Source organism: Juglans regia, chromosome 7 (assembly GCF_001411555.2).
Source record: "Juglans regia cultivar Chandler chromosome 7, Walnut 2.0, whole genome shotgun sequence".
Classification (NCBI taxonomy): domain Eukaryota; kingdom Viridiplantae; phylum Streptophyta; class Magnoliopsida; order Fagales; family Juglandaceae; genus Juglans; species Juglans regia.
The window spans coordinates 37,973,568-38,034,515 of NC_049907.1; the positions used below are offsets into that span (position 1 = coordinate 37,973,568).

At 35.9% G+C, this 60,948-nt stretch overlaps 1 protein-coding gene and 1 pseudogene across 2 annotated transcripts; both read right to left on the minus strand.

The window, feature by feature from the left end:
- Positions 1–25,810: 25,810 nt before the first annotated feature.
- On the minus strand, positions 25,811–27,115 carry LOC118348938 (annotated as a pseudogene).
- Positions 27,116–37,287: 10,172 nt separating this feature from the next.
- Positions 37,288–40,357, minus strand: LOC109002389. Of its 2 annotated transcripts, none has more exons than XR_001998000.2 (7): positions 40,228–40,357; positions 40,078–40,144; positions 39,837–39,968; positions 39,625–39,725; positions 38,926–39,004; positions 37,584–37,666; positions 37,288–37,421 (listed from the first exon to the last, which is right to left on the minus strand). XR_001998000.2 is itself a non-coding variant. In XM_018980111.2 (7 exons), the coding sequence occupies exons 3-7, from the start codon at positions 39,958–39,960 to the stop codon at positions 37,347–37,349; spliced, it is 387 nt and encodes a 128-aa protein (XP_018835656.1). In that variant the 5' UTR covers positions 39,961–39,968; positions 40,078–40,144; positions 40,228–40,357; the 3' UTR covers positions 37,288–37,346. The 2 variants fall into 2 exon arrangements, 1 of the variants encoding a protein (XP_018835656.1); XM_018980111.2 differs by having other exon boundaries at positions 37,659–37,666.
- Positions 40,358–60,948: the final 20,591 nt, after the last annotated feature.

The window sequence follows — 60,948 nt, forward strand, 5'->3', positions numbered from 1 at the left end:
TATGGCTAATTTTTTTTTATATTCTATGGCCGGATTTTTTTATATTCTATGGCCGGATTTCATTATGGATTTACGTTACACAATCACATTAAAGTTAAAAAATAGTTTGAATATAATTTTTTTGTATTATTTTTGTTTTGAAATTTAGAAAAGTTGTATTGTTTTTTGTTTGGAAGTTTGAAAATTTTGTAATAATTAGATGAAAAATTGAAAATTTTGAAATTAAAAAATGTGTTTGTGAAATGTTTTGAGAAGGAAATATGCATAATGAAGGAAATTAAAAAGTGTGTTTGTGTAACGTTTGAGTAGGAAATATTTTGTAATCTCAATGAAGCAAATTCTCTTTCTACAACATCGGTTCGTTTAATCTACGACGTCTTATCCCAAATTAATAGCAATTTCTCACGTATCATCTCAAAGACTTGACAATTAACTTCAAAATTGTTGGAAATTAGTCAACCAAATCTCACTGCCGAGAAGCTTCGTGATGCTTGACAAGTGGCCTGGTTTGGTTTGGTAGATAAGATGATTTCATATAATTATTATAATTTTTTAAATTTTTATATAAAATATAATAAATAATTTAATTTTTATGAATTTTAAAATAAAAATTATATTATAATAATATTTTATTCAATTTTTAATTTTTATCTTATCTCATATAATTTGTGTAACCAAACAAAACCTAATGCCGGCGAAGGAAAAAAAACTGCTTTCTTTCATAGTTTTTTGGAATTCTTTCTGATTGAAAACATAATCGGAAGTCTTTTTACTTTCACTAAGTTTATAACAAGCGGTTATCATAAAATGGTTTTTCCTTTCTTGGTTTTTTTATTTTTTCCCACACTTAACATGACTCACAGCTTGAATGTCCACAACGACCTACATTAATCCCACCGTGACCGTGCCTCAGGAACCTTGATATTGGAATTGGGCACTAGCACGGCCCGCATCCTCATTGCACTCCAATTACCCCTCATTCTCCGACATTCCAAGTATCAATCCCCCAAAAGTCTCTCTCTCAATCCTTCCCTCGTGTGACCACAATGACCTACATTAATCTCACCATGACCTTGCCGCAAGAAACTGAACCCAACCTAGATATTGAAATTGAACCCAAAAGTCTGAATTCATTTAGCATACCATTTCAAAAGGTACTGTCCAGCTTAAAAAGGCGTCAGCTAGCTAACGGTCAGGAAACAAACAAAATAAGCTAACAATAACGTAACAGACCCTAAAGGCTATATTGTCGTAAGGCCAAACGGCCATAATAAGGAAAATACAAAGCATAAAATAACTAGGCCCCAGGGGAACACACTCCCAGCCCATTAATGAAACTAAGTCCGTATGGTGATGAAGCTTGGCCCGGTCCAGCCATTCTGTTGACTCCCAAACGACTAAGTCCTCAGTTAATTCCAACATCGTTCACGTGTTCAACCGACACTCATTCTCGAGAAATCCTTCCTTCTGCAACCCGAACTCAATCACTCCCTTTCCAGTGGATCCCTAGATCGTTTTGATCAAGCCGTGTAACAAACCTTCCTTCTTCAGAATACCTTGCCTGCAAGGTGTGGGAAATCCTCTCTCAGCTTCGAATATTTCTCCCACGTAGCTTCACTGTTGTCCTGGCCTTGCCATTGCACCAAAACTTCAGCCTTTGCTTGATTACCCACCTTCACCATTCGGCGTGCTAGTATCTTGGCGGACTCTGGGCAGAGAACTCCGTCTTGGTCTACTGGAGGGAGATCGGGCATGGCTATTGTTGATGTCCCGATTTTCTTTTTGAGTAAAGAAACATGAAAAGTGAGATGGATCCATGCGTGTGGTGGTAGATCTAGTCTGTAAGCAACTTACCCACCCTTTGGGGAATATGAAACTGCCCAAAAAACTTCGGAGCTAACTTGTGATTTCGGCGGAGAGCCACTATAGCTTGCTTGTACAGCTGGAGTCTGAGGTAAACCCATTCCCCTTCTGTGAATTCCCTCTCCTTCCTTCCCAGATCCGCGTATTTTTTCATTCAGTCCTGGGATTTTTGGAGGTGTTTGTGTTGGATGTCCCATGAAATTCGGTCCCGATTTTGGAGGTGTTCTTCCACTACTACAACCCGTGAAGTGCCTAGTATATATTCTAACCAACGGGGAGGGGGTAGCCATATAGTGCCTCAAAGGGGGTTAATTTAGTTGACCCGTGTGGGGAAGAATTATACTACCACTCAGCTAGTGGTATCCATGTTACCTAGTCCTTAGGTCTGTCACCTAAGAAGCATCTCAGAAAATTTTCAAGTGTTTTATTTACAGCCTCTGTCTGACCATCCATTTGAGGGTGGTAGGCTGTACTTAATGCCATTTGGACCCCTTGTAAACTGAATAGCTCATGCCAAAATTTGCTTGTGAAGGTTCTATCTCTGTTCAAGACTATTGAGAGGGGTAAGCCATGTAATTTAAAGATATGTTTGATGAACAAATTGGCGAGGTCTTAGGCTGTGTATGGGTGCTTTAGGGGTGTTATGTGGCTGTATTTTGTGAGTCTATCAACTACTACCCACAAGCTGTTAAACTCTTGAGAATTAGGCAAACCCTCAACAAAGTCCATAGTGATGTGTGTCCAGAGTTGAGTGGGAATAGGAAGGGGTTGTAATAACCCACTTGGAAATATATTAGAAAATTTAACTCTTTGATAGAGGTCATATCCTCTAATGAACTGCTTAACCTCACTCTTTAAACCTGGCCAATAAAAATCCCTTCTCATCCTCTGAATGGTTTTATCAAAACCCAAGTGTTCCCCCCATGGGTTGCTATGGCCCAATTCCAGCAAACGAGTCTTAAACTCCTTATGTTGGGGAATGTACAACCTTTGTTTGTATAGAAGCAAATCTGACCTCCTAGTATACTTGGGGCCTAATTTATCTTCCTTTAAAAGAGAGATTAGAGCTTGTACCTTAGGGTTAGTTTCGTACGCAGCTTTTAGGTCTTCTAACCATTCCACAGTGGGGAAAGAAATGAGCATTAAGGTTCCCTCCTCATTTTGCTCCTTTCGGGATAGGGCATCCTCAACTTGTTCTCAACCCCATTTTTGTATTCTACAATTAAGTCGTACCCCAATAATTTGGAAACTCATTTTTGTTGCATTAGGGTTCCCACTCTTTGGTCCAAAAGATGCTTGAGGCTTTGCTGGTTCGTCTTGACTTTGAAAGTTCCCCCAAGTAGATACGGTCTCCATTTCACCACTGCACTCACAAGTGCAAATAGTTTCTTCTCGTAAGTGGATAAGTGTAGAGCCTTCCCTTTTAGTGATTGGCTGAAATATGCAATGGGTCTCCCTTGTTGCATAAGGACAGCCCCAATAGCTGCGCCCTAAGCGTCACATTCGATAGTAAATGGTGCTGTAAAATCTGGTAAAGCTAGCACCGAGGGGCAATAAATAGCTTCCTTCAACTTGTGGAAAGCTATTTTAGCTTCCTCACTCCACTTGAATCCATCATTTCTCAACATTCTGGTCAGTGGGCCAGCAATGTCTCCGTAGCCCTTAATGAACCTCTTGTAGTATCCGGTCAGCCCCAAGAATCCCCGTAGTGCCTTGATAGATCTGGGAAGGGGCCATTCTTGCATGGCTTGTAATTTTTCTGGATCCGCCTTCACCCCTTGTCTAGAAATTAAATGTCTCAAATAGGCTATCTCCTTGCACCCAAACCTGCATTTAGAAAGCTTAGCAAACAACTTGTGCTCTCTTAAAGTTTCGAGAGATACCTGCAAATGCCTCAAATGGTCAGTTTCAGATTTACTGTAAGTCAGTATATCGTCAAAGAATACTAGTATAAACTTCCTCAAATGAGGTTTGAACACCTCGTTCATCAAGCTTTGGAAAGTAGAAGGGGCATTAGTTAACCCGAAGGGCATCACTAAGAATTCATAATGACCATCATGGGTCCTAAAGGCTGTTTTGTGTATATCAAAGGGTTTTACTCGAATTTGGTGGTAACCCGACCTTAGATCCGGCTTAGAAAAGATCATGGCACCATGTAACTCATCCATAAGCTCCTCCACTACAGGAATAGGGAATTTATCCTTAATAGTGACTGCATTAAGGCCCTTATAGTCCACACATAACCTCCACGACCCATCTGCCTTCCTAACCAACAACATCGAGGAAGAATAGGGGCTTTGGCTAGGCCTTATTGCTCTTGAATGTAATAATTCCCAGACTATCTTTTCAATTTCATCTTTTTAGAAATATGAGTAACGGTAGGGGCGCATGGAAATGCGTTTGGTGTTGGGTATGAGATTTATAAAGTGGTCATGGGTTCGGGTGGGGGGTAGGCTTTTTGCCTCCTCAAACACTTCAGGATATTCTTTAAGTATTCTCTTATAGTTGCTGGAATTTGATCTTCAACTGCGTTGTTTTCACCTTCCATGACATGTAAAATTATGCCCCTTTTCTCCAGTTTATTAAAGGCATTTAGAGAGCCTTCCTCAATTAATTTTTTTGTTGTCAACCCTTGTAACTACATTGTTTTTTCCTTAACAGAAAATTTCATGGTTAACTTTTGGAAGTCCCACAAAACAGTACCCAACTCCTGTAGCTAGGGGTGTAAACCGGTCGGTCCGGTTTGGTTCGGTCAGGTCCGGTCCGGTCGGTCCATTCGGTCTGGCATATTTTTTTTTTTTAAATCAATTAATAAAAAAAATTTATTTAAAATACTAAATTAAATTAAGTGACTTATTAATATGGATTAGGTAACAAACTCAATAAAAAAATATTTTATATGGTCAATGATAATAAATTAAATGAAAAATTACATTATTAATTTATATAATTACTATATAATTAACTAATTGATATTATATATTAGTTAATTCATAGAATATTAACAAGTGTTAATAACATATTTAAAATTTTATATTGTTAATAGTGATAGGTTAGATGAAGATATATATAAAATATTGTTAATTTATAGAATATTAACAAGTATTAATAACATATTTAAAATTTTATATTGTTAATTGTATAATTATTATATAAATAATATATATAATATTTTATTTATTTTTATTTTTTATTCGGTCGGTCCGGTACGAGAAATCTCCACCCCGAGACCGGACCGAAGACCGAAACTTTCTTATTTATTGGACCGAAACCGACCATGCATTTGGTCGGTCCGGTCCGGTCCGGACTGTACCGGTCGGTCTGGTCGGTTTCTCCAGTCCGGACCGACAGGTTTACACCCCCTACCTGTAGCCAATGGATGCCTAGCACCATATCACAACCTGTTAGGACTAATACATTCACCTCAATTGTAAAGTTGGTACCCTGAATGTTAATACTCACTCCGTTTCACTTCCCTTCACTAGGTAGGATTTCCCCACTTGCCACTTGCCACCTTCACCTTAACTTTTTCTTCAAGATTAATGGGTAGTTTGACTCGGTTTAACACAGCTGGATCCAAAAAATTGTGGGTTGATCCAATGTCTATTAGTATTGTCAACCACTGAGGTCCAATCTTCCCCATTACTCTCATGGTTTTGGGGTTTTGGCATCCTGTTAAGGCATGGAGAGATATTTTTGGGTTTATAGTTATGTCTAGTTCTGTTTTTAAACTGTTTGGGTTCTCTAACTCACCCACGGTTTCCTCCATATCGTCTACTTTTTCAAATTCAAACAACACCTCTTCTAACAGGTATAATTTTGGGTTTTGGCATTTATGTCCTACTGTCCACTTAGAATCACAGTAGTAGCATAATCCATTTTCCCTCCTTTCTTTCATTTGGTTTTGGCTTATTTTTTTGGATTTGCATGTTAGGTTTGGGAAATGTTTTGGGACGTTCACTGTTTGGTAGGTTAGGTCTTTTGAGTATTCCTGGACCAGGTGAATACATAAAACCAGATCTGTTTGGTTTCTTGGAGAGGTTCACTTTTTCTTCTTGTATTTTTGCTAGACTATAAGCTGTGGTCTGATTTGGTGGGTTGAATATTCTAACAGTTAGTCTAATCTCATCTTTTAGACCACTGAGAAAACAACTTAGCTTATATGGCTCTGATAAGCCCCTCAATCTATTAGATAAATATTCAAATTTATCCTTATATTCCTCCACCGTATTGCTTTGTTTTAACTGAGTCCATTGGGTCATCATACCCATTTGGACCAAATCTGGCCAGTAAGGCTTTAGTCATAGACTCCCATTCAAGTTCTTGTCCTGATTCTTCCTAATCTTGAAACCAAGTTAAAGCTTTACCACTCATGTGAAATGAGGCTAACTTAACTTTCTGATGTGGCAGGGTGTTATGAAAAACAAAGAATTGTTGTACCTTGTAGATCCATCTAGTTGGATCATCTCCATGAAAAGTTGGGAAGTCAAGCCTTACAGTCCTTGTCTGCACATCACCCGCAGGCCTTCGGTCCTCATCTTCCTCGTGATCATGCAGTCCTGATGAAGATCCTCCAGAGTTGTGATTGCGACCCTTCTTCTGCAGCTCACCCGATATTATTGCCATCTGTTGTAGCATTGTATCCATTTGTCTTTTTATTGACAGCATTTCGGTTTCAAGAGTTTTATATTGGCCATATGTATTTTTTTTTGGGTTGCTCAGTCCTTCTTGTAAGTCCTTGAGCCTTGTGTTTTCTACCATTACTGAAAAGGGTAATGCAAGATTTCACAGAAGGTGTCTCTGGTACCACTTTGTAACAGGCCTATTGGAAAAAGGCTATAAAAAACTAGGATTTGTTCTCTTCGAGGGGAGCTCCTCCAAGAATGAGAGAATGAGAGATAGAGAGAAAAAATAGAAGATGACAAAAGTCTGAATTCATTTAGCATGCCGTTTCAAAAGGTACTGTCCAGCTTAAAAAGGCGTCAGCTGGCTAACTGTCAGGAAACAAAAAAAAATAAGCTAACAACAACGCAACAGACCCTAAAGGCTATATTGTCGTAAGGCCAAACGGCCAGAATAAGGAAAATACAAAACATAAAATAACTGGGCCCCAGGGGAACACACTCCCAGCCCATTAATGAAACTAAGCCCCGTATGGTGATGAAGCTTGGCCCAGTCCAGCCCTTCTGTTGACTCCCAAACGACTAAGCCCTCAGTTAATTCCGACATCTTTCACGTGTTAAACCGACACTCCTTCTTGAGAATTCCTTTCTTCTGCAACCCGAACTCAATCACTCCCTTTCCAGTGGATCCCTAGACCGTTTTGATCAAGTCGTGTAACACCCTCATTGCAATTCAATTACCCCTCGTTCTCCGACATTCCAAATACTAGTCCTCGAAGAGCCTTTCTCTCAGCCCCACACTTGTTGTCCCACAAGGACCTACACTAATCCCCCTGTGACCTTGACTCAGGAAACTGAATCCTTTTTTACTTGGAGTAATCATGAGTGCTACAATCATGAACTAAGTTAGATCTGATTTACAATAAAAGTAATTTTACAATTTAAAGTACTACATCAAGACATGTGTGTTTGTGGATTTACTTTTGTGGGATTTCTTTATGGCTAAAACATTTTTATATTCAATGGTCGAGTTGGCTTTCCTGTTTGAAGATTAAAGTTAGGTTTTCAAATATGTTCGATTGAGCGTACTCGTTCATGAAGTGTGTGTATGTACACATGTTGTTGTCTCCTCGAAATGGATGGCGTAGATACTCCAAAACTTTAATTGGATCGAGTAAATAGTAGGCTGTGAGTGAATAATTCTGAGATCTTTTGGTGTTTCCTTAATTCATGATTTTTTAGTCTAAATCGAGATCGACTTTCATTTATTTTATTGTACCCTGCGGGTTAATTTTTGAGTATTTGTTTTTTTCTTTCAAGCTTTGGGTTGAGAATTTCAAGTGAACATAGAAATATCAAATAGAGTATGTTATGATGCATTTAATTTAATACGTTGGTCCGTGTGTGTGGGTTCAAATGAAGTGACGGTAAGCTCCCATTGTATTTAGAATAAGTGAAACCCAAAGGTCTTGTACCAAATTGAAAGATCTCCATGCTTTTAAGTAGAGAGGCGGGGTAGGATGAGCGTTAACAGAGAATTTACACTATCTAATAAATTTGTGACACGTATAAATTTTAACAAATGAAAAATAAAATCGACTGCAGGTAAACAAATACCATACATTGCCACAACGTTCTCTCATCAAGCCGAAATGTCTATTTTTGCCCCTCTCTTCTCTCTCTCTCTCACCCCTCAATTGCTCTCCCCACTACAAGAAACATAGCCTTTTCCAGCGTCACAAATCGCTGCAAATAACCCTTAATTTCGCTGCAAATATTTATTCCGAGCGATTTATACTGCGCTGCACATTCGTCGCAATTGTCTACTCATTTAAAAGTTAAGCCAGCGAAACCCAAAAATCATCGGGAAAATTAATTATTTGCAACGATTTTTTTCATTGCTAATATTCTAAAAATATGCCTCAAAAACATCGGGATTTCAACTTTAAATTGCTAAGAAAAATTTTTTGCAGCGTTTAATATCGTCGCTAATACACAAAAAATTGCCGCAAATATTTTCTTATTATTTCCAGCGTGTTGCAAAATCGTCGTATATATATTTTTTCCTGGCAGTTAAAATCGCCGCAATTAAGTAATGCGGTGATTTTAGTTCGCCGGGAAGAATTCTGATAACCTTTGTGTATTCTTTTACAGCGAAATATTTTCGCTGTAATAGACTTTTAGCGGCGATTTTTGGTCGCTGCAAAAATCTTCGTTTGTATTTTCATTTTGCTTCCAAGAATATTTGCCGCAAAAAACATCTCTTTGTTTGTATTTTCTTTTCGAGTCCAAGAATATTCACACAAAAGCAATTTTTAGTTACCTAAGTTTATTCCCAGCGAACTAGAAATCGCCACAAATAGCCAATTATTCCTACAACCAATACAGTATACAAAATTAGGGTTGTAAATAAACTAGTCTGTTCAATAGCCCGCAAGGTACTTGCTCGGTTAAACTCGAATCGTGAAAAAAAAAAACTCTCTCTTGAAAACAGATACCCGCTCGATTTGTAAATGACACATACCCTACAAAACTCGACTCGATTCAGCTAAGACTCGTTAAGGCCTGCTTGTTTATACTCGTGTCGACTCGTTAGCTCGACTTGATTAAAACTCATTCATATATTGATATATATATATACATCTATGTATATATATATAGGGGTGAACAAAAAGGCCGAAGACCCGAACCGACCCGAATTACCCGACCCAGTTTTGTTTTACACGGAAACGGAATACCCGTTACCTGATTCGTTTTTAAACGGGTATTACCCGTTTACCCGATTCCGTCTAAAACTCACGATACCCGCTCGACACTCTCTCCCTCGCAGCCGCTCTCCTCCTCACAAGCTCACTCTCTCCATCATCGCAGCTCACTCTCGCCGATCTCACTCTCTCCATCGCAACTCAGATCAAGGTTAGTGAGTCGTAGATTTCAGCCTCGAAATTTCTGTTCTACTATGCAAAAGAAAGTCCCTGTGTGTGAAAGTTGGTATCTGGTTTAGGGTTTTATGTTGCTGATGGTAGACATTTTATTAGCAATGCATAAATATTGCAGACAAAAAGACCCTGTGTGTTATAAAGTTACAACTGGTTCAGTTTATGGATGGCCCCAGACCTTTGGTACCAATTACCAATATTGCATATAGCATTCTCGTCGTTTTCTTGGATTTTGCCTGAGCATTTATGTCATACTCATCACAATTCTATTCTTTTGGGGTCGGATTTTCATCTTATTGTTGAAGAAACATGAAACAACTTATATAGACAAGCACTCACCAATTAAAGAAAATCATTGTGATCATCATTTGATCTGTTTCTATCATATAACAAGGTACCATACGTACAAGGGGAGCATTGATCTCTATATTATCTCAATTAAGTTTGAATGTCCTGGTGTTTAGAGCCTTCTTATATTTCTTACCCAACAAACAAAATAAATAAATAAATCAATCAATCAATGGTAAAATTGGCTTTTAGGCTGTGAGAATTCCTTCTTTGATCTTCAGTTTAGACTGGAGTTAGGAAGTACTCCAACTCACTGACTGCATGTAGTTCTTGGGATTGTGGGAATTTAACACAAACACTTCACAGGTTCTTTGGTGAATAATTATTTTAGGCAAATCCCAACCTTAAAAGCTGATGGGGTTTCCCTTCTTTTGCCGTATCTCTGTTTTCATAAAGTGAAAAAGTGCAATTTTTTTTGAATGCTGCATCACAATGTTTTCTGTTTGTCCTTTTATCCTTTGTTTCTTTGTCAAAGGGTCATTGTAGTCTCCACGTACAGGAATTAAATATGTGATCTGAAAGAAACCCATTTTCCCAAGCTTCTTTTGTGAATTAAATGGCAATTTAAGTTGGACACAAGCACACTTGTAGTCTTTCATTAATTATTACTACTCTACAGATGTATAACTATGGGCGCATGGAGGTTTCTTTCAAATTGTTTCCTTCAAGTACAAGTGTTAGACTAACACACACACTTACTGTTAGACAGAACCCATGGTTGGGCTTCTTCTGGGGTAGGTGGCACAACAAGATTGTGTGAAAAATGAGCTTGGTGTTGAATTAGATCAGTAAAGTCTCAAACTGAAATTCGAGCTTGTAAGTAAATGTGGGAATTGTTTTTCCTTATGTACAGCTCATACAATTATTTTAAATATTAGGTTGTCATTTTTTTCTTGATAAGTAAATTTTAGTTTGTCGTTCTCATATTTGTTTTCACTGCATGTTCATGTGGAAGAAAATTCCATTTCTTTGAAATGTTCTCTTATGCACTCAGTTGTAGTTCTGATTCTTGTTTACAGAGTTCCAAGATTAGGAAGAGTCAGTACTTGATAGATGCACCCTTTTTTAAAGGGCTGTTGGCCTTGTTTAGTACATGTTTTGTCACAGTGAAATTGATCAAAGGGAGAGATATTAGATGACATATGATGAGAGTTTTTTTCCCATTACTGCCTTCTCAATCGATATTACTTCTTTTTCCCAACTACTTCATTTTATGTTTCTCAAGAATTCTGATACGAGTTTTTCATTATAAAGATAGCTATAACTGCATTTGTTTGAATGGTTTCAGGTGCTATCTCTGCAGTTTAGTTCATGCTTCAGGATATTGTGTGATTGTATTGTTTGTACCATGTATTTTGAGTAAACTTGGTTGCAGGATTAATTTTGCTTGCTTTTTGGCGAACTTGAGTTTAGAATGCTGTACATCTGTCTTCTGAGTCGTGACCTGGAAATATGGGGAAAAAACATTGACACTATTTTAAGATATAGAAACATACAGCACTGGTTTTACTTTGTTACTCCAGTTGTATCTTCGGAGGTTGCCTTTGTTAAGAATTTGCTGAAACCTCTGTTGGCTAGATCAAATGTACTAGTCAATATTGTAATTTCGAGTATTAAAATATGGATGAATTGAAACAATATGGATCAATATTGTAATTTGCTGAAACCCATTTTTGTTTGTTAGTTGTGTTCTTATAAGTTGTGTTTTGTTTGGTAAGCCTGATGGTTTAAGCCCATCAAAACTCGAAATCTCTGTTTTAATGCATGCATTGTTTCATGTGTTTTGTTTTAATGCATGCATTGTTTTAATAGGGCAGAGCTCAGCCACTCACAAATATTCGGATACTCCTTTCTTTCTTCCCTCCCTCCCTCCCTTTCTCTCATAATTTATGGAATTCACGTATTATTGAATTAGCTATCATAATCTATGGAATTAATTAGAGCATTGGCATTGAATTAGCTATCATAATCTTCAAAATTTGATTAATATGTATTTTTTTTTTTACTACTGCAGTTGAACTCTATGGAACATAGTGCTGTTATGCCTTCATCTGGGTCTGAATCAATGCCCAATGTGATTCATTTGGATAGTACTCAGCTTCCAACTTTGGACAGCTCTCTCCCAACAACTAGTCCTCAAGTTCGCCCTCCTATCACAAGAAAACGGGGAAGATCAGATGTATGACAACACTTTACGAGGATTGAGAATGTCGAAGATCCCAATGAGCCCAAAGCCACGTGCGATTATTGTGGTAAGGTTTTGTTATGTCATCCTAAAAAACAAGGTACTTCATCTTTGAAGTACCATCATCAGACATGTAAAGTCTTTAATGCTAGTGGAGTTGGAAGGGATAACCCCCAATCAAAAATGACTGGGGCTAGGAAGACGGGGGTGGATGGTACAACTAGCAGTCCTAGTGTTGGACTTGCTAAGTACAATGAACAGAAAATACGATTGGCGGTAGCTAAAATGATAATCATGGATGAGCTACCGTTTAGATTTGTAGAAAAACAAGGTTTTAAAGACTTTATGGCCGTAGTTGAGCCTAGATTTCCAATCCCCTCTCGCATTACTATTATGCGAGATTGTATGAAGATGTACATGTTAGAAAAAGATAAGTTGAAGAACATGTTCATGGCATCTGATTATAAGATTTGCATCACTACTGACATGTGGACATCAATTCAAAATCTTAACTATATGTGCATAACAGCCCATTTTATTGATGATGATTGGGTCTTGCATAAGAGGATTATAGATTTTAAGAAAGTTCCTGATCACAAAGGAATAACAATAGGAAAAGAGATTGAGTCATCTGTACTTGGATGGGGCATAAAGAAGATATTTACAATCACAGTCGACAATGCATCCTCTAATACTACGGCCATTGATTATTTGAGGAAAATTGCCAAACTTAGGGATTGTATGGTATTAGAGAAGGAACTTATGCATATAAGATGTTGTGCACATATTTTGAATCTCATTGTTCAAGATGGATTGAAAGAAGTTGATAAATCAATTGTCAAGATTCGAAATGCAGTAAAATATGTGAAATCTTCCCCAGCAAGACTTAATAAGTTCAAGTCATGCGTAGAGAAGCAAAATATTTTGGGTGATGGGCTTCTTTGTCTTGATGTTCCAACTAGGTGGGAAGTCAAGCCTTATAGTCCTTGTCTGCACATCACCTACAGGCCTCCGGTCCCCATCTTCCTCGTGATCATGCAGTCCTAATGAAGATCCTCCAGAGTTGTGATTGCGACCCTTCTTCTGCAGCTCACCCGATATTATTGCCATCTATTGTAGCATTGTATCCATCTGTCTTTTTATTGACAGCATTTCGGTTTCAAGAGTTTTATATTGGCCATCTGTATTTTTTTTTAGGTTGCTCAGTCCTTCTCGCAAGTCCTTGAGCCTTGTGTTTTCTACCATTACTGAAAAAGGTAATGCAGGATTTCACAGAAGGTGTCTCTGGTACCACTTTGTAACAGGCCTATTGGAAAAAGGCTATAAAAAACTAGGATTTGCTCTCTTCGAGGGGAGCTCCTCCAGAAATGAGAGAATGAGAGATAAAGAGAAGAAATAGAAGATGACAAAAGTCTAAATTCATTTAGCATGCCGTTTCAAAAGGTACTATCCAGCTTAAAAAGGCGTAAGCTGGTTAACGGTTAGGAAACAAACAAAATAAGCTAACAATAACCCAACAGACCCTAAAGGCTATATTGTTGTAAGGCCAAACGGCCAGAATAAGGAAAATACAAAACATAAAATAACTGGGCCCCAGGGGAACACACTCCCCGCCCATTAATGAAACTAAGCCCGTATGGTGATGAAGCTTGGCCAGGTCCAGCCCTTCTGTTGACTCCCAAACGACTAAGCCCTTAGTTAATTCCGGCATCTTTCACGTGTTAAACCGACACTCCTTCTCCAGAATTCCTTTCTTCTGCAACCTGAACTCAATCACTCCCTTTCCAGTGGATCCCTAGACCGTTTTGATCAAGCCGTGTAACACCCTCATTGCATTCCAATTACCCCTCGTTCTCTGACATTCCAAATACCAGTCCTCGAAGAGCCTTTCTCTCAGCCCCACACTTGTTGTCCCACAAGGACCTACACTAATCCCCCTGTGACCTTGACTCAGGAAACTGAATCCTTTTTGACTTGGAGTAATCATGAGTGCTACAATCATGAACTAAGTTAGATCTGATTTACAATAAAAGTAATTTTACAATTTAAAGTACTACATCAAGACATGTGTGTTTGTGGATTTACTTTTGTGGGATTTCTTTATGGCTAAAACATTTTTATATTCAATGGTCGAGTTGGCTTTCCTGTTTGAAGATTAAAGTTAGGTTTTCAAATATGTTCGATTGAGCGTACTCGTTCATGAAGTGTGTGTATGTACACATGTTGTTGTCTCCTCGAAATGGATGGCGTAGATACTCCAAAACTTTAATTGGATCGAGTAAATAGTAGGCTGTGAGTGAATAATTCTGAGATCTTTTGGTGTTTCCTTAATTCATGATTTTTTAGTCTAAATCGAGATCGACTTTCATTTATTTTATTGTACCCTACGGGGTAATTTTTGAGTATTTGTTTTTTTCTTTCAAGCTTTGGGTTGAGAATTTCAAGTGAGCATAGAAATATCAAATAGAGTATGTTATGCTGCATTTAATTTAATACCTTGGTCCATGTGTGTGGGTTCAAATGAAGTGACGGTAAGCTCCCATTGTATTTAGAATAAGTGAAACCCAAAGGTCTTGTACCAAATTGAAAGATCTCCATGCTTTTAAGTAGAGAGGCGGGGTAGGATGAGCGTTAATAGAGAATTTACACCATCTAATAAATTTGTGACACGTATAACTTTTAACAAATGAAAAATAAAATCAACAGCAGGTAAACAAATACCGTACATTGCCACAACGTTCTCTCATCAGGCCGAAATGTCTATTTTTGCCCCTCTCTTCTCTCTCTCTCTCTCACCCCTCAATTGCTCTCCCTACTACAAGAAACATTGCCTTTTCCGACGCCACAAATTGCCGCAAATAACCCTTAATTTCGCTGCAAATATTTATTCCCAGCGATTTATATTGCGCTACACATTCATCGCAATTGTTTACTCATTAAAAGTTAAGCCAGAGAAACCCAAAAATCGTCGGAAAAATTAATTATTTGCAACGATTTTTTTCATTGCTAATATTCTAAAAATACGCCTAAAAATACATCGGGATTTCAACTTTAAATTGCTAAGAAAAAGTTTTTGCAACTTTTAATATCGTCGCTAATACACAAAAAATTACCGCAAATATTTTCTTATTATTTCCAGCGTGTTGCAAAATCGTCGTGTATATATTTTTTCCCGGCAGTTAAAATCGCCGCAATTAAGTAGTGCGGTGATTTTAGTTCGCCTGTAAGAATTCTGATAACCTTTGTGTATTTCTTTTGCAGCGAAATATATTCGCTGCAATAGACTTTTATAAATCGCCGCAAAAATCTTCGTTTGTATTTTCATTTTGCTTCCAAGAATATTCGCCACAAAAAACATCTATTTGTTTGTATTTTCTTTTCGAGTCCAAGAATATTCACGCAAAAGCAATTTTCAGTTACCTAAGTTTATTCTCGGCGAATTAGAAATCGCCGCAAATAGCCAATTATTCCTACAACCAATACAGTATACAAAATTAGGGTTGTAAATGAACTAGTCTATTCAATAGCCCGCTCGGTACTCGCTCGGTTAAACTCGAATCAAGCTCGAATCGTGAAAAAAAAAACTCACTCGTGAAAATAGATACCCGCTCGATTTGTAAATGATACATACCCGACAAAACTCGACTCGACTCGGCTAAGACTCGTTAAGGCCCGCTTGTTTATACTCGAGTCGACTCGATTAAAACTCATTCACATATTGATAAATATATATATGCATCGATGTATATATACATATATATGTATTAGCAAATAATATAAGCATACCACTTTTATAATTAAATATATAATATGTAATCTAATTACTTATGTCTATATAGTTAATATACTTCATAGGTATATTTTATAATTTATATATAATTAGTCGATAAAATTTAATAATTTCATATACTAGTATGTGAGAACCATATATGAAATAGATATATGCTATCATATTAAGTGTATGTATTAATAATATATATACGCATATAATATATTGTTATTTTGGATAAATATCAACTAGTTGATATTAATTATTTATAATTTTTTTAAAATTTTATAATTCAATAAATGTTCTACTTGTTAGTTGTATAAATTTAATATTAGATTTTTTTATTTTATTTATTTATTTTATTTATTAATTATTAAATCTTATTCAAAAAATAAACAATTCGAGCTCGAACTCGAGCTCGGCTCGACTCGACTCGAACTCGTTTGTGGGACGAGTTCGAGTTGATAGTTAAGCTTATCGAGTCGAGCTTGAACACAGAATAAAAAAAAAAAAATCTCGAACTCGGGCTCGAACTCGAGTATTTTAAGTCGAGCTGAGCTCGGCAAACCAAAACTCGACTCAGTTCGGCTCGATTACAGCCCTATGCAAAATGCTCCGTGTTTTTGGTAACTAATTTCTTACTCTAACTCACTTACAATATTAGCAAATAGTACTACTATACATCATATGATCAACCAAATATTATGATAAATCCAATACTTGTAACCATAATAGCATATGTATAAATTCAACTATCCATCCAATACATCATAGATTCATATATAAGCCCCTTTAAGGTAATTATACACTGGCATATGGTGCATTAATGGAAGGCAATTAAGTACTACAAATGGGAACAACTAATGTCTCTTACAAGCATAAAGTATGTTCTAATCCACAATACAAATGGGTGTAGTTAAAATTGCCATGAAACATTGGTGGGTGGAGTTCATCCGCAACTTCGCACCTCAATGATTTGCGATAACTTGGTGATTGAGTGGCAAAGATCCAGCTGTCTGGAACAAGGTTATCAAGTATACACTGCCTTCTACATTCGCTGGGCAAAAGAAAAATCCAAGTTTGAAATCTCCGAAGTGACAATTTTCAATATTATTAAATTACAGCAAATTCAAAGAGGAGAGAGATAAAAGTTCAACAAACATGGAAGTGTGTTCAAACTTCACTGTATGACCATTGAAAGCAGCTAATTAGGTGCACATGTCCATCAATTTGCCATGTGTTTAAGGAACATGCATATGCATCCATGCAGTTTCATATATAATTAGGTGTCATGATCAAGTTAAAGCTGGAAACATTACTTTTTCATTATGTAACTTGTATTAGAAACATGATCTTTCTCCTACCTAGGCCAGACATTTTTTTTGGTAACATGCAGAAACCTTGTTACATTAATGCACATGATCTCATGACTTATAAAGTGTTAAACTCACCGCTTGATATAGTTTCTTCTTTTCTCAAGCACCTAGTGTCATCCTCATGACCATGCATCTTGCTTCTTTTATTAATGGATTCTTTTATTAGTCGATATATATATATATATATATATATATATATATCACAACATACTGCCTTCTAGCAGTCTCATAAACATGGACTCGATAGAAGCTTTGTTTCATTGACTTATTATAATTTTAAAATGATCCCTCTTATATATGCTTAATGCATTTTGAGAGTCAATTTAATTTCTTACTTCCAACTCCAAGAAATTAACAGGCACATGAGCCAAGTAATCATGGCATTCCAGTCACTTTGCGAGCATGATCATCTGCAAAGTTGTTACATGATTGCACTGAAATCTTGGGGCTTCCATTAAAAATGCTTGATAGCTTTTCAATGAGCAGTAGAGGAATATCTTTATAACATTGTTCATGCAGGCTTATCAATCAAAGATGAGGAGGGAGGTATGCGGTGGGCATCATCATCCATTATATACAAGAATTGCATTACATGAATAAAGAAACCAGCTTTGAAATGGACAGCAGCTTGTCTTTTTTACCAGACAATATTTTACTTCATATCTTCATGTTCCACTTAATATAAATTGAGGTCCCCCCCCACTTTTTTCTTTATATCTAATATTAATATAATAACCCACCACCTATTTTTAATTTTGCACTGATCTAGACTATGATCAAAGGCTAGATCAGGTAGATGTTTTTGTCTCCCATAAGTATTTTGTTCTTGTTTTTTGCTTTTTCCTTTTCCTAATTTTTTGGGTGAAGGGTGAATGGAGGCCATGTTTAACTTATTTTGTTTAACAAACTCCCACATTTCTAGTTTCTCCCACCTTGCGAAATATTGACATGTTCAAGCAAGTAATATAACCTGAAACAACTGACAAGATTCATCAGCTCTTACCCTGAGTTGTACAATGAACAACTCAGATGCCTAAATCATTTCGCATGTTGTCACGTAAGTTCTCATAAAATTCCATTTAAAAGTTGGTAGTAAATAAATAGTCAATAACATTTGTACCTTTTCCATCACTTGTTGAAGCTGGCGAAAATTACAATGGTTCAATTGAGATTTCATCCACCACTCTGCTCATGCAAGAGTGCTCCTGTGTATATTTGAAGAATCCAACAATGAACATCATAACAATATTACCAGCAGATACATCATGAGCATCACACATGCAGTTTTTCCTCTAGAGGCATACATAACTCCTTGGAATTCTAAGCCACTTCTTCTTTCTATTTTAATTAAGTCCTTCAAACATTAACATGTTTAGTATTAATTATATAATCTCGATATTATTTGCTCAAGCTAATGACAATAGGTAGATGTAATTTATGTTATGCATGTTTTTAAATTCACCATGCATCTTCAGAAATCCATCATTTAGGATGTAATTTTTTAACTAATTTTGGATGTAATTTTTTTTTTTATCCATTTGTCATGGCTAACTAAGAAAGATAATTCTCTATCTCATTCCAAACTTAATGATTTATATGTGAACTTCGAACTATTACTTACTCTAGATGGACTGGAGATATGAATAATGACTGATCCATATCTTGGTTTAGTATTTGGTTTGCGGGGGTACAGAGTTGAGGGCCCAGCATCCGAGATCTAATTATGATCCTGCCAACTAGAAGAGAGTCACAAGAAGGAAGTTTTTGTACTTGTCTTGTTTTTGGAACTGAGTCTTGACACTTGAAAACCCAAACATGAATTCTTTTATAGCCTCAGCATATAAAATGTGGAGATTTCGATTAAAATACATTAAAAATCAATTGTGTTCAGTCCCATAGGGAGTGTCCAAAGAAATCATTAAATTCTAAACGAGTATAACACGAGGCAAAACCCGCAACAGGAATCGCCTGTGCACTAAAAGACTTAAACAGGAACCGATCATACTCCAATCCTCACCTATCTCATACCATAACTTATTTGCATACTTAAACTAGGCCTATCTATACTTTCGCAGAAGCTAAAATTTTGTACTTGTATATCATGTATAAAAATGGAGAAGAAGTTGGGGAAGAAGGTGAAATCGGGATTTGGGAGTGCATGGTAGAAATGTTAACGGGGGTAATGGGGGGAAATCTGAATATTTTTCCTGCGTTTTGGCGCCTTTTATATTAAAAGGGTAATTGCAGCGAAATTGTCGGTCGCCATAAGTTTTCACATTTGCAGCGACTTTTTACGCTGCAATTGTATCTAAACTCGCTGCAAAAGATAAAATATTTTTCTAGCATTTATTTACGCCGCAAGTGTGATTAAAATCACTGAGAGCATTGGCAATGGCCTAGCCATTGCCAAAGCCAAGTGCAAATTTTACCTTTTTTTATCACAAAATTTCTACATTGAACTAGCTATAGCCATATATTTTAGTTTTGAGCTACAGTAATTTTTCCCACCTAGCTATATTTGGCTATACACTATTGAAGGACCAAATGAGTTTTTTATTATTTTTTCTCAATTTCCCTCCCTTTCCCTCCCTTTTTGGTAATTTTTCTTGCCAAATTACTTTTTTTTTATGATAAAGTTTCTAATTGAGGGTACATTTATTTTCTATCATTATTAGCTTAATACACAATATAAAAATATAAATAGCAAAAAAAAAAAGGTTAGCAAAAATTAATTTGTTGGTTTCAAGAATTGTTGTATAATTTTTTTTTATCAAATATTATTAAAATATATGAAGTATATTTACAAAATATGAAAAAAAAATTTGTCAAATATTATTAAAATATATAATATAATAATATTATTTTGACTTTAAAATGACTAGTCCAATGTGGACTTAGATAGTCAAAAATTAATACAATAGTCAAAATGTAAGATTTTAGCCAAATTTTAGACTTGGCAATGGCTAGTCCATTGCCAATGCTCTGAGAAAGGTAAAACAAAAAAGTACGGTTTGGGAGCAGCGTCAACTACAAAGTAGTCATTATTATTTATGTCTAACAATAATTCGACGCAATAGCCTATATTGATTGTTGGGCGCCCTCTCTCTCTTTGCCCCCATCGGAGTCGTTCCTCCCTCAAGCCCGAAACTCTCTCTCTCATCTCAGTCTCGCTGAGCTGATCGTGAGCATACAAAAATGTCTTCGGATATTGCATCGGGTCATTCAATACCGAAAGAAAAAAAAAAAAAAAGGCAAAAAGGAACTCGAAAGTCCAGTTCGTTTATTTGTTAGATGCAAGCATAGAAATCGGATAATTGTCTCTCCCTCCCGTGTCTATGACAACCTTACAAGTCACAATCTCTTATTTTACTGTTTTGGTTTATAAATAAGCATTTTCCTCTTCCCACTCTGCAGCCAATATATGCACTATCCCATAAGAAACGTATATGGTACTCTTTCTGTCCTAAAATTCGTAGTTTTTGCATGGGATCTCCCATAACAAGTGCCATGATCTGATTGTAAATATAGTCACTTTTGTTGAAGATTTCCGATATTATATATAATCTAGAATGACTCTATATTTTTTATTTTTGGTTTCATAATATTTTATTTCATAACAAATAAAAGTATAATATTTTGAATACGTGTTGGTTTGGAAAAACTCTTTTGGACTTCGGTTAGTTTAATTAGGAAGTGCCACAAAAAGTCATCGGATCGGTGGTTTCACATCAAGTCTTTGAATATCCGATCTGCTGACCGCTAAGCTCGTTTGTTTTTAAAAAATATCTCATCTCATCTCATCTTATTTAATTATTATAAATTTCTTAACTTTCAATATAAAATAAGATAAATAATTCAATTTTTTTAAATCTTAAAATAAAAATAATATTAAAAAATATATTTTATTAATATTTTATTCAACTTTTTAACTTTAATCTCAACTCATTTCATTTTCGAAAACAAAAAAACCCATATCTCTGTCTCATTATTCGGGATCATGTATATTTATTCTAAGAAGATGCAAGTTTGCCCTCCTGTCTGGCTCTTTTTAATAGTTAAAAAAATACTATAAATATATTTGTGTATTTTCTTAAAAAAATATTTTAAAATAATTAACAGTACATATTAGGCGGCCGAGTAGAACAATCCATCTATTCTATTAATAAAAGCTATCGGAGCATGTGACTAGCATGGATTGTAATTTGTGTTCAGTTAGAAAATTACCTTCTTGTCCTTAAAGTTTGTTCTTAATGAGCAAAGAAAAACTAATATTTTGTTCTTGAAGTTTGTGTTTGATGAATAAAATTACCTCTTTATTCTTGAGGTTCTAATTTATTAATTTGATGGGTAAAATTACTTCTTTATCCTTGAGATTTGTGTTTGATGAGCTACCATTTTTCCCATGAGATTCTAGAATATTTTTTGTTTGGTAAGTAAAATTATCAAGATTTTAATTTAGATGATTATTGTCTTTTTTTTTTTTTTTTTTTTTTTTTTTTTTTTTTTTTTTTTTTTTTTTTTTTTTTTTTTATCTTTGTCTTTTTGTCTATTTTGCAGTAATTAAATTATATTGTCTTTTGTTGAACCCAAGATTTCAACTTTCATCTAATTATATATTTACATATAGATTTTGATGATGACAAATGAATTTAAATATAGAAGGAATCTCAAACTTAAGTTGTCTATATAATAGAACCAAGCACATCAACGAATCAAGCACGAGCAAGAAATGAAACAAATTTACAAATAAAATTTTTAGAGTAATTTTGTACATCTCTTGATGAAATTCAAAATTGGATTAAAGGTCAAAATTAATATTTTCTCATCTACCATCAAATTGCATTTTTCACATGTGAATGACATATTTGAATATTAAAAGTTTGAAACTTGAATTTTTGTAAGATAATTGATTGTCATTTTTCACATGTGCATGTTTTGTTTGAAACTTTTCAAAAGTGATTGATACTCTTTTTGACATATGCAAAAGGTAGATGATTTTGTTTGAAAATTTTGAAAAGTAAATAGTTTTCATTTTGTCATATGTGAAAATTAAAATATTAGATTTGAAAATTTTAAAAAGTGATTGATACTCTTTTGACACATACAAAAAGTAGATGATTTTGTTTGAAAAATTTGAAAAGTAAATAGTGCTCCTTTTGTTATATGCAAAAATTAAAATATTAGATTTGAAAATCTTGAAAAGTGATTGATACTCTTTTTGACATATGCAAAAGGTAGATAATTTTGTTGGTAAAATTTGAAAAGTAAATAGTGCTCCTTTTGTCATATGCAAAGAGTAAAAAAATAAGTTTGAAAAATATAAAAAGTGATTAATACTATTTTTGACATATGGAAAAGGAAGATGATTTTGTTTGAAAATTTTGAAAAGTAAATCATGTTCATTTTGTCATATGCGAAAAGTAGAAAATTAGGTTTGAAATTTTTGAAAACTGAATGATGTTGTTTTTAATAATTCTAAAAAGGAGAAATTTTATTTGAAAATTTTGAAAAGTGAGTGATACTTCTTTTTTACATGTGAAAATTTTTAAATTTGAAAATGAAGTCTCATATACCTATAAATAGCTCAATTGAGATCTTTAAATTCATAACACAAGAACACATCATTGCAAGTTTTACAATATTCATTCAAAGTTTTCAATTTCTCTTCCCTAAGCATTGAGTCTTAACTCTTGTTCATTTTGAGAGAGATATAGTTTGTGTTGTGTTGTTCTTATTCTACTCATTGATGAATGTTTTCTAATAACCTACCCATTATCAGCTATTGTATCAGTAAAATGGTATGTATAATCCTTGTGTGTGTAGAATGTGTTTTACACGAGAAATAGATATCTAATCACCACATGTAACATGATTGCATGTGTAGAGAGTATTATACACGGATTCTTTGTAGCGGTACTGCTCAAAGGTGTAATAGGTTTCTATCTTCACCTGAAGAAGATTGGATAGTAAATTGGAATCCTCAAGGAGTAACTTGAGGTGAGGACGTAGGTAGTGGGGTTGAACTTCGTTAAAATACTGAATTTGCTTCCTCTTACCCTTACTCTTTATATTTACTGTTACTTTGTATTTTGTTCATATTTTATATTGTGTATTTAATTTTTAATTACGGATTTTTAAATACAACCCAATTCACCCCCTCTTGTCTTGATCATCTAGGCAACAAGTAGTATCAAAGCAATGGCTCTTTTTATAAGATTAATTATCTTTTGAGTTAAGATTTTATGACTAACATTGCAGCTACATTTGGTGAAAGTCAATCTAGCAGTCGGCCTCTACTAATTTGCGGAGACAATTACACATTCTGAAAAGCTAGAATGAGAATTTTCCTTCAATCTCAAGGTCAAGAAATTTGGAGATTCATTATAAATGGACATTATATTCCAACAAAAGTTGTTGATGGAGTAAATGTCAAAAAAGAAGAAAAAGAGTTCGATCGTGAAGACGATAGAATTACAACATTGAACTCAACGGCTACAAATTTTCTATATAATGCTCTTGACGAGAATGAGTTCAATAGAATAAAGATTTGCAAGACAAAAAAGGAAATTTGAGATAATTTGGAACTTACTTACAAAGGAACTTCGCAAGTCAAGGAATAAAAAATGTACATTCTTATTCATGAATATGAAATGTTTAAAATGAATAATGATAAATCTATTTCTAGTATGAACACTCGTTTCACTATCAACATAAACAGTTTGACAGCTCTCGGCAAAATCTATTCCAACGTGGAGATAGTAAGAAAAATTCTCAACTTTCTGCCAAAATGCTGAAAATCAAAAGTGACGGTGATTCTTAAAGCTAAAGACCTAAAAAAACTCAAAGTAAATGAACTCATCGGGTTACTTACCACCTATGAGTACACATTGAAAATAGGAGAAGAAGAAGGAAAACCAAAGAAGAGCTTGGAACTTAAAGTTGTTCCTCATTAAAGCGAAAGTGATGAAGATGAAAAAAATGATGACAAAGTGAAAGCGAAAGTAATGAAAGATATATGGAATGATGATTCAAGGAGTTCAAACAACCAAACAAGCAATGGAGAATCTACAAATCTTTGTCTTATGGTTAAAGACGACATTGAGGTAACAAATCTTGATAATATTGAAAATCCTTCATATGAGGAACTACAAGAAGTCTTAGAAGAGGAATATAAGGTACTTGAGAAATTAGGTATCAAATATACTACTTTGAAAAAGAAAAATTCTTCTTTAACAAATGAAATTGATATTTTTAAAAAAGAAAACATCATTTCGAAAGATGAAAGTCATGAGTTGAAAAAGATAATAACTGATCTAGAAAAGATTGTTGAAAAATTCACAAATGGGAAAAGAAATTTTGAAAAACTTTTTGGTAGTCAAATATGTGTTTTTGACAAGGTAGGTTTGGGATACATGCCAAAACAAAAATATCAACATTATAAAAACTTATTTGATAATCTTTCTCACTACAATAGGGTGCCGAGAGCTTCCAATGCCTGACCCCATGGACATTTTTCATCTCATAAGGGAGATTGAAGTTTCTGATATGTCCGCACTAGTGGCTATCATAAGCTGTGATGAGAAGAGGTTGAGGTTAGAGAAAGAAGCTGAAGTTGTGGCTGCACGGGATGATGGAGATAATCCTGAAATAGTAATTGCACATTTGGTACCAAAGGTTGTTATGGCCTTGCTTCAATACATCTACAGAGATACTCTTGTAGAAGATGATTTCTTGGCATTGACATTAGCTTACATGCCATCTTCATATGTTACATTTGCTGCTGTCTACCTTTGTAACAGTCTAGCAACAGAGCCATGTTGCAAAAATGCCCTCAAGGAGCTACTTGTGAAAAAGTGAGGTTCTTGTTTACTGATGCATCTACGGTACTTGTTCAATTTTTTATACTCAACATTGTTTCCACCATTTCTCCAAATGATATTGTTGGGATTTTTGAGGAATGTACAAACCTTGTTACTAGTTGTAGTTGCTTGTTATGAACTTGCTGTGTAACTCTAGCAAAAATGGAACAATAAAATGGAAATGGATGAAAAGGAAATAGATGATAGAATCATATATTCATCACTGTGCTTGAAGATGATAATGGGTATTCTAGGTATCGTGCCTCCTGATGAAAACCACAAGGTTCAATAGAAAACTTCAGAATAATCCTACAAACTACCACCTCCTGTCTATATACTGGGAGACACCCCCTCCCATAGTCGTCAATCACCAAAATAAGGCTATGACCAATTTTCTACAAATAACACTAACTAAGGCCATGTGCCAACAATTTAGCAATACAAATGAAACAAAAGGGGAACAACATAGCTAGAGGCCCATCAAGCGCGGCCCAACTTAATTGGGTACAATACATTATCCGCTCCTTTAAAGAACATTGTCCTCAAGGTTGAGAGCAAAAGGCGCGAGTATAGCCACAGAGGCAAGAGCAGCATAGCCAACAAAACATTCTTTGCCAATCTCCGTCTATATCTTCATCATTCAAATTACAAGTTGACTCAAAAGGCAGTAGCACAGGGCCATCCATCCAATAATCTAGTTCTTTTTCCTCTATCTAAAAGCCAATGAATTGATACTAGAAGGAGCTGAGTTTAGATTCTTACCCACGAAATTTTCAGCAAGGAAGTAAGTATTTGTTTTGGAGTCATCACCACCAATAACAACAATCCCATCCCAATCAAGCTTCAATGCTATTTCTTCAACTTGCTCAAGCATTTCAATGCTATTTCTTCAACTTGCTCAAGCATTTCATCAAATAATTGAGGTGCTCTATCTTCCAAATGATTCAGAACCAGATCCAATGACTGATTATCCAAAAATTCAAATACAGATAAAACCTCCCCAAGTCTCCTCTTTGCTTCCAGTATAAGTTTCTGGCAACTGAAATAGTCTTTAGATGTAAGAAAAGCGAGATTCGTTGAAGATAGTTTTGGAGGAGTAAGAATGTAAATCTTTGTTAAAATTCCCAATGATCCTTCACTTCCTATAAATAAATGCTTTAAATCAGGTCAAGCACACCACGGTTTGCTAAAACAACTTCAATACCAAGTACATTTCCATGAAGAGCTTCGTAACGGACAAGATGCAAACCACCAACATTAATTGAAACATTTCCACCAATCTGGAAGCTTCCTTTTGCACCTAAGTCCAGTGGCATAATAGATCCCTAGTTGTCTAGAAAAGAAATTGGATTTTCCAAAATGCACCCTGCTTCACATACCAATATACCACTAACCTCGTCAAAGAATACAACGTTATTCATTGAACCCATTTTAATAATCACTTCATCAAAAACAAAAACACATCCGCCTACAAGAACAATATTTCCACCTTGGGGAACATCAACCAAGTTTCTAGAATTATAGTATTTAAGAACCTAAGAGACCTCTTCAGTGCTCCTCGGTTGTAGTAGAAGCTTACTGGAGCCGTTGTACTTCTATATCCAGTTCGTGTTTGCAGAAAGAAGCTAATCCTCATCTTGAATGACATTTTTCTCGCCTAATACGCCTTTAAAATAACTTATATCATCAGAATTCACAATAAAGAAATGATGGGTTCCTTGGTATTGTTGCTGCCTCTTTGCTACCACTTTGTTTTGAGCGATAACATATTTCTTCCATTTCCTCTTCATCGACTTTGAAGGAATTGTCTCTTCCAAAATCTCGACATAAGCTAAAATGTGCACTAGTTTTAGGAGTGCCACCTCTGCCATGAAAGCCACCACCTCTATGATAGACAATCCCGTAGGCAATCCGAAAGTCCCCTGCACTGTAATTCCCACCATAGCTTTTGTAAAGGGATTCACTATGCTCATCGACTTCCTCCTTATCAGTCTCCTCAACAACCAGCAATTTGACTTCCTTTACTAGAATCGGTTTCAAATCCACAGGCTCTTCTTTTTCATTGAAATTCTCTTCCTGAGATTCTTGGATTTCTTGTTGCTTGGACTGTGAGAATGGAAAATCAGCAGCAGACTTCCTGTCTTCATTGTACATGATGACCCCCAAAAAAATAACACCGAAAAGACCAAAACAAATATTGAGAGACTGTTGTTTTTACATCTTTTCATTATTCTATTTTCCGAGTAGAACAGAGGTTCTTTCTGGTGAGATGGCTCTTTCACCCGATTTTCTTCCATGGTTGCAAAACTGAACTCCGCAACAAGTAAACACCCAAACACTCTTCTACACCCAAACACCAAAACGACACATCCCTTAACTGACCTTTCCACAAATAGCTAAGGCACAATTTCCGTCCATTTCGAGAGATTGAAGTCAGAGAGCATTGGATTTGTTTTTCGCTTGGGGTGCATGGTACAACCGAGCTCCTTTGCACAGTACGTAGCCTTGTAGACCTGATATATGTGCTCTGCAGCTGCAACCCTTGGTTTGACATCCTCAAGCTTTGCAATGGCCAAGGTCTTTGAGGCACCACCCACAGTCAGGTTGTGGTTGGGAATCCAGTCTAGAGGCTTCCACTGTAACAGAGTTTGGGCCTGGAAAGGAAAGAGCTTGAGTAATATGTGTTTATTTATCGATGGAGAAGAGGAGCCGAGATAATGAAAATAAACACCCCTGGGTCAAAGGTTCCATACTGGTGCGATTCAGTTAAGGATGTGGGGGATGGAGTAAGGTCAAAGACAAATAGTGATTATGACGAAGCCCAAAGAGTAAGATCTGTTGCCATCAAGAACCCTTTTGAGGTTTCTCTACTATGATCAGAGCAGGCGACCTTAGAGATTGAAGATAAATCCAACAATTCTTTTGAAGACTCTTAAGATTTTACCCTCACAAATTGGGATCTCTTTTATCCCCACTGCCTTTTCTTTCCCTTCCGTTGAATCTGCTAACTTTGTTGTTGAATTCGTAGCTACTTCCGTCTCTTCATTTAATTTTTTTGAATCGAATTCTTCACTCCTCATGTCAAGAAAGAGATACCCATCTTCAATTATCTTCATCTCCATTAACATAACATCATCTTCCAAAAGAACTTCTATGTGCCTCAAATGTTTTGCTCCAACGTATATATATTTATTCCATACGCGTATTCAATGTTCAACTTCACATAGTAAATGGTGTTAGAGGGTTCCACCAAGATCTTTAAATTTTTACCATCCTCAAACTTCACTGTGAAAACCCTTTCTCCAAACTCTCTAAAAGTTTCATTATAGAGTGCATGCTGATAATTCTGAAAACAAATTTGTAGTTCTACATTACTCAATTCAGCCATGAGAATCAGTGGCTCTAGATACCACTTGTTAGAACCTTATTCTAAAATCGCTGTGATGTAATGAGGAAGAATTGAGAGCATTGGCAATAGCCTAGCCAAATGCCAATGCAAGTCCAAATTTTAGCTAGATGTGAGAAAAAGCCTCCACATTGGACTAGCCAATGGTCCAAAACTTAAGATTTGAGCTACAGTAAATCTGGAGTCCTCTCCAAACATGGCGAGTTACTATTCACAATGGAAAATAATATTTTATTATTTCATCTACCTTCATCTCTCTTTCCCTCGTTCTTTTCTATTTCTTCATCCCGAATAGCCCCATTTCCCTCGTTTTTCCTTTCTTCTCCCGAAAGCTCCCAGCATGTTGATCCTTCGGCTTCGTCTTCTTCAACTCGCCGAATCGCACCCTCACCGAATCGCACCATTTCTTTCTTTTTCTCTTCCTTTTCTCTCACGCCAAATCGCACCCTTTTGTTTCTCCCTCCCATTTTCGATTCTCTCTGCACCATCGCCGAATCACACCCTCTCTCTGCCAATGCAAGTCCAAATTTTTTTCCTTTCCGCTCTCAGAACCCATTTGCAGACCAACCCACGCCTTTTCCGTTCCCTCCCTCCAAATTTTTGTTCCTTTCCATTTGCAGAAAACCCATCGAAGACATCAACAACACAGAGTATTTAGACTTCTCTCCAACCATGATTTTTGCCCTAGACTGTCGAGATCAACAATACCATATTCCCTCGAAGAACTCAGGTATTTCACAAGGGTATTTCATGGCCGCAGTATCTGTATTCTTGGCAGGTTATTGCTTTCAATTTCTTGAATCTATGTTTTGTGACTAGTATTATGTGATTCGAATTTCTGTGATTGGTATTTTGTGATTCAAATTTCTGTGATTGTGATTAGTCTTAGGCAGTAGTCTTAAGAGTGTGTGATTGGTATTCTGTGATTGTGATTGTGGAACTCAAACGAGGAACAGAGGATCAACCTCATGCCATGTTGATACCATTAGAGTACTTCCTTATGGGATACGGCTTGTATAGACCTATAAAAACACGAAATTCTCTGCAAGTATGAAATTAGAAAGATCAAAAGGAGTTGGGGAAAAAAAATTTTGTAATCTATTATATCATAGGGATTTGCATTTTCTCTTTTATTCGTTGGGGTTGATAAGTGAGAGGGTAACCATGTTGTTGTATTGATAAAGGTGAAGAAAAGGAAAGATGTACTGTGGAGGGGTGGGGATAGAAAGAAAGCATATATTTTCATTCTTTAATTTGTAGCCATCATTGTTAGTTGAGACTAACGAATGATAATTTTCATCAATGAGACTAATGAATGATAATAATAACAATAATAAGTTTTGGATATGGCTTATTAAATTAAATTATAATTTTAAGTATTGGGAAACAATAATTTTAAGTAAAAATTAAATTATTAATTAATATATAGAGTGTATTTGTAAAATATTAAAATATTTTTTCTTTTGTAAAATATTATTAAAATATATAATATTATATTATTATTTTGATTTTAAGATAGCTAGTCCAATGTGGACTTATTTAGTCAAAAGTTGATATTATAGCTAAAAGTTAAGATTTTAGCTAAATTTTGGATTTGGCAATGGCCAATGCTCTAAGTATATATCTTTGGGTTGCTGTAATGAGAATAAGAATATGCTGGAAGGTGTTTGAGAAAAGGCTTAAGTGAGCCACATATATATTGATAGTAGGAATTCTTCAAGGGATTCTAAAACCTCATTCCAGAAGAAACCTTGACAATTTTTCAGATTTTCCAATACCTTCCTCACAATCTCCTCCTCGCACCTTAAGGGTATCAGAGATTTTAGCGGACACTATTGAAGGAAGGCCATAACAACCTTTGGTTTCAAATGTGCAATAACCTTGGCTAATCCTAAAAATGTTCTTAAGTCGCCTTTGCTGAGAAAACACAGGCTGTAAACCTTCTTCAGTTTCCATCAATGTACCTAATGAAGACTCCACATCAGCATCATCACCTATCCCCTGGAACTGATATAAAGCATGATTCCCAAATTCATTCAAAAGCACCAAACAAGTGTCTTGACTTCAACACACCCATGGAAACAATAAACGAAATTGTATCAAAGTACGTAATCTTCATTTCTGTAACATGGTCATTGTCATGGTCCAAAGTAACCTTAAAAATATCTCCATACTTTGTTTGTAACAGACAAAAAAAAACATCGCTTTTTGCTTTTGCATTGCTGCAGAAACTATAAGAACCCCTTGCTCAATAGGCATATTTGCACGTCTTGGAATCATAGCCCTAACATCCGTGTATCCCTGATTCTTATATATCACAAAATTTTCAGCACAAACTAACACACCAGGGCCATCACAAACTCCAGGAAGAGTAACAAGCAAATTTGCACCATTATCAACTGACTTTGACCACTTCCTAGACACATGGTTAAGCCCTAAGTCAAACTCATTAAAATTTAAATGCATCTGGGCCTCGCTTGCTGCTTGCCTGGTAGAATCCTGGTTCGCCTTAGAGTAATCGAACTCTATGGAGACAAATATTGGGTTATTGAAACTGTAGTCAACCCCACGAATGGAGTACACAATTGTATGCGATCTATGTGCCTCTAGTGGCGAAAAAATGGCCAGCCTCGCTGCTTTATCCTTATTCAGCACATAAACAAGGTTCTGTTTCTCACAAACCCTGATCATCCCTTCCACATCAGCGATTGTGGAGAATGCCCCGCAATTCCCACAACCCCTTGGTCCTAGACACCAACGACTACATCATCTTTATTGCCTTCTTCATAAACCTTCATTTTCCCCAAATCTTTAGTAACCAAACAAGCTATTCCGTCAGTGCTGGGGACATCAACGACCTCTTATTCCAATGAAGAAGAGGAAGACAACACGACAACACGAGAAGATCCACCACCACCATTATAGCCCTGAGTTCCATCCATAACGGTATCTTCCGCAACCTCAGAAGATTCTATGGTAAAGCTTCTTCTTCCTCTATCAAAGGGCTCCAAAATACACTTCAATGTAATTTTATCAAACAGCTTAGGCACCATTTCTTCCCTCCACACTCATCTGTAGCCCCAATCTTCTCTTCCTTTAATAAAAAATTTTGATATTATGCTTAAATTACCCAGATTAAAAAAAAAAATTAAACACTTTTTAAAATATTTTTATAAAATAAATAAATTAAAGAACAAAATAAATAAAAATTCAAAATAGATAATATTGTTGTTACAACACAATGCAAAACATAAATATAATAGATACATCACAACTATTTAAACTAATATATAACAATGCAAAATAAATAACATTGTTGAATATTTTCTCTACAATTACTGATCAAATAGCTTGTATTAACAAATTTGCAATAAAAACAATATTTTTTAGGGGAAAAAAAACAAAAAAAGGGGTTATGGAAAACCGGGTTAAAAATTGGATTTGGAGACAAACTTTTTTACCTGTCTGGGTGTTTTCTCTAAGATTCACCCAAATTTTCAGGTTCCAGACCAAACTGGAAAAAAATCCGACCCGGTTCTATACCCCTAGTCAGGACGTCAAAAGTAAAAGGACCAATAAGTCTTTTTTAATCTCAATCCAAATACGAAAATGACAGTAAAAAAAAAAAGAGTCATTCTACTGTTAATGAAAATGTGTCAACAACTTGTATGGAAAGGATCAAAAATCAAAAGTCAAGGTTTGTCTCCAAAAATCTGTGATCTGATTGACATAAACTCTCATCCTCTAAAATAGAGATCTTAAGTTTAAAACCCCATCCCCAAATATATAAAAAAACAGAGTCAAGGTATGTCATTTATTTTTATTATTATTATTATTGAAAAAGGCAAAAAAACAGATGACTAAGCATAGAATGTTGCCGGGTCATGATGTGTTTTTCAAAAGCACGATTAAGGAAGAGAAAATTAGATTACGATTGGAAAATAACTAGTGTCAGATATTTTTAGATTACGTTATTGTTATTGTTACTGTTATTATTATTATTATTATTGTTATTTTATTATTATTATTTGTAAACTATTTCATTTTTATTTATAGATATTTATAAACATTTTAAGTGAGCTCTTAAAATTTAGCTAAAGATAGAAAATGAGCCAAATATGAGATTTCATTCAACATGAGCTCAAGTAAGATTTAAAAACAAATATTGGCTCCATCGAGGCTTAGGTTGCATTTGAATATTAAAATGAGTTAAGTTGAATTGTAAATGATAATATTTTGTAGGTCTCAATGAAATAAATTTAACTTGTTAAGGTTGAGATAGTTTAACTTTTTAGATTGAAATGCATGAAGTAGGTTGTGATGAATTTAATTTTTTTTTGAGAAATTGAAAAAGTAGTAGGTCTCATCAATGATTGATTTAAGATTAGTTGTGTTTAATTCAACAACTAAACATAGTCTTAATATTGTTTGTTATTTTGGTGTTTAGACTAAGATGTGATTTGAATAGTGAGATGAGATGGTTTTAGATGAAATTTGAAGTTGAATAAAATATTATTATTATTTTAGGATTTAAGAAAAAATGAATTGTTTATTATATTTTGTGTAAAAATTTGAAAAAATTATAATGATGAGATGAGATGAGATAAAACTCTTCTTGTATCCAAATGGGGTTAATAGTTTTACTCTTAAAGAGATTAGATTTTGATCATCTGAAGCAAATTCTGTTTCCACAAACATAGTTCCGCTGAATCTACGACAAGTTATCCCAAATTAATGAGTAAAGCTACTCTCATCGCTCCTGGTACCGCTATATTTTTTTTAATTTTTTTAATATTTTTTTTACTTAGTGATTAAGTAAGTATTTTTTAATGATATTATAATTTTTTTTATTTTTTTTAAAAATATTTTATAGTGTTAAAAAAATACATGTATAAAAAAGTAAAATTAAAAAACACAGCATTTTACACTATCAATGGCTCCCAATGGGATTGGGAGCGGTGGCTGTAGAGCCACCCCAAATTAATACCAATTTCTCACCTATCATCTCAAAGACTTAAGCTGCATTTGAATGATGAGGCGATCTTAAATTATTTAATTGATTTGTAAATTATATTGAGATGTGTTTGAATATAAATAAGTTGAGATAAATGTTTGAATGCACGAAGTAACTTGTTGTTTGAAATTAGTCAACGAAATTCCAATACCGAGAAGCTTCGTGATGCTTGAAACCGAAGGCCGGCCAAGGAAAACAACTGTTTTCTTTCATTTTTTTTTAGGGAATTCTTTCTGATCCGGAACTAATCGGAAGCCTTTTTACTTTCTCTTATGAGCAGTTCCCCATAAAATGGTCTCTGTTTTTTTTTTTCCTTTCCCACGCTAACACTTGCAGTACTGTATTTGTTTTTTCACTTCCGAACATATATGATATACCACGTCAAGAAGTTCATTGTGAGTAAAACTTCTGGGATATTTACACGTGGATATTGTTGGAAACAATAACAGGTAATGCCTTTACATATAATATATATAAAACCGGAATACTGATCCATCGGTAATTCAACATCTCTGGCTCACATAATTACCTAAAACACACTATGACTACAACAAATTTCAACTATCATAACTGCTCTCTCTCTCTCTCTCTCTCAAATAATCATACAAGCATTTCATTTGATATTCGTACAACAAGAAGACATAATACATGTATATACACACACACTTACAAGATATTGCAGATGATAATAGTGAGCAATGAGACTGCACCGATAGCCCAAGTGGCGAACTTGAGGGGCAGCGGTAGGGGAATGGCTATGGCAAGGAAGAATGCTGTGGCGGCGACGAAGACTGCAAGTAACTCAAGTGCTCGGGCTGCGGTGGGAAACTTTGAGCTAATAAATTTGGCAACAAAGAGGGCAGAGAAAATGAGTAACATAGCGAAACAAAGCGGATAAAAAGATGGAGGAAATTTCGAGTGAGTTTGCTGGGATTGGAGTGCTATTGCAATGGCTGATGTGAAGCAAAACGACATGATTATGTCCTGCCACTCTAGGTTGTGTGTTGCTGCTGGTGGATCTAACGGTTTAGACAAGAGTTCGAACATCGATGTTAAATAAGCAGAAAAGACGTCTTTGGAACGGCAGGCGATGTTCATGTTGATATCTGGGTTTGCTTTGTTAGAAATCACAAACTCATGCAGAGAACATCCTTGGCATCATTATTTATAATGAAACGAGCTAGGAAACAAAGACGTAGATGACTTGTAAGGAAGCAGACATGCTAGAAGATCGAGGAATCGGATCCTTTCATCCGTAGAAACAGAGCAAAAAGGTGCTGACGGGTCGAAAGTCCGATCTTCGAACTTCCCAGATCCGATATCCTAACAAAAATCTCGTCGGATATTGCATCGGGTCATTCAATACCGACAAAAAAAACAAAAAAACAAAAAGGGGAAAAAGGAACTTGAAAGTCCACTTTGTTGGATGCCAGCAAACAAATCGGATAATTGTCTCTCCCTCCCCCGTCTATGACACGCTCTTATTTTCCTCTTTTCTTTTTTTTTATATTCAGTTTTGTAAATATATTCAGTTTTGTTGAAGATTTCCGATATATATAATCTAGGATGTCTCTGGATTTAATTTGACAAGGAAATTGAAAGCAATTAAAATAAAGTAGAAATTAATATAATGGAGAAGAGGAGTAGAACTTTGTGGTTATATCCTTATTATTTTTAATTGTGATTGAATACAAAATATAAGTCCTTATTGATAAGAAAATTACATTAAAATGGGTGAGCTAAATATTTTCATTATTATCAAAATTAAAATTTTCGATTTCATTTTTTTAATAATATTTTGACAAATTAAATCACACGATTTGGTAATAATGAAAACAAATTGTTAATTTAATATTATGAAATGATTTGATAATACTTTAAGATACAAAATATTGTTTTAATGTTGCAGAATTGGAGTTAATGGAAGACATATGAATGTTTCTGTGCCAAACGAAACGGCGTGTCTTATTTTTTTGGGTTTCATAGTATTTTATTTCATAACAAATAAAAGTATAATATCTATTTCGAATACGTGTTGGTTTGGAAAACCCTTTCGGAGTCCGATTACTTTAATTAAACCATCGTCGGATCGGTGGTTTGATTTTCGGTCTGTACCTTTTATAGGTCAAGCAATACTATTATAGTCAACATCCGATAGGTTACTGTACACAGAGTTGTTGGATATCCGATCCGCATTCAGATTATTATTTTTTGAGTACTTCTTGCAGTCCGCGAACGGGACTCCTTGCGCACGCCATGAAACATATCGTTTCATTTAAAGTAGGCTCCATTTATTAAATATAGTGGACGGTTCAAACCAAAACAATGCAACATTATTTTCCTTATGTCCTAAACCTTCGTCTCGTGGGTTCATCTTCATCTCTAGAGAGGTTATTGTGAGTTTCATTTCAGAAACTTTACAGTGGTTGAATTGTAACAGGGATATTTACACTACAATTATTCATTCTAGTTTTTTTAGTCTTATTTTAGTTATTTTTTGTTTACTCTCTGTTTATATTTTCTCTATCAAGTTTTTTTGTTAATTTTACATGTGAGCAAATTATGCTGAAATCTATTTTGAGTTTTGAAACGAGTAACGAGTGATTTTTCCTTTCTAGATTTTATTCTTATCGATTAAATTTGCAATATCTTTGTTTTTTTTTTTTTTCATTTCCTTGGTCTGCAGCGCTAATTTATTTGTTAAAGTTTAGCTTTAATTGGAATAGCCTTAATCGGACCCCCCAAAGCGCACGCATGGAGATCTCTGAAGTCTGATTTTGAACCCGATTAAAGGAGTTGCCGCCGGCAAAGAGATCTTTGAAGTCTGGAAAGAGTCCCAATGAGTGGGGAGTCCCAAAGCGCAAGAAGAAGCCATGGAAGATGTTGGAATATGTGTGGATGAGACGGCTGGTGGTTTGTGCTGATGGTACCGTCCTCATTTTCCTTCATGCAGAGAGTGAAGACTCATACCAAAGCTCATGAATAGGAAAAATGGAAGGCTTGGCATCAGGTTGGACTTGGACTACACAAGTGGTCTTCTTCTATCGCGGGAGGGAGTGATAATCGCAGTACCTAGCAGTACTCTTTTTTTTTTCATTAACGTATGTATGTACTAGAATCGGGAAACTAGCTAGAAATTACGCAAGAAATTAATCCCGTGCACGCGATAGTGGGAAAAGTCTCCGGATAGGGCTAAAAAGTCAAAAAGTCACACACGAAATTACCTTCGTGCCTACAATATATATAAGTTGCTCATCTTATTCCCAAGCAGAAGCAGAGGCAGATGCAGATCAGCTAGCTAGCTGCCTATATTTTCTCTTTGAGATCTGAGCAAACTCTTCAAGCTATCTTCTTAGTTCTTAGGCTTTCTTCTTGCCGTACGTGGGTTTCAGGTATGTTTGTTTGTTCAAATATTTTGGCGTACGTTTCCGGTTCTGTATTTCAATCTTCGAGCTAGGCAACCAGCATGAATTTCTTTTTATTTTTTCAATAATGATATATTCATTAAGCTTCACTACAACAAAATCACTCTTTAGGGACAAAAATTTTCATCTCAAAAGGTTTCAGTTTCGTCTCTAAAAGTATTTTGAGATGAATTTTTTTGTCTCTAATTTGTCTCAAAAAGCCCGTCTCAAAAAGTTTTTTGAGATGAAATTTTGATTTCGTCTCAAAAAATATTTTTTGAGACGAAATTTATCATTTCCGTTCGAATGGATTTCTTTTTAGACGAAACAAATTTCGTCCTTAATAATTGTTCGAACGCCAAAAATACAGTTCGAATGTATGGTTATCTTACAAACAATAACTTTTTCGGCGACCTCTTATCGCGGGAAAAAATCTTTTACAAAAATAAAAATAAAATATAAAATTGTGCTAAACCATCACTGAGGTGTCTTTTATAAGACATACGCAAAATAAAAAGCTTATTCATTCAGTCTTCTCTATGAACAATTACAAAGCTTGAATTAATTCTGATGCAATCCGTGTGCAACATGATGAACCCATCGTGGAGGAGGTGAGTCCAAGTGAGGTGAATAAATCTGAAAGAAAAATATGTATCAATAATTCAGAGGTTAGGGGTCACTAAGCAAAACACTTCTTTTCACAACTTTCTAATTGATCAACAAATCATCAACTAGATTTTGTATAATCTAACAAATGGTTGAAACTAAAAGCAGGAGAAGAGATAAACTCCAATTCACATAGCCAAGAAGCGTAGAGATGACTAAGCCAACTAAAGCCAGCAAGTTGGTGTTGCATCATGCTTCCTTGTATACCTGAAGATCTGAATCAGCCATTGAAATGTTAATGGATAACACAACAGACTAAACCATATGCCACATCTATATATATAACGCAGCTGGCACATGTGGCTTATTATATTATATGTAGCATATATTTACTAAAATAGAGATGTCATTGAGCTTTAATTTGTCTTTGTTGAGCCATTTACTAACTTAAAAAAACATACAAACAACAACAAAAATGCAAATCATTGGATATGCAAGGACTGGCTGTACTAAAATTGTTGTTGTGGCTGATGGCCATTGTTATGAGTAATAACAAGAATGTATGTTCTGTTTCAAAAAAAAAAAAAAAAAAAATTCCTAACTGATCAACTATACCTAGAAAAATTGATCAACCATACCTAGAAAAATATTGAGTATAAAATATCATAGATATCATGAAGACCCTAAGCAAATTAATTGCACCATATATTGATAATCAAATTATAATTAAATTATTTCATCTAATTGCACCAATTCAAGCAAAACATACTACTTTCATTTTATTCCAGGCCACTGAATTATATCAACCCCACACTAGTAATAATTATATAATCCAACAACAACTCTAATTTCAAAACAACAACTCAAAGTGATTAATAAACAAACCATTGAAAGCCTTTATAGATTTGGCTTCAAATAAACAACTAAACTAGGAAAAGGGGCACAATCGTACAGATAGGAATTCATAAAATAAACAACTATGGAAGAAGAGCTTTGGAGAGACTAAGCAAATTAATTGCACCATATATTGATAATCAAATTATAATTAAATTATTTCATCTAATTGCACCAATTCAAGCAAAACATACTACTTTCATTTAATTCCATGCCACTGAATTATATCAACCCCACACTAGTAATAATTATATAATCCAACAACAACTCAAAGTGATTAATAAACAAACCATTGAAAGCCTTTATAGATTTGGCTTCAAATAAACAACTAAGCTAGGAAAAGGGGCACAATCGTACAGATAGGAATTCATAAAATAAACAACTATGGAAGAAGAGCTTTGGAGAGACTAGTCTGGCAGCTTCTATAAGAAGAGCTTTGGAGAGAAATGAAGATATGGAAACAAAGATCCAAGTCTTTCATATGATTTTGTACTCATACAAACTAAAACATATAGTCCCAAGCACAATACTATCAAAAACACCTTCGAGGCAACTTAGTCACTACTCAAATTATTTCAATTAATATAAAAGCTTTGGCTTGAGCCATATACTAACTTAAAAACACATATAAATAACTTACAAAAATGCAAATCATTGGATATGCAAGGAATGACTGTATTAATGTTCATCAGGCATGCTCTTGATGATTTCAAAATCACCTGAAAACATCAAATATTGCAACAATCAGAACAAATCAATTTGTTAGTTTAGGATTGAAAAAAGTTTAATGGCTCTGCTTCTGCTACATACCAAGATCAATAATGCTAAGACAACATACTTTGAAATCGCAAATCATCAAGTTCAACTCTGGGCAACCACATTACTGACCTCTAAGTGGCATCGTTGTTATTCATCAAGCTAGAGTCTAGAAAATTTAGAATTGGAACTTCAAGATGGTATAGATTTCTCTAAATTATGAAAAGAAAAGCTAAAATACACACCACTCCACCAGATTAATAATGTAAAGAATAAGAATTTTTTTCTTTTTGAAGTGGAACCTCACTTAAGCAAGGAAGCCCTTCAAAAACCTCTAGAGAGTAAAATCCCGCATACACGACCCCACCAACTACAACCATGTATAGATAAGGTAATCCAAGGGAACTCCTAGTACAAAATCAAAATTAATAACTAGAAGTTTGAAGATACTATCAGATATAGGAGGCTTAAAGAGATTTCATGTAATACTAGGATTTTCTAGGAAAATTGGTTAACGCAGTAGATGACGTTTCTGGAAAATGTAAAGTTCCTATTTTTTTTAACATAGGGTTCAAAAACATACCATATGGTCTTCCTTTGCTGCTGATGATTTCAGATCGAACTGTAAGCACAAAAATCCCCAAATCCATGTATAGCCCGAGCATACGCCTCTCATTCTAAGCCCTAAAATCCAGAATTTATAACTGAAAAACACAAGAAATTCACAAAAGCAAAGCAATAACTTTTGTTTTGAGGGAGAAATAGAAGAAAATGATAGAAAGAACAAAAGCTTACCACTGGTGACTTCGTGAATGCGGACGATGGTGGTGGCGCAAGGAACCACTGGCAATAACAGAGTAGCCTGTAAGCACAAAAATTCCCAAATCCATGCATAGCCGGCCGAGCATACTCCTCTCATGCTAAGCCCTAAAATCCAAAATTCATAACTGAAAAACACAAGAAATTCACAAAAGCAAAGCAATAACTTCTGTTTGAGGGAGAAATAGAAGAAAATGATAGAAAGAACAAAGCTTACTGCAGGTGACATGGTGAATGCGGACAATGTTGGTGGCGCAAGGAGACAGTGGTAATAACAGAGTAGACTGAGACACAGAGAGTGAGAGTGAGAGAGAAGAGAGAGATAAGAAAGTGGCGTGGGAGAATGAGAGAAAGGAGGAAAGCTTACTTTAGAGGTTGGCCGGACGTTGGAGACGAAGGTGGTGACTAGAGACTAGAGCATCGGCGATGACAATAGAGAGAGAGGAAAATGGAGAGCGGGAGAACAAGAGTGAAAAACAAAGGAAGGAGGGAATAGCTTGTTTTATTAGGGATTGATTTTCGCGGAGTTATTTGAGAAATTTACGTTCGAATTATGTTCGGACAACAAAAAGTTTGATTGCCGCATTTTTTAGAGCAAATACTTTTAGGGACGAACTATTTCGTCTTTAGATACTACCGTTCGAACTATAAAGTGGTAGTTTGAACTATATTTTTAATAATTACAGTTTTTGAGACGATATTTCTGTTTTGTCTCAAAAAATTACTTTTAGAGACGAAAACATATTTGTCTCTAAAAAATTTTGTCTCTAAAAATCAAATTTGTTGTAGTGCTTATAATGTTAAGGTTAATTTCATCTTAAGTTGTAAAATATATTTATACACAAGTGGTCATATCTATAAGATTATCTCAGAGCTAGAGAACTTTTGAGTACAAAATAAGTTATAAGTTCTTTTTTTTTTTTGGGTAGTATTATATTAAGAATTGCATAGCCGTATATACTGAGCACTGGCATTGAGATTGGTATTGGTTTGCCAAATACTAGTGTTGTTAAAATTTAGGTAATTGAACTTCAAATCTTCCTGCATGGGATTAGGTAACTTAGCAACTTTGAGCTTAATTAGGAACGTTTGGAAACATATTTCATCTCATCCCATCTTATATCATCTCATTTTCTTACTAAATATCATTTAAACACAAATACTTTTAAATTGATTATTAGTATATTACAACTTTTCTAAATTTTCAAAAAAAAAAAAATTCAATTTTTTCAAATAAAAAAAATTATATTATAACAATATTATAACTTTATAATATTTTTTATTCAACTTTTTCTCTCTTCTTTCCCAAAACCTAATAAATACTTAACTCAAACCATTTTATTACTATTCACAAACCATTTTACTATTATTCACAAAATCTCATTTTCATTTCATTCCTCAAGCATCCCTAAATCAATCTCACAGACTCAGTAATAATTGACTGACCGCTATAGCAAAGTCATCCACTGCTTTATTATTATTAAAAAAATGATATTTGTAGTCATAGAATATGTAAGCATCGTGCATTTTTTTTTTTAAATGAGTTAATATAAAACTAAAAAGTTAATTTTTTTTGTAATTTTTATTATTTTTTCCAAAATAAATTCACAGAGTACACACAGTGATAACTCATCTAGAATTACTAATTACCAATAAAAACTCTAGAGTTAGTCACCTAGTGTAAGCGCGGCTGATGTGGCAAAATAAAGAAACGCACCGTTTTGAGCAATTTTCATTTCCCTCCCTCTCTACATTTCCATTTCCTCTCTCGAAGCCGAAGCCTCCACCCTCCCTCCCTCTCTACGTTTCCATTTCCCTCCTTCGAAGCGCCTCCCTCCCTCAAAGCCCTCACTCGAAGCCTCCCTCCCTCCTTCATGGTCGCCGTTAACCCTAGAAGAAGGTGATCAAGGACTCTGGTAATCGGTCGCCCTTGGGAAGGCAAGCAATCACCAAGCATTCAACTAAAACACCAAAACTCAAAAAATGGCATTTTCATCACTTAAAACTTGTATTCCAACTAAAGGATAAGAGTACCACTTGGAGTTCTGATTCAAGAAAAAAACAATGGAGACAAAACCTGGAGACTAACTCCAGCATAAATAAATGTACCTATCTGTTTTGACCATACAAAACCACATGACTCTTAACATTTTATCTTAGTGCCAAACGGCACAAACTATAATAAGAGAGAATAATTAACAGGACATGGGAATAACTCCATGTCCCACTTCTATTCTGGCCAGTTTGAGAATGAAGCTAAATTACATTATACAATTAAACATAAATGCATTTGCTCAAAGTGTGGCTACTCTCCATTGTAGCTTCAACATGTTCTAAGCAGCACAGCCTCCATAGACAATATTCATGCAGTTAAAATAAGAATATTTAATGAGAAGTCATATCTAATAGACAATTTTTATGCACATACTTATTATGGCATCATCCCATATATTGAGTCCATGATTGGGTGTTCACCCCCCCCCCCCCAAAAAAAAAAAAACATCTACATCCATAAAAGTTTTAAAAAAAAATTGCAGAAATTAAAATTCAACCATAGCGTTGGATCGGGAGTGATCTATCCAACCCATAAAAATAATAATGATAATTAGTAAGTACGAGCTAGATAATTTGCAAATGCTTAAAAAGCTTCAAAGTCGTAATTTTCGCCTCAATGAAAACACCTTCTTATCGATTATGCATGAATTATTGCAGGTTTTGAGATAAAGAAAGGATGGCATGTGAATATACTTGTATACACTCTGGCCCAGATCTATTCAAGGATCCCATGCAATTCAATCCTTCTAGATTTGACGTAATTAGCTCTATATCCGGTTCCTAATCATTCCTTAACTTCTTTCTGGTATAAACATTAGATTAATGACTTTTAGGTGTAAGATTTTAATTAAGAAACCAACCCTTATTTACCCATGCAGGAAACGCAAAAATAGGGGTGTAACCGGTCTGGTCCGGTCCGGTTTTGGATAAAATCTAGGACCGAACCGGTATGTACCGGTTTTATATTTTTCAAAACCGATTACGCACCGGTTACCCTCCTAAACCGGTACTTCCGGTTTTACCGGTTTCCGGTCGGTCCGGTCCGGTTTTCCGGTTTTTTAAAAATATAAATTTCACAATTTGTCATTAAAAATTTGTTTATAAAAAAAAAAAATTGATTTAAAAAAAACTGTTTTATACTTTTATTAATATATTAGACTATATAATAGTATTAATATTAGACTATTGGTATAGTTATAAGTTATATATTAGTATTAGTTATAAACTTTTAGTGATTTAGTATTAACATTTTATGTAATAATTTATAAATTATAATAAGAAATTATTTCATATATGAATATATATGTTATATATAAAATTTCACATAAAAATTTATAATTATACATTATATATAAAACTTATATATATTAATATTTAATATATATAAAATATTTTGTATAAAACTTATATATAAAAATATTATTTTTTATTTTTTTTAATCAACCGGTCCGGTTCGGTTCGGTCCGGTCCAAAAAATTCCGGAACCGGACCGGAACCGGCCGGTTTTTACGTTTTAAAAACCGGTTCCGGACCGGACCGGTTCAAAACCGGTAAAACCGGTCCGGTTCGGTCCGGTCCGGTCCGGTTTTCCGGTTTGAGTTTACACCCCTAATCCCGGCAAAAACCATACAGTTTTGTAACTTTTGGATCAAAAACCATACGCAAAAACCCTTATTTATCAAAAGTTGCAATTAAAATGCCTTGAGAACAAAACACCTTCCATGGCTAATCATAAAGGTAAAGGGATAACCCTCCAGAAGTTTCTAAATCATAGCAATTTCTAGCAAAATTGGACAGCATAACATCACTATGGATGAAAAAATCAACACATACAATGAGAAATTTGCTTTTTAATCTGGCAGTAAATGAGGTGTTACTCATTGGGTGGTTTACATTAGTTTGAATCATCCTCTGCTCCAAGTTGTTACTCACTAGGTTGTTTGCATTAGTTTTAAATCATACTCGGCTTTAGCTTCCATGTTATGCTGTCCAGTTTTGCTAGAAATATATGGTATGTCTTGTTTTACAACATTTAGAATCCATTAAATGTAACCTCACCATAACCAACAAGGAAGCATTTGAGACTTCGGCTTTCATCTCAACAAATTGTATTTTACCTAAAAGTCCAAGAGGGGGAATAATCTCCACCAGCTTGCTCCATCCTACAATAGCACTATGTATCACGCGTGTAGTAGCACTAATGGTTAAACCAAGTTGAATATGCACACTTCAGAACTAGAACATTAGTAGCTTGTTTCAGGTAATTTCTATTTCTTCTGAATGTAAACTATTGTTACCTATACCATGGAAAAATAAATAGATCTTACCAATGCCTGATGAAGCTGCTGGCGGAGCAAACACACACGAAAAACCCACGAAAATGACTACCCACAGTCCCAGACAAACACAACGAACCAGATTAATGTGTGTATCAATGAACCAGATCAAAAGCAGGAAGACAAAGAACTAAAATGACCACGCAAGATCCAGACGAACATGAACAACCAAAAATCCACCTGAAAGCTAGACGAAACCCACTCTAAAAGCTGGACAACGAGCTATGTTTTAGTGTTTTGCAATTTTTCTATTTTGGGCACAAGGCGGGCATTTTCTTTCCTTTGTTATTTTTCTTTTTTTCTTAGCTAACATGGCGTCAGCGACTCCCCACCGTTTACACCAAGCAACTGTACGTAGAAGAATTGATTACTAATTGTTTACTATGTCAATCAACTTTTTCTCTCTTCCTGGTTTACTTCTCTTCCCTATCAATTTCATCTCCTTTCCCTCGGTTTCCTTCTTTTTCCCATGCACGTCCCCCCTCCTTTCCTTTTCTCTTTGTTTCCCTCGGTTCCTGTTGTCTTATCCACGTACAATCTTTAGTTCCTCTGTCTTGATTGGGTTGATTTACCTAACATTTTCCTTTGTTTCCTTCAGTTTCCCTTTTGATTCCTTTGTGTCAGTTCTTTCCACCCATTGCAATGAAGCCCTCGATTTTCTTTCCCTCAAGAGAGCCTTAGAAGAATCCAAAAGGACCCCTCCCCCCTCCAGCTTTAGGGCCTCTGAAAGCCTCTCACTTTCTTTACATAAGAGCATTTCCACCTGGAAGGGATAAAATATATCGGACCCATAGTATTTTATAGACCCAGCCTAAGGTGGGAGGACTCATCATGAGGGAAGAATAAGAAGAGAGAGAGGGAGTAGACAAAATGTTGAGAAGGGTGTTAGAGTGTCAGGAGGAAAATAAGGGATGTAACATAAATGAGAGAAGATGTGACATAAAGGAGGAAGGGACAAAAGATAAGAGGGGAGAACCAGACGACTTGAGAGACTTTTGGCCATACTTCTCTTGGAAGACTTTTTCAACCTCACGACAGGAGCTCCAACAACATGATCTTCACCAGAAGAGAGTCCATCGATATCTATTGTACATGGAGGATGAGAGATTATGAGAGACTGTAAAACAAGCATATTATAGTAAATTCTCTCCTCTCCAAACCCCCGTGGACATAGGCCCAGTGCTGAATCACCTAAATCTGTGTGTTCACCTCTCTTTTACACTCTGAGTATTTATTTTCCATTCTCTGTCATGGACATATGCACAACTGCATAGTACCACGCCAGGGGCTCCCGACCATACCGATCCAGATCCAGATCCAGATCGTCCTAGCGGGCAGGAAATATTTCTTTCTCCTCTTCCAATCTGTTGCACCGATTTTAAGCGATAACACCACCTTCATTTTTCGCTAATCTTATTTCCCAAGCAATCTCTGGTACTCTCTCTTTAGCATCTTTCAGTAGCTTCTCTTCGATTTCCTTTATTTCTTCCTCTCCAATCATTTGGTGTGAATGGATGACGTGCTCTTCCTAATTAGGTTCGTGCTTGCTGGGAACATCTGCAAAAACAAACGAGGCCTAAGTTTTCTGCCTTAGCCTAAAAGCATTTATCTTATAGAACATCCGATCAAGGAAGCCTAATATGTACATACCTTTTCGAACTTACATAAAAAAAATTTGCGGGGAGAATATGGTATTTGGGCTGCATTTAGGGCACTTCTCGTCCGTCAATTCTTTTTCATTCCTGATAGGTCCTTGTTGATGTCGTGTTTCATGGGTCTGGACAACTTTAAGTTGACAGTGCTAAGATGTGTGTTATTTGGAACCCCTGGCAGTATTCCAGTGCGGCTGTACAGTAGGAAGGTAGTCTGGCAGTATTCTGGTGCTATGATGTGTGTTATTTTGGAGGATTGTTTCGCTAGTCTGGCAGGAAGGTAGTTGTGGTTCTGGCTTGTCGAAACTTGCAATTAAGCTTAAAAGGCTTAAAATAGCACTTAGATGCTGGAATAAAGAGATTTTCGAATGGACTGGGGATCATATTAGACGGTTGGAAGAGAAAGTGGAGGAAGGCGAGGCACAGCTCCAAGAACACTACTCGGAAGACGTTGAATTTGATGTTTTAGCTTCTAAGCTGGAACTTACGTCTTGGTTAAAAAGAAAGGAAACTCGGATTGCTAAAAAATTTTTTAAAAAAAAACATGGATAGACCACGGGGAGGTAAACTCGTCTTTTTTTGCAACCTTACAAGTGTGAAAACACATTACTATTCCCAATATGCAGCTCAGTGACAGTCGGATTTTATCTTCCGTGGAAGCCATTCATGACGAAGCTGTGCATTATTTTGAGGAATTTCTTCAGGCCCACTCAAGCATTTCAGCTCCGTCTCTTTCACATTTAATTCAGGCTGAAGTCACAGAAATGGAGAATCAGAATACTTGTAGGTGCCCTTCGGAACAGGAAATTAAGGATGCTTTATTCTCTATTCTGGTCAACAGTAGTCCAGGCCCTGATGGCTTTGGCTCAGGATTTTTCCGTCACTGCTGGTATTTGGTGAAACTTGAGCTTCTGGAGGCTGTGAGAGAATTTTTCTTAGGGTTATCTCTTCCCAGGTATTATACTTCTTCATACCTTGTCTTAATTCCTAAGGTTCCGAATTCTTTATCTTTTGATAAATTTAGACCTATAAGCCTATGCCCAGTGGTTTATAAAATTTGCTCTAAATTGTTGGTTGGAAGACTTACGTCTGTCTTGAGTCGTTTGATTTCTATGGAGCAAGGTGCATTTTTGCCAAGAAGAAGTATATTTGATAATATTAGTCTTACTCAAGAACTGGTTCATGATATTAACAAGTCGGTTAGATGAGGTAATATTATGATGAAGATTGACATGGCTAAGGCTTATGATACGGTTGATTGGAATTTTTTATTCCAAGTTTTGCATGCATTTGGTTTTTCTGTTGATGTTTTTCATCTCATTAAACAATGTGTCACTACTACTTGGTACTTGGTGGTGATGAATGATACGGCGAAAGGTTTCTTTAAGAGTGGAATGGGTCTTTGTCAAGGGGATCCTATTTCTCCTTACTTATTTATTCTTGTTGAAAAAGTATTCACGAGACTGTTATGTAGTAAGTTTCAGGATGGTCAGATTGGTTTTTTTTCCCAACCACGCTCTGGTCCTTTGATCTCTCATTATTTTATGCGGATGACATGGTATTTTTGCTAATGGCGGTAAAAGGTCTATTAAAATGATAAGAGATACGCTTAATGTCTATGCCAGCTGGTCGGAACAAGTAGTTAATGCAAATAAATCCTCTATATTTTTCTCTTCCAAAATTTCTTTGTCTCGAAGACAAGATATTTTATCCATGACAAGCTTCACGGTTGGGAATTTTCCTATTAAATACTTGGGTGTGCCAATTATTTCTAGTCGTATGAAGTCCTTGTATCTGGAGGATTTGATCATAAAAATAAGAAAGAAAATAGATGGATGGAAGATGCTTTTTTTTTTTCTTCAGGGGCCAGATTATTACTCTTAAAGCATGTTTTATCAAGTCTGCCAGTTCACTTATTAGGAGTGTTACATCCCCCGAAGTCTGTTATTGCTGTGATTAATTGGTTGTTTAGCACCTTTTTTTGGGGCTCGGTGGAGGGGAAGCCAAACCACCGAGCCCCAAAAAACAAATGGGTGAGATGGGATTTATTGTGTAAACTAGTGGATGAAGGCAAAGTGGGACTTCGTAGTTTTATTGATGTTCAAAAATCCTTGCATCTTAAGTTCGCTTGGAAACTCCTCACAGAAAATTCTTTGTAGACTAACTTTTTTAAGGCCAAGTATGTGAAGGACTATAACGCCCGTCCTTATGGTGGGACTTTTTCTAAAATATTTTTAGAAAAGAACGACGGGAATTACCGTCCTATTTAAAACTTTTCACTTGCATACCCAGGGTGCGAGACTCCACATTTATAGATTAAAATGTGCTTTGGGATAAAAGAGGTTTACAGCGGAAAACATAAATCTTATAATAAAAATGCCTCTCGTACGTTTAAAACTCGTGCCTAGACTTCCGTGCTCTTCCCCATCAGCCGTGTCCGTCCTAATCGTGCAGTTCCTGTGAGGGGGAGGGACATGCATAGAAACTAAAATGAGTCGAAGACTCGTAAGCATTACTTCATACCGTTAAAAAATATAACAATATAGGTTTTCATTCATGCATTCATCACTCGTACATACTATTACGTGCATTCGTTTGAAAACTTCACTGGACGGGGTTTTTCTCTCTTTTAAACATGAGCTTCCTTTTCGTAAAACGTTTCTCCCGTCAGTGCCTTCATTTCTTCAAGAGTTCGTGCATGTTTACGTGTGTTCTTTTGAAAACGTCACTGGACGGGGCTTTTCTTTCAAAAGACTTTCCTTTCTTTAAAATGTGTCTCCCGTCAGTGCCTTCATTTCTTAAAGATTCGTGCATTCGTGCGTTCGTACATATGTGCATACATCCATTCGTTCTTATCACTTTCATAGGCCAATACACACTGTTACGCCCCGTGTGTTTGAGGTTAGCGGTCTTCCTTTGGACCCGGATTCCTCCCGTGGCCACGGGTTGGGAATCCCTTTCATAGGGGGCAGCACTGGGTGCACTTCCAGTACTATTTACTCGGCATTGCAATCTGCCCATTCATTGGTACCCTTTCATTCATGCATGTGGCCGTTACGTATCTTCATACATTCATGCTTTCATTTATTTCTTTCTTGCTTTTCATTCATGCATTCATTCATTCATGTCAACTCGAAAGTGCTGAGGCTTTCGTTCGGTTCTTTCTTTCATTTACAGTCCTTTCTTTTCATGAGAAAACATTTCTTTTCGTGAGAAAGCATTTCTTTTCATGGATAAACATTATTTGGGGCGTAAGCCCAAAAATTGTCTTTTCGTCTTTCAGTTCATTTCAATTCTATCTTTTCTTTAACAGTTCATTCTTGAAAACTTCATTTAAGAACATACATGGGCTTAAACGTCAGCTTTCATGGCATCCCATAAGCGTCACCTTTGAACGTCGTCTCTCATGGCATCAACGAGAGTCACCTCGTGGCTCACATGAGAGTGTCGGTTCGTAGGATCCATAAAAACATCCATTGTCATGCCCTTCATGCATCTTCATCAGTTTATGGATTTTCTTAGAAAATACATACAATAGATACAGCGTATAGTCATCCATTCACATGCGTACAATTAATACTTTGGTTGCGTAAAAAAGGGCTACCAAGGAGGGGTCGTACATACTTATACCTTTTAAAAATTAGCATTTTCTTTCTTAAAACGTCTTTCGTTTCTTTTCGTGAGCATCTTAAAGGAAAAGCGTTTCTTGTGTCTTGGAAAACTCTAGAAGAGTATGAACGTAACACTTACTTGGACTCCATGCTACTTGCATGTCATTCAGTCCATTCATGCTTGTCAGATGGCAACCTACATGCATACACATAACTTTAACGTCATTCTCTATCTAATGCATAAGCAACTTAAACTATAAATAGAACTACGCTATATTTGGAACACTCTTCTTCTATCTCATGCACTTAAGTGCCCTTTACTATGTTAAAACCTTCAGGGACCCATTACGGTCACCCCATCTTCCAACTCATGTCTTGCCTCGAATGCTCATCCACTAAAGTGAACTCATGATTCACCTTAGGATTAAGACACTAAGGCCTCTTTCTCATTCTTCTCATTAACCTCATTCCGACGCATGACTTAAACCAACTAAGTCACGCATCCCGTCCTTAGACAATACACTCATCACTTTCTTCATGCATCTTAGCCCATACAAATCCTCATTCCCATTCAGACAAGCCATACGGCTCTAAGCCAACTCTGAGGCTTAAGTACCGTGTAACTATACTCAGGATAGATTATCCATTACATATGGTGAATCCATCTAGCACATGTGTCTAACCATGTTACACATGTACCTTACCCTTTATCACCTAATATCAACATATATAACACGTTGATCACCATCTTTGAGGGGCAAGGGCCATACTCCGATACCAACATTCTCTTAACCCGGCTAGCATGGCTCTTCATGTTACCCGTCCCTTTTGACAGTTCATCCCAACACTTAACACGACAAGACTCCAATTATAACCATATCTTATGCCACGTCACATAGCCCGAGATTGCTCCCAAGCTACACCGTGACCTTGTCGTGTTACCCAACACTCTGGTACATAACTTCCTAACTCATCATAAGTATGATTCCTTATGTACTCCCGACACATCGTGACATCTTATCACGTTCCCATTACGCCATTCCTACACTCTAATATTTCACTCATCATAAGCATGACTTCCAATAACCACGTCACTTCGTGACGTTGCCCAATCATGCTTCCGCTACGTACTTTTACACTTGTTCCACTACTTCGCCCATCACAAGCACGACTGTCAGTAGTCATGTCACTTCGTGACATTCCTCAGTCATGCTTCCGCTGCACACTCTTATACTTGTTCTGCTACTTCACGCATACTCTTAGCCATAAGTCCATCACAATGACACTTGCCACCTCACCATTATGGCATACCCGCCATATTGTGCATCACTATATCACATGGAGTACACTCCTCGTATACTCCCTTCATATACACTACGACACATCACCATTTTGGCATCCCTGCCATATGGTACATCACTCCACCACATAGAGTACCTTCCACATGTACTCCCCACATATACAACACGCCATATCACCATTATGGCATATCCGCCACATGGTGCATTACTCCATCACATGGAGTACACTCCACGTGTATTCCCTTTACACGCTACATCACCATTATGGCATATCTGCCACATGGTGTATTACTCTGCCATACGGAGTACATTCCACATGTACTCCCCTCATACACATCACGTCACATTACCATTATGGCATACCCGCCATATGATGCATCGTCCACCACATAGAGTACACTCCACGTATACTCCTTATACACGCACTACGCCACTGAGTACACTCCACGTATACTCCTTATACACGCACTACACCGTTGAGTACACTCTGTGTACTCATCCCGTTCCACCATATGCCAGGAGGGTATATTTTACATATATTCTCCTTATCTCACACTACGCCACACACAAAGTACACCCAGCGTGTACTATTCCCATTCCACACAACGCCACGCCATCCATACAGCACATGCCCCACAACTGCATTACATAGCACAGTCCACAACACTTCACAGCACACTACACGGCACCATACACCTCCATACAACACAGACAAGCCCAACTCTTCATTACACAACACAACACCACATCACAACACCACAACTCCACAATTACCAACAACACAGTCCACAATCTAGTCAACTAATCAATATCCAACATAATTAACGAGGGTTAGAGGGTTATACCATTGACGGGATAACCCGTGCGTTGCTCGTTGATCATCACAGCCGATGATGTCGACAGTGTCGTACGTGGCGGCTGACCCACGTACGTTAACTGTTTAGGCGTTTAGATAGCTAGGTGTGGTCTTGGAAGGGCTCGTGATGGCCTTGTGATGGAGGTGAAGGTATAACACGGCGGATCTAGCCGTGTGCAGTGGCGGTCAATCACGCGCAGTGACTGTCCATCACATGCAGTGGTTACCCACCACATAAAGTGGTGGCTTAGACCTAGGGCTCGGCTAAGGGAGGTGCGGTGGATCTCGTGGTGGCGTTGAGGTGGCGCCACGGTGGCTCACGGTGGCGGATCTGGCCATACCATGGAGGAGAAGTCGTGGGAGAGTGAGGGAGAGTGTGCTCTCGTGGGTGGCAGATCGGGGCCGTGGGAGGTTGGGTTGACTTAGTGGCGGTCTGAGGAGGCTGATGACGGTGGTTACCCGCCGTGGGTGGCGGTGCACGGTGGTGCACGGCGTGCAACCCGTGCGTGAGAGAGGGAGAAGCTGTGAGGTGGAGGAGGGGCTTCGGGCCATGGGTCATGCGGAGGAGCTCGGGGAAGGGGAGAGGAGGTCCATGGCGTCGCATGGTGGTCGTGGGTGCTGCGCACGGCGACACTAGGGGTTGCGCACGGTGAAGCCGTGCGTGGGTCTCCTTGTGCGTGCGTGTGTGCGATGGAGAGAAGGTGGCTGCGTAACAGGGGCTGGCTTCGGTGGAGGATGATGGCCAGTGGGAGGGGAGGTCGCCGTGGGAGCGGTGGAGCCATTGGGCTGCGCACGGTGGCGCAGTGACCTTGAGCCCGTTCGGGCTTCACACTTCTAAGGGAGAGGAAGAGATTGGCATGGATGGACTTGCCGGAGGGAGAGGAGGCCAACGGTGCTGGCGGTGAGGGCTGGCGGCGCACGGCAGTGCCGAGCTGTGCCTTGGAAGCTTCAGCGTGGAGGGAAGACAGCGTACTGCGTACGCTTGGGAGAGGGAGGAGAGAGAGGGAGCTAAGGGAAAAGTGAGGGGAAAAGAGAGGGGGTCTGGGTATTTAACCCAGTCCCTTCATCTTGGGGTCTACGCAACGATCTAACGATGAGAAATTAAAACACTGATTTGAAAATGCGTAACGTTAACTTAATTAAAAGCGCTTAGAGGGATTAAGGTAGAATATTATTTTAAATTAACTTTAGTTTATAAAATAATATTCTTCATCATTAATAAAATGATGAAGTCTCACTTAACATATTTAAAAGGATTAAACCATTTAATTAATAAAAGCTCTCAACAAAATTTAAATCTCATAATATCTTAAATAATTGAAATCATTTTAATATTAAAATGATTTCCAACAATTATAATATTTTTAGAGCTCTTCAAGAATATTATGATTGTCGTATTTAAGATCAAATCTTAATTCAATAACACTGAAAATACTCTTTATAAATATTTTCAGCATATTCAAAACACTGGGCGTGTCCTAGAAGTCACACGATATCTTTCGAGACACGCCATCATGGTTCGACACGCATAACGTGGCTCATAGTCGCTAGTGAGAAAGGCAGATGATCACATAATCTCTAACTTCGGGATTTACTTACGTCATAAAGACGAAACATATGTCAGAAAGAAGAAGCGTACGTAAGAAGGAAGAATCGTACGTAAGAAGGAGTAGGATATCACAAGTACCAACACATTTCTTTAGTCAATCCGCTAAAGGGGACTCGGTTTTAGAAGATTATCATGGAATCGATCCCTATTGTACTTCGGCACTCAACTTGGTTGGTTAAAGAAGGTAACCTTTCTTTTTGGAGAGATAAATGGCTTGAGCCAAATCCGATATGTGATGATCTCAGCATTGTGGATTTTCCAAATTTGAAGATTAAAGAATGTATGCTTGAAGACAGCTGGGATGTGGAATTGTTGGTGCGTCTTGTGGGGCGCGATTTATTGGACAAGATTTTGTCTAAGATAGGGGTAAAAAAAATGGTTCTGATATTTTAATTTGGTTGGGTAACTCGGATGTCAAATTTTCTTCATCGAATGCTTGAGATTTAATCTGTGTAGCTGCTCCAAAATGACAATGGTCGGAGTGGATTTGGCATTCGGTTTTGCCTAAGAAATTCATCGTGGCAATGTAGAAAGCTTTTTTCACAAAGTTTGAGTGTAGATGATCATATACGACGTCTTGGTATTCCTGTGGTTTCCAAATGTGAGTGTTGTGAAGATGGGGCTTTTGAGGATTTAAATCATGTTTTATATGGGGGGAGAGTTGCTTCGAAATTGTGAAAGACTTGCTCTAATTTTCTGGGTATTCCGTACGTGTCTAATAGATCTTGGATTCAGACGGTGGAAGCTTGGTTTAGAAGAACAAAAATGTCCTCTCAGGTTGGAAATTTGGTTGGTTTGGTTCCAGCGATTCTGATTTGGAGTTTGTGGTCATGGAGATGCTCTGCTAGAATGGAAGGCTGTCGGGAGCATTTTGATGCTTTATGAAGGTTTGTTAAATACTGGATTGGTTGGATTGGTAGTAGATTAAGAGTTTCCGACCGATGGAATAAACAGGATATGAATATTTTGCAAGAGCTACAGTTGTCGATTATTCAAACTTGTCCAAAACAGGTGCATGCAATTTCTTGGCATAAGCCAAATCGGGGATGGTTTAAATTAAATGTGGATGGCAGTAGTCTTAATAATCCTGGTGAATTTGGTGCAGGAGGCGTTGCGTAATCATGAGGGCATTATTCAGTTTGCGTTTGCTGCATATATTGGTATTGGTTCTAACAATGGCATTGAGTTGATGGCGTTGTTGTTTGGCTTGCGACGTTGTAAGTTATATGGTATTAATAATATTGTTCTTGAGTTGGACTCGCTTTTGATTGTTAACTGGCTTAAAGAAGGTCAATGTAATGTTTGGTATTTGGAGGATTTTGGGAAGAAATCAAATGTCTTCTCGCTGGGATGAATGTGCGGTATCAACATGTTTTTCGAGAAGGAAATTCTGCAGCAAATTGGTTTGCGAGACTGGGTAGTAGTGGAAGCTCTGAAGAGTTTACTCAAGGACATATTCTTCATATGCTTAAAGGAATTTTGCGACAGGATCGGTGTGGTTTGCCTACTTTGAGAGTTGTTTAGTGTTTTTTATCTATGTCTAGCAGTTGTTGAGATTTGTTTTTTTTATTTTTTTATTTTTTTTTGGATTAGTTTGGTCCTTTTTTGCATGTTGGGTTTTGGTTTTATGTAAACCCCCAAATGCTGATGATGTAACCACGGTATTCATCTCCTATAAGTGAGAGTCTATTAATAAAATTAGAGAGGGGTTACTATTGGACACGTGGTCTTAACTCTTTGATTAAAAAAAAAAAAGTAGATGGCTTTGTAAAGATCTCTTTGAAACATCAAAACATTCAAATAATTGAAGAAAAGAAAAAAAAAAAGTTGGGTTCAACCGGAATCCGGAATCTGGGTTCCGGATTCATCTAGGTTATGACCAGGGTTTGATCCGGACTAACCTGTTCCAAGTATGAAATTCGGGTTCCGATCCGGGTATACCCGGGTTTCTCGGCCTAAACCCGGATGAACAATCCTAATTTAATAATTATAATTTTTCCAAATTTCAACACAAAATAAAATAAACAGTTCAATTTTTTCAAATCACAAAACAAAAATTATATTAAAAAAATATATTCTAACTTTTAACTTTAATATCAATTTATCTCATCTCATTTTATTTTATTTTATCTATAAAAACAAACCCCTCGTATTTGAAGTTTCATGTGTCTTTGCATTTTTTGGGATTGGCAGGTTTGGAGCCTTAGATGAAACACACAATTCTCATATGATCTTATTTCATCTCATCTCATCTTATTTTCAAACATAATTCAAATACAAAATTTTTAAACTAATCTTTACAAAATTTTCAAACTAATCATTACAACTTTTCCAAACTTTTAAATAAAAAATAATTTTAATTTTTTCAAATTTCAAAACAAAAATTATATTATAAAATTATATTATTATAATATTTTTTATTTAACTTTTTCTCATTCATTTTCTAAAATTTAAAAAATATTCAACTAAAATTATCTCACTATTATTTATAAATTATCTTATTATTATTTATAAAACTATCCTCTCATCTCACTAAACAAACTAAGTCAAAGACTATTCTTACCCAGCTTCCAGAAATAAAAGGTGATGTCACGAGGTCGAGTTATGTGGAAGAGGAAGATAGATACGTGTCCTCCTCCGCGCTTGGGACAAGTTGAGGTTGCCGACAATATTAGTTGGTCATGATTTTTTAATTGTTAAAACAGGAAAGGAGAAACCAGTGTGTTTTCTTTTAATTCTATAAAAATAAAAATATAACTTTATTAATTAGTTTCAACAAAGGGAGGATTACGTAAGGAGAATATAATTATATTAATATAGTTATATCTTCTCATCTTCCATGTAACCACAAGGTAGAGACGAAACTAGCTAGAAATAACGCAAGAAACTAGTCCCGTCATATTACGTGGAGATCTAGTTCTCCGTATCGGGGAAAAAAAGTCCTCGCGCGCACATGGCACCGACACTGCTCGCAGTTGCTTTCCATGAGGAAATTTATAAAGAATTTTGTAAAGTATCGTATTAATATTATTATTTTTATATTTTAAATTTAAATTAATATTATTTATAATAAAATTTATTTCCTGATCAATCTTATTGAATGAATATACGTATTAATATATAAAATCATTTATAGTTAAATTTTTTTCATTTATGAAGAGTCAAAACTCAAAAGTTAAGTCAGAGTTCATAAGAGGTTTGAATTCATAAATTAGTTGAGATGGATTGAGATAGTTTGTAAATAATAAAATAAAAATTAAATTATTTATTATATTTAGTATGAAAATTTTAAAAAAATATTTTAAGATTTAAAAAAGTTGAATTGTTTATTATATTTTATGTAGAAATTTGAGAAAATTATAATGACAAGATAAGATGAATTGAGATGAGTTGAACTGGATTTTGAATCCAAACCTCTCCTTAGTTGACACGACAGTAAATTAATAATATACATATAGAAACAGAAGCATCTAGAGTTAGCTATATATAATAATATACATTTATCTTTCTATTGGTTTATATGCACAGAGAGACCCGATCGAGCGAACTCTGCAAGCCGTCTTCTTAGTTCTTGAGCTTTTCTTCTTGCCGTTAGTTTCAGGTATTTGATCTATTTGATTCTTTGTTCAAATAGTAATTTGGCGTTTCCGGTTCTGTATGTATTTCAATCTTCGAGCGAGCTATCTAGCTAGGCAACCTGCATATCTACACAATTATCTCAGAGAGAACTTTCGAGTATAAATTATATCTACACAATTATCTCAGAGAGAACTTTGGACTACAAAATTTATAGTATAAATTAGTGTATTTTGTTACTCATCATTTTCACATACCATATATATTATATATATATATATATATTAAAGTTTTTTTTAGTTTTATTCTTTTTAAACTAATTAAATTCTTCTATTCATCATCTATATATTACATATTGATAAGAGAAAAAAATAAAAAAAATATGTGGTTTGTGTTACGTGGGGATAATGAATATAATTTTTCTAAATTAGTAAGTTGTAAGGTTTGTTTTATGGGTATTGTTGTTAATTATCATAATTAAATGGGTAAATTCAACAAATTCCCATTAATAATCTGGGAAGACAAGCTGGCAATGAGTTAAAGATGGCTGGATGGTCGTATATGTTGCATGTGTTGGGATTTTTGTGTGCTAACGAGGATGAGATGAGAATTTTGTAAATAGTAGTAAGATAGTTTGTAAACAGTAATAAGATAGTTTGAGTTGAATATTTTTTAGATTTTGAGAAATGAGAGAAAAAAAATTGAATAAAAAATATTATAAAGTTAAAATATTATTAGAATATAGTTTTATAATATTATTTTTGTTTGGAGATCTGAAAAAGTTGAATTGTTTTCTATTTTTTGTTTGAAAGTTTGGAAAAGTTATAATGATTAGTTTGAAAATATTTGTGTTTAAGTGATATTTGGGAAAAAAATAGAATAAGATGAGATGAGATGAGAATTTTGGGATGTAATTTTTTTCCGAACAAGCCCTAATGTTTGTTTCTTATCTACGTATAGTATTCATGCTTGCCGTTTATTTTAATGAAACTCTGAAAACTTTGAGAAGCCTAATTTTTTGCATACATTCAAACTTAATTTTATTTTTTAAGAATTAACGAGTTAAAACTTAAAATTAGAAATTGTCCTGAGGAGCAAAAAATAACTTTGAGGGACCTTTCATGCAAAACACCAACTGTTCCTACAGAAGTTTTAGAAATTTCTCAGGGGCATGATCATCCTCCAAGCTAGCTAGAATGCTGGTCTGCCTCTATATTTATATATTTCTTCTAAAAATTGCTATACCAATTATACACAGTTATGGTAGTATATGGTACCATATTGCAAAATGTATGATGTAGTTCTTTTTCCATTACTTGTGTATTTGTTAATAGGAAGTTAGTAAACAAAATGGAAACTTTAGGGGTCTTACAAACGCACGATGAGAGACCTGAGGAAACTTATGCAGCACCCTCATCTTCTAAAAGAAGAAAGTCGGTATCTAAGGTCTGGAACGACTTCGAAAAGGTTATAATAGACGGGAAGGACAAGGCCGTGTGTAAACATTGTAATAGGGGGTTTGTAGGGTCCAGCAAAAGTGGGACTACACACCTGAAGAATCACTTGTTAAGATGTCCAGCTACGAAAGATGGAGAAACACACACAAAAATGATGAGTACTCATCTTGAAACAGTTGACGTTGGTGGGGATTTTGTGTTTGATGATGAAAGGAGTCGCTTGGACTTGGCAAGAATGATAATTAAGCATGGATATCCATTGGATATGGTTGAACACGAGTTTTTCCAAACTTTTGTGAAGAATTTACAGCCTAAGTTCAAATTTTATTCTCAAGACACCTTAAAGACTGACATTCTTCATGTCTACAAAAGAGAGAAGGAGAAACTCTACAAGTATCTTGGTACGCTTTCTTGTCATTTCAATTTAATAATTCAGTTTTGGACATGTCATAGTAAGAAGAATGTATATTATTGTTTCGCCATACAATTTCTTGAAGATGGTCTGATATTGAAGAAAAAGATTCTTGCCTTGAAAAAAGTGGATAAATACAATAATGATATTGCAGCAGCGAGAACTTTGTTTGGAAAAGTAACAAGTTTATTCCGGGAGTGGAACATTGACAAGAAATTGTGCTCTATTACTTTAGAAAGCTCTTACTCAAATGATGTAATGGTGCGAGACTTGGAAAGCTGGATTGACCAACGAGCTCGCCGGCGGCCTTTATGTGAACATTTCTTCCACATCAATTGCATTACAAACAGTATAAACCGTCTTTTACATGATGGGTTGAATGAGATAGGTGGGATACTTCATAAGATAAGGAACACTATAAGATATATTAATGGAGCATCAGTATTTTGGAAACAACATTATCAGTTTACCATAGAGCAACACAATTTACAAGACAAGTATAGTACAATATGTGAAGATGTTTCTACACGATGGGATTCTAGTTTTCTCATGCTTGAGAGTGCCTTGGAGTTGAGAAAAGTGTTTTCTCTCCTGGAAGTTTATGATAGTGACTTTCTGGCCGTGAATCCATTTGTGGAGGAATGGGATATGGCGATCGTCGTATACAAATGTTTGAAAGTTTTATATGATGCTATTTGCAGTTTTTCTGGAAGCAAATGTCTTACTGCAAATGTGTACTTTCCTAAGGTTTGTAGCATTCACCTTACACTACTTGAATTGCAAAAAAGTGAACATACAAATATTCGTTCGATGGCAATTCGAATGAAAGAGAAATTTGACAAGCATTTTCTCAAGTGTAGAACAGTTTTGGCAATTGCAGTAATTCTTGACCCTCGAAAAAAATTTGATTTCGTTCAATTTGCATTCAAGCGCTTAAATGGTTGCGATGAGGCTGAGAGAATTTTGACACATATTCGTAATACGCTTAATGATGTTTTTGAGGATTATGTAAAGGAACTTGGCATGCAGGCATTATCTTCGTCTTCTGTCAACAATCATAATAGTAATAGCTTCTCATCACATTTTGATCATGATAATTGCGATATGCTAGGTATGTGGTACGAGTCTAAACATCGTAACTTTGTTGCCTCCCCAAGGGCGGAACTCGATCGATATTTAGGAGGGGAGATCATTGATAATGCAGATAGGGATTTTGACATATTGGGTTGGTGGCGTGCCAATAGTTTAGATTTTCCAACTGTTGGAAAGATGGCTCTTGACATTTTGGGAATTTCAATGTCAACTTGTGTCATTTCAAATGCTAGTTTCAATACTGAAGCTATGACGATGATCAATCCAGTTTTTGATGGCCTCGATCCTGAGATCATAGAGGCTTTGGTATGTGGAGAGTGCTGGTTAGGCAGACCTACAAAAAAGTAAGTCATGTAATGTTAATTAATTATTCGATAATTTTAATTAGATCCTCTTACACCCCCCCCCCCCCTCGGGGGGCATACTGCATCTGCATGACATTTATTCTATCAATTTTCAGGGCACATAATAAGGAAGACGAACACTCTTCTTGTTACTCTCTCAATGGAGGACATACTGATCATGATCATACTTCAATGGCTTTGGCTATGCCTTCTTTAAGCAACTCAAAGTTTGATCAAGAGGTATATCACCTGCATGTCCTTAATTAATTTGCTTTATTATATATCTTTATTAATTTGTTTAATTGTGAAAGGAGGTTGTGTTGTCGACAATATTGATCATTATACTTAATTATTGCCATGCATGTATGCAGAAATCGGATTCTCCCTCTACTGCCAACACAAGACTCGTGCTTGCAAGTCCCAGTTCAATTCTATCCCCTGAGATCATTTGCTCTCCAGTTACCTCTTGTTCCCCAACATTCCCATTAACAGTCCCCGAACAGCCTCTCTCTCCCCCACCCTATCTTACCGCCATAATGGCCTTAAGTCCCATAATGGCATCAAGTCCCATTAACAGTCCCCCAAAACATGCTTCCGTTACAGCTTTCTGGGATCGAGATGAAAGTTAAATAAAATATTATTAGAATATAACTTTTTAATATAATTTTTATTTTGAGATTTGAAAAGTTAAATTATTTATTGTATTTTGTGTCATAGTTTGAAAAAGTTGTAATGATTAGATGAGATGATTTGTGTAACCAAACGAGGCCTTAATGTTACAAGGCTG

Excerpts from the sequence above, each read along its gene's own strand:
- LOC109002389 (XM_018980111.2), bottom strand. The coding sequence starts at position 39,960 with ATGAGAGGAGTATGCTCGGCCGGCTATGCATGGATTTGGGAATTTTTG. Across the intron at positions 39,726-39,836 it reads CATTCACGAAGTCACCAGTG|GGCTTAGAATGAGAGGCGTA; the intron begins GTAAGCTTTTGT and ends TCTGGATTTTAG. Across the intron at positions 39,005-39,624 it reads CAGCAAAGGAAGACCATATG|GTGATTTTGAAATCATCAAG; the intron begins GTATGTTTTTGA and ends TGATGTTTTCAG.